The 72,089-nt window shown below is 36.3% G+C and overlaps 2 protein-coding genes across 3 annotated transcripts; both read right to left on the reverse strand.

Moving 5' to 3' along the window:
- Positions 1 to 34,979: 34,979 nt before the first annotated feature.
- Positions 34,980 to 52,755, reverse strand: LOC145634791 (uncharacterized). Of its 2 annotated transcripts, none has more exons than XM_081686172.1 (4): positions 52,132 to 52,755; positions 50,335 to 50,556; positions 47,133 to 47,507; positions 34,980 to 35,760 (listed from the first exon to the last, which is right to left on the reverse strand). In XM_081686172.1, exons 1-4 carry the CDS (start codon positions 52,657 to 52,659, stop codon positions 35,287 to 35,289), a joined length of 1,599 nt encoding a protein of 532 aa, XP_081542298.1. In that variant the 5' UTR covers positions 52,660 to 52,755; the 3' UTR covers positions 34,980 to 35,286. The 2 variants fall into 2 exon arrangements, with proteins under 2 accessions (XP_081542298.1, XP_081542299.1); XM_081686173.1 differs by lacking the exon at positions 52,132 to 52,755 and adding an exon at positions 51,490 to 51,788.
- Positions 52,756 to 64,179: 11,424 nt separating this feature from the next.
- Positions 64,180 to 65,640, reverse strand: LOC145636847 (uncharacterized). Its single transcript, XM_081688388.1, has 3 exons — positions 65,566 to 65,640; positions 64,939 to 65,461; positions 64,180 to 64,802 (listed from the first exon to the last, which is right to left on the reverse strand). The coding sequence occupies exons 1-3, from the start codon at positions 65,638 to 65,640 to the stop codon at positions 64,180 to 64,182; spliced, it is 1,221 nt and encodes a 406-aa protein (XP_081544514.1).
- Between the last annotated feature and the right edge of the window lie 6,449 nt (positions 65,641 to 72,089).

The following is a 72,089-nucleotide window of genomic DNA, read 5'->3' on the forward strand; positions in this document are numbered from 1 at the left end:
TCGACGCCAATACAAGACAATGAATTTCCAGATAAAGATTTAAAGGTCACTGAAGATGATACTTGGACCTTATACTTCGACGGAGCCTCAAACCAAAAAGGATGTGGCGTTGAAGTATTATTAGTATCACCTAAAGAAGAGCATGTTCCAATCTCCATAAAGCTTGATTTTGACGTTACCAACAATGCTGCTGAATATGAAGCATGCGTGGTAGGCCTTGAAATAGCTTTGGAATTGGGAGTAAAAAAGTTAAGGATATTCGGAGACTCTTCTTTAATTATCAATCAGATATCTAAAAGGTGGAAAGTAAGGGGCGAAAGTCTAGCCCCTTACCAAACCTATCTGGAAACTCTTACCGATCAGTTAGAGAAGGTAGAATACACATATCTACCTAGGGAAGAAAATCAATTTGCTGATGCCTTGGCAAGATTAGCCTCAATGGTTAGGATTCCCACGGAAATCGAGCAAATGCCTCTAACTATAGAAAAAAGGCACAAACCAGCATACATCCAGGCTATAGAAGACGACGAAGTAGTCCAAGACGAAAAAGAAGAAGAAGAAGAACCGTGGTACACGGATATACTCAATTATGTCACCAAAGGAGAATACCCTCCCCATGCTGACAAAAGAGCAAAACGAGCATTAAGGCTTTTGGCTTCCCAATATGTACTCATACACAACGAGCTACATAAAAGGGTACCTAAGGGTCGAGCTCTCTTATGTGTAGGAAAAAAGGATGCACAAAGAGCAATGAGAATAGTCCACGAAGGAATCTGTGGCACTCATATAAATGGCAAAATGTTAGTCCAAAAGATAATGCGAGAAGGATATTATTGGACCACAATGAATAGGGATTGCCATCAATATGTAAAAAGGTACCCTAAGTGCCAAATTTATGCCAATTTACAACATGTCCCTCCATCCTTGCTCTACACCTACACATCGCCATGGCCATTCTCTACATGGGGAGTCGACATCATCAGCAAAATCACTCCCCCAGGAATAGGAGGCCACGAATATATCTTAGTAGCGATTGATTACTTCACAAAGTGGGTCAAAGCGCAATCATACGCTAAACTCACTTCAAAACATGTAGCACTCTTTATCGAAAGAAATATTATTTGTCGATACGGAGTCCCACATGAAATGATAAGTGACAATGGAACTCACTTTCAAGCCGAATGTGAAGAATTGCTACAAAAATACGGCATTCAACATCATCATTCTTCCCCTTATAGGCCTCAAGCAAATGGAGCAGTCGAGGCAGCTAATAAAAACCTAAAGACTATCATCGAGAAAAGACGAAAAATTATAAGGATTGTCCTGACAAATTTCACTTTGCATTGTGGGGTTACCGCACGTCAATTCGCACATCAACAGGAAATACACCATTTTCCTTGGTATATGGAATGGATGTCGTACAACCTGTCGAACTAGAAATACCATCTCTATGCATTGCGTTAGAGAGTAAACTCGATGAAGTTGAATGGACTAGGGCAAGATATGAAGAATTAATTCTACTCGATGAGAAACAACTAGAAGCTCTACATCACACTCAGTGTTATCAAACTCGCATGGCTAGGCATTTTAATAAGAAGGTCAAGACAAGAAACATCAAAGTAGGAGACTTGGTGTTAAAAGCACTAAGGAAAAATGTTTTAGATCCAAGGGGAAAATTTAGACCTAATTGGTCTGGACCCTACATTGTCAAAACAATCCTGTCAGGAGGTGCTGCAAAACTAACTGATATGGATGGCAATGAGTTCTCGAATATGACAAATCTTGACCAACTTAAAAATATACTACCCATAATTACTTGAGTAGGATACTCAAGAGAGCTACGTTTGGCCTGATTCCTTAAGAAAGGATACGTAGGCAACCCTGTACGGGTGCGGCCACTTTATTTTTCGAAAATCTTCATCCTAGAATTAATTAAAAATTCGACAGAAAATCGGCGAAATATCGGCGTCACAGAGAAGAATCTGGCGCCATCCAACGACCATTAGCGCTAGCCGACGGCATTGGCGCCTTGCGCCAGACTTCCCTTGCAGGCGCCAATCGTAAATAAACGGCGCCAATTCACAGACAAATTCTGGGCAAATTTCGGTGTTTTTCGGAAAATTTTCGATTTCCGTACTCGAGGAATTTCTGGAAAATTAATTTTTTTTTTGGTTTTCATTGCTTTAATAAAATAAGTTTAAAGTAAATAATTTAATTAAAAGCTTAAATTTCATTAATAAAATAAAGTTACATTATTGATGGAATTTAAATAAGCTGAAATAAATTAACTTTGAAAAATATAAACTAAGTCTAATAATTTGAAATTAAGCAATGCTCCTAATCTTTCTTTTCTTTCCTAGCCCTTTTCCAATTTTTGTTTGCTTCCTCCTCCTAATCCATAACCTTAGCTAGTAGGAATCCTTTAGAGGACCTACATTCAATCTTAGAGTAGATGGTCTCCCCTTCAGCTAGGACTCCATGCTTCTTTTCTACCCAAGCTTTTTTCTCTGTGGTGTCAGCTTTCCTTTTTCCTTTATCTTTGGTAGTACTTTTCTTCCTAGGCATTGCAGGTGTTTTGAATTCAACTCTTTCACCTAAGCGTTCCTTGGCGGGAATCACCCTGTCACCTAGACGACTCTTCACGTCAGTTCTACCCTGATTTTTCTTCGAATCCTTCGAAGGTTTCTTCAGCAAACACTTCTTCACATCATTGGGCAAGGAAGGAGGAACCTGTTGGGTAATTACTTCCCATAGAGGTCTGGCACTCCAATAAGCATCAAATCTGTCTACTTCTTGGGAAACAGGGTACTCATAGGGAGGACGAAGATCCCCGGAAGGAATATTCTGAAGCAAGCCGTATTGTCTTTTTACCCTGTAGGGATAGTAATAAGTCATACGGGACAAACTTGGAAGACGGAAGAAAGGTTGCTTGTTGACACCAACCATCCTTTCTATTTTCCACCATGGGACGACCCACTTGATAGCAAAATTGTGAGATTCAAAGACTCTTCTCCACTCATTGCGCCCAATTTTAGGGAAGCGCTTCTTCCTCCTCACGAAGCAATTTGGGGTGTTGTAGACACCCATTTGTGTCTCCCCAAAACCAAACCCAGTGATGAGTACCTTTCACGTCGAATCATAATCGAATGAAGCGAAAGTATGGAAAGTTTAGTGTTGCGGAAAGTTTTAATTTCTTTTCTCTTCTCTCTGTTTTTGAAAACTTATTTTAAGAAAACAGTCAATCCATTTTGTTTGTTCCATGATATGGGTCCAATAGTAGTGTAGTTGGATGGGGCTTGACAAGAGCTTTCCAACGATATATTATAAGCCCAATTCCGATGAATATTGAGGAAGTTACGGCCAATTTACTAAACTGGGCCCGTTTTGAGCCTTATATGCGGCCCAATGATCTAGGAGAGGGCCTAATATGATTTATATTTCCTAATTCAATTAGGAATGGTTTTAGTCTTCTAGTTTCTTCTAGAAGGTTCTTTTCATTCCTAATTCAATTAGCATTGATAAATTGACTTTTGTTGACTTTTTAGAGTTTTAATTAAAATCAAAGAGCATTTTTTTGGAAAAGATACGATTTTATCCTCCTGTACGGCAAAATTTATCTGATTTTAGAAAACGTGTCAATAACAGGTTTAGCGCCTAACACCAGGCATTGGCGCCTGGCGCTAAGCCTGGCGCCTGGCGCCAGCTTTGGCGCCTGGCGCCAATAAGTCAGCGTTGGCGCCAGCTCTATTTTAGGTGCGCCAATGCTCTGTTTTTATATTTTATCTTTTTGGCTGATTTTCTCTATAAATAACGTCGTAAAACTCCGTTTTCATTCACCTACAACCAGTTTTCATTCGCAATCATTAATTCTCGCATTCTAATCCCTCTCTCTCTCTCTCTCTCTTTTTCTAAACTTGCTTTTTACATACAAAATTCCACATTCATTAGATTTAGAAACACCTAGCCATATTCGAAGTTGCCTTCGCCCTAGACGTGAAAGGTTTAATTTCTGAGGGTTTGGTCCTAAATCTCTCTTTCAATTATTTAATTTAATTGTTTGTTTATTATTTTCCTCGAAGTTACTAACGTGTGTATTTTGTTATTAGAAAGAGGTACGAGGCATCAAAGTAAGTACTTTAATGGTTTTTATTGATGTTATGATGTAGAAATCATGTTTGAATTATTATGATATTCCTAGTGTCATGTCTAGGGTAATTTTAATATTAAGAGTGATTGTTGCGATGCTTCCTATGTTCTTCCTAATATTTATGATTGTTTGTATCATGTTAGGGCTAAAGATTTGATTTTTATTGCTTAGTGACATGCTAGGGTTTGTTATTAATCTTGTTAGTATCATGCCTAGGGTCTTGCTATTTTTATTATGCTTTAATATGAATATGTTTATTTCTATGATTATAATTAATTATTATAATTTTATGATTGTTATAATTATTTTTATGATATTAATTTTAATTATGGTTGTTATGATCATCATTATTTTAATTATTATTATTATGATGTTGCTTGATATATATTTATTGCTATTGCTTGATCACGCCTTTTATGCATGTTTAAAGGGAATTAGTACTTGTAATCACGCTTAATAAGATATTTAATAATCTTGTTAGGGTTAATGTGATTATAATTTCAAGTGATCGCCAATAATAGATTTATTTGTGCATTCATATTTAACCAACATAGATAAACAGGTTTAGGGTTAATCCTATTGTTGCATGTTAGTCAAAAAGCGCACATGAATACAATCTGAATAAAGTAGAGGCCTATTATTAGGGCAGGTTCAATCTCTTTTAGGTTGGATTTGTACCTTTATCCCCGAACCCTTATTTGGTTCTAGACCTTATGGAGTTGACTATATCTTGGATCGTTAAGGGGTGTAACCTTCACCTCGTGAACGGTTTACTAGTTCCTAAAACTTGTTGGCGACTCTTTTGTTCTATCTTCTTTACCTTTGGACGCCACCGTACTTTAGTGTATGATCACAGTAGGGTTAAAGCTAGGGGTTAACGCTTGAAATATATTCCCTACAGTTTTTGGCGACTTCACTGGGGAGGATTTCTATTTTAATTCCTGAATTTGTTTCGGCAATGATTTAGAATGAGTGGATGAGACTCGAAACGTTCTAAGTATTTCATGTGCGTAATTTTGATTAACATTATTGTCATATGCATAAAAAAAATCTCATTAGAAAGACCATCCGTAATGAGTTAAAAACATAGGATTTTACACGTAGGAAATTTGAGAAATATCTTTCACAACTAGGACCGAAATAACACCGCGCGAAACTGGAAAATTTTATCGAGCACCGAAAGCTGCTGAGGCATGTGGGAAGTAGCACCAGGGGCCAGAGCATTGGCGCCAGTATTTTAACCATAGTGTCAAACGCCAGCATTGGCGCCAGGCGCTACGGCTAAAAGCTGGCGCCAGTCTCTGTTTGCTGGCGCCAATTTCCCCCCAACACCGAGCCAGAAATATGCGTTCTAATTTCGACCGGTTTTTCGTATTGTTTGCTCGATCCTACTTCCTGATTGAATTTTTTCTCACTTTTCTGAAACCCATGTGTGTTCTACATATGGATATAACCCTCTGGGAATTCATGCTCCATCTACCTGATTGAACGCTCTGTGCAACAAAGGGTACATCCGAGAATGTTGAATTCACCAAACCATGGAAGCGAGTTTTTTCTAAAACTCGCGGTGTCCCATCCACTCGCGCCAACCCTTCACGGTTAGGCTTGCGCGCAGTGCATCCGGACAATTAACCATGTACCCTCTATTGACTAAACCATATCCCAAACTTTAGAGAACTAGATCCATGGTTAGGTTGCGAACTCATTGCATCATATTGTGCCTACTTGACTAATTGTGCATTATTTGTTGTGCATATATTCTATGTTTCTCTTAACTGTTTGTTTGACTTGTGTTGAGATTAAATAAATTAATGACTTAAAGAAATTTGCCTAATTAATTAATTAATTAATTTGAGTCAATAAAATCTAATATTTTAATCAGAATTGACCAAGTACGACTTTAGGCATACCCCAGTTGATTAATAACACCGAAAATAGTCTCAGATTGAAGCTCCACCATTGGCGCCAAAATCTGAGCTGTAGCGCCACCCTGTGGAGTGTGGCGCCTGGCGACAACTCTGTTGTCTGGCGCCAAGCTACACAGTGCGGCGCCAGTTCTGTCGTTTGGCCGACAGTTCGGATTATTGGTCGAGTCATCACCTAGGGTCTAATTAACCAGTTTTCTAATTAATTCGGTTAATTTTCGCTGTCAATAGTACCTTGTCAGGTCGTTAATTGAGTCTAGTCACATAGTCTAGCCACATGGTCATAACACGAGTCTTAACATATCACCTACACTCACTAGTCTCAACACACACTTTGAGTGCCCATGTCACCATGGCCATGTCTTAGGTTCATGCATAAGTCGGTGTTTCCGTCATTTAAGATGGGGGGTACATGCTATTCCTAATTCTTCATAGCCCTCCACCTCCATCATCTTTTTCTTTTTTCACTTTCTATTCCAATCTTTCTTCACTTCTTCCTCCATTGCACGTTGAATAAAGTTTGAGCCAAATAATTAACTTTGAATATCCCCAAATTCCTTTTCCACAGTACTTGGTCGAGGAGAGAAGGGCGATTAATCAAGGACAACCTCTTTATTCAGGTCTCCCTTTTTGATAAACCGATTCGTCAAAAGAGGAAGGCTCAAAAGATAATGGCAAGTCAAGAAGAAGTCAATGAGCTTAGGAACCAATTGGTCACCGTGACCGAGACACTGAAGCTACTCACAATTAAGATTGATGACCCTGTGTAACAACAACAGATAGACCTCATGCAAGAGAGTCTAAGCAAGTTATCTAGTGACTATAAATTTCAGGGCATGAGTTCACAAGGGGTCTCGCTGGACAAGGAACTTCTTCCGCATAAGTTCAACACCACTGACATCCCTAAATTCAAGGCAACAGATAACCCTTAATTCCATCTAAGAGCTTTCAAAACTATAATGAGCATTAAGGGTATCGATAAGAAGGTTTTCCCCTCTCTGTTCCCACTATCTCTAGAAACCGTTTGTCAACAATGGTTCTTTTCCCTCGAGAAAGAGAAAACCTCTTCTTGGGAGTCAATAACGAACGCTTTCATAGATAGATATAAGTGCAACATCCAAGACGAAACAGACCACAGACAACTTGAGATGTTAAAACAAAAAGAAAACGAAGGGTTCACGTCTTTCTTCAATAAATGGAGGGAAACTTCCTCTAATATGGTCAAGGCTCCTACAGAAAAAGAATCTGTGAGGATGTTTATCAAGAATCTCCAAGGGAAGTATTCAAAGCACTTAAAGTACCAACACAACTTGAATACTTTCAAGGCTGTCTATAATATAGGCATTGACATTGAAGATGACCTTATGAAAGATAATAGTGCGAGAGGAAAGAAGAGTGACCATCCTTCTTCTTTCTCTCCCATTAATGAGGTACATGCCACGAACGCCTCTAAACCACGAATCCAAAGATCAAAAAGGGTGTTCACCCCACTTGGCATGAGTTATGAAACAGCTTTCGAGAAGCTACATCACAAAGGACTAGTCATGCCCATAGGGCCCATCAAAGATCCAGTTCCAGAAGCCAGGCCACCTAAGTGGGACCCTAATAAGCAATGCAAATATCACCAAGGAAAGGGTCACGACACTGAGGAGTGTTGGAAACTCAAAGAATCTATTCAAGATCTGATCGATAACAATGAAACTTCCGAGATTCTAGCCATCGAAGATGACCAAGCATCCGTCGATCCATCACTTCTCATCACACATGTAGGAGAGCCCATGATCGAGACAGCTTATATGACCTCTCTCGATGAAGTGGCCATGATTGGGGAGGATGAAAGTCTTTTCTTAGACAATACCAAGGAAGACTCGTCAAGTCTAAAAGAGGATGTTCGAAAACTGCAAGATGTCATTGCCATGATTTTGAATGTGGTAGAAGGACTAGCAAATCGGGTAATGGTCATCGAACAAAATTCTCGCCAAGGGTTTAATGAAGAACTCAATGCTCCTAAGCCACAGGCAAAACGGACCATTGAAGAATACACACCAATAGGAATGACTTACAATGAAGATTTTGACTGTCTTCACGATCAAGGTCAAGATCCTCCATCTGAAAAACGTTTTCCCAATGGGGATCCAAATTCCTATTGTCGATACCATAGAGGTCGCGGTCACACTACTGAAAAGTGTCTCGCCCTCAAGGATCGTGTTCAAGACTTCATTAATTCAAATCTCCTTCATGTTCCTCCGCGCGACAAGAAGGCCAAGATTAGTAACAATGGTAACAGTGGCTGTAAAGGGAAGAAGAACGACTATCCTTCTTCTTCCGAAAACACCTACTCTAGTAATAGTGTTGGTACTTTCGACCTTAGTGAGATCCTAGCAATGGGTAATCGAAAGCAACCGAAAAGGGAATTTACCCCTATTGGAATTAGCTACGATGATGCTTTCGATCGACTCCATGTCAAGGGAATCATAACTCCCATTGGACCTATTCAAGATCCCCCACTTAAGAAAAGATTGCCTAGTTGGAATCCAAACGAACACTGCAAGTACCACCAAGGTAGGGGTCATGCTACTGAGAGCTTTTGGAAGCTAAAGGAGGATATACGACATTTGATTGATAACAACAAGCTTCCCATACCTCCAGTTTACAAGAAAAGCGAGTGATGATAAAGCAGCAAACAACACAAGACAAGAGGCGAGCTTCAACGACAGGATTTCGTGACCTCTTTTTTTTCTATTTCTTTTTTATTTACCCTTTCCCCAATAAGTCTAGCATAGACACCTTTTTATTCTCCTTAGATTTATTTTGTAGGATCATTATATTTTTTTCTTGCGATTGATGCTTCAATTTTGAGTGCGGAGAATTCCTTGGAAGATCTTTTTCTTGCCGATTTTTTCCGTTTTTGTGCCCGAGGGGGTTTTGGGGGGAAACGTTCCTTTCCTGCCTCCTTCGCCCTGGCGATTCCACAGCCTAGCCTGTCCTCCACCAACCCGAGGAGGATCTTTCGTGTATAATCCTGCATAATCTCGAATGCTCAAAAAGTGGATCCCGCTCTAATCGCTCCGAATCTTTTTCCAATTTCGGTCTCGATTAGTTCACAAGATTGAATGGCGTCTTCAGCTGCAGTTCAGTGTTAGATCGGAATTCAAGGAATTCAAAGAAACTGTTTAACAAAACCTTTTAATAAAATGAGCATTTATTTCCTTACATATGATCATTTCATTGCATTGCATTAAAAAAAAATCCATGTCGAATTAAGCACAAGGTATACCAATGATTTAAGGCAACCCTCGTAGCCACATTATATTACCTTTCACCTTTCTAATATACAATCCTTTCTTCATAAACCACTTTGAGCCTCGTCTAACGGTAGACCTTTCTTTTTTCAACCTACATTTACCTAACCTTGGGATGGGATGGTGTGTAACTTATGCAATTTACAAAAAAAAGAGAGCTTGAGTAATTCAAAAGATTAAAATAGCAAAAAATAAATAAAAGTGTACAAAAGGGCAAGTGTTCCAATGTCTTTGATATGAAAATATCTTCGATAAGAACACGTCTCAGATTGCGTCTCTTATCGAGTGCTCGGTACCGTGCCTGAGAAACATGAATGCCAAGTGAGTGATAGACCGCATGATCGGGATTGCCCACACTTTCAAAAATAAAATAAATGCTAAAGAAAAAGATAAAAGAGAGCTAAAAAGAGTAGAAACTCAAGCATAAAAATATAAAGATTCAAAAGCGAGGTTGCACACCTTAGGGGCTTATCTAGGGTCTTGAGCCTTTATCCCCTTCTTCTTCAAGCCTTTAGCCTAACCACGTTACAATCCTTAAAAAAGACCTTTTTGAGGTATACACACTTGTGCGAGGTTCGGCTAGAGCTACGTTCGGCCTGATTCCTAACGAATACGTAGGCAACCTCACATCTAGGTGCGGCCGTAATAAAAATGCATTCATATTCACATTCACACACTTACACCGTGATCATATCAAGAGATTCCATGTGTTCATCCCTATTCATTTAGTACTAGAATTGGGGGCTTGATCCCTACATCATTAGCTTACCTAACCTAAGAGTCACCATCATTTGACTCTTCTTGAAATAATATCTTATTCCACAATCTTAGCCCTTGCGGCCTAAATTTAGTGTCACTATCACACACATCACACATACATGACCAAATATACTTCCCTTAGGAACCCTTTGTCATGGAATCTTAACACAACTCTGAAGCATGCCTTGTCATATCAAAATCGCTCATCAATCATAAATTGTCATTGCATCACGAAGTATGAAGTGCTTAGCCTCCGTGCCTAAGTTACCGAAATACTTTCATCATTAAGTCAACCATTGAGATAGCCTAGGATGGATTAATCCTTACACATTGAGAGATAGTATCAAACAACATTTGATTAAGCTCATTCAACATGCATTCGAACACTTCGATTCTTTTTTCGCGTCTTTCTTTTTTGGGAGAAAGTCGGTACCCTCCACAAAAATGACGGAAAATTTTTTCCTTTCACTTCGAGTCGAGTCAACCTCGAGTCAATCACAGCGAGTCAAGTTTATACCTTGAGTCGTGTCAAGTCAATGAGTCAAGCGACATTAAACCTTAGGTCAACCCTAAAATAATTAAAGAAATTGGCAAATTCCTATAGTCAAAGATAAATATAGGTGCATCCCAGCGGCAGCAGAATAGGGAAGACCCGACTCCAGCACCAGACGACAAGGTTGTCATCTGGAAACAACATCTGGCGTCTGGCAACAGAGTTCAGCGCCTGACTCTAGATCCCAGCGTCTGGCGATAGAGCCCATTCTTGACGCAAGAGATATTTCAGCAGCGACAGAGCTCGAAGCCTCTCAGAAAGGAGATTTCGACCTCATACAGCAATTTCGGGTTCCTTGGTATGCCAGTTAACCCATATAAGAAATTTGGCATGATTAAGTAGTCGGCTTGATTACAATCGCAATAAGTGATCGACCTGACGAAAGATCGTCTCACTTAGCTTAAAGCGCCTAAATATTGGCTCATCGCAGAGACACCAACATACTGGTTCATAAACAGCAGAGGCACTGACATAATGGTTTACAAGCATCAAAAGCGCCGACGTACTGGCATAGCGGAAGCAAAGTTCAAGCGAGCTTTAAAGATCGACAAGCGTTGGTCTTCAGAAGTTTTCTTCAGAATGTTATCGTAACAAACAATCAAGTATCAAAGCTCTTTTGTTCAGAGACGCATGGACATATCATCAAGCTCTTTTGTTCAGAGACGCGTGGGCATTTCTTTCAAGCTCTTTTGTTCAGAGACGCGTGGGCATTTCTTTCAAGCTCTTTTGTTCAGAGACGCGTGGACATTTCTTTCAAGCTCTTTTGTTCAGAGACGCGTGGGCATTTCTTTCAAGCTCTTTTGTTCAGAGACGCGTGGACATTTCTTTCAAGCTCTTTTGTTCAGAGACGCGTGGGCATTTCTTTCAAGCTCTTTTGTTCAGAGACGCGTGGACATTTCTTTCAAGCTCTTTTGTTCAGAGACGCGTGGGCATTTCTTTCAAGCTCTTTTGTTCAGAGACGCGTGGACATTTCTTTCAAGCTCTTTTGTTCAGAGACGCGTGGACATTTCTTTCAAGCTCTTCTGTTCAGAGACGCGTGGACATTTCTTTCAAGCTCTTTTGCTCAGAGACACGTGAGCATCCTATTATCAAGCTCTTTTGCTCAGAGACGCGTGGGCATCCTATTATCAAGCTCTTTTGCACAAAGACGCGTGGGCATCCTATTATCATGCTCTTTGTTCAGAGACGCGTGGACACATCATTCATAAGTTCATATTAAAAAGAAGCTCTTTGTTCAGAGACGCGTGAACATATCCAAATAAGCTCTATTGTTTAGAGACAAGTGAACATCAAAACAACAAGATGGCGTTCCATAGATTGTGGAAGGTTGTCACAACAGCAAAATGCAACAATCAGTTAATTTCAGAGACGTGTGCTCGACGGTGCAAGATACGCGTTTCTTAACTCTTTTATCTGTTTAACTAATGCTAGTTTTGCAGGTATCGGCGTTACAAGAGTGATTTAGGATCGCCAAACGTTCTGAATCATTCTCCGTCCCTATCGATACTTTGACTTTTGTTTTCGAAACTTGCGTTTCTCCAAACTCAGACAAAGTGGGGGCTTCTGTAGACACCCATTTGTGTCTCCCCAAAAACAAACCCATTGATGAGTACCTTTCACTTCGAATCATAATCAAATGAAACAAAAGTGTGGAAAGTTTAGTGTTGCGGAAAGTTTAAATTTCTTTTCTCTTCTCTCTGTTTTTAAAAAATTATTTTAAGAAAACAGCCAATCCAGTTTGGTTGGTCCATGATATGGGTCCAATAGTAGTGTAGTTGGATGGGGCTTGACAAGAGCTTTCAAACAATATATTATAAGCCCAATTCCGATGAATATTGAGGAAGTTATGGCCAATTTACTAAACTGGACCCGTTTTGAGCCTTATATGCGGCCCAATTATCTAGGGGAGGGCCTAATATGATTTTTCATTCCTAATGCATTTAGGAATGGTTTTAGTCTTCTAAATTCTTCTAAAAGGTTCTTTTCATTCCCAATTCAATTAGCATTGATAAATTGACTTTTATTGACTTTTTAGAATTTTAATTAAAATCAAAGACCATTTTTGAGGAAAAGATACGATTTTATCCTCCTGTACGGCAAAATTTATCTGATTTTAGAAAACGCATCAAAAACAGGTTTAGCTCCTAATGCCAGGCATTGGCACCTGGCGCTAAGCCTGGCGCCTGGCGCCAGTAAGCCAGCATTGGCGCCAGCTCTGTTTTAGGTGCGCCAATGCTCTGTTTTGATATTTTATCTTCTTGGTTGATTTTCTATATAAATAAAGTCGTAAAAACTCCGTTTTCATTCACCTACAACCAGTTTTCATTCGCAATCATTAATTCTCGCATTCTAATCCCTCTCTCTCTCTCTTTTTCTAAACTTGCTTTTTACATATAAAATTCCGCATTCATTAGATTTAGAAACACCTAGCCATATTCGAAGTTGTCTTCGCCCTAGACGTGAAAGGTTTAATTTCTGAGGGTTTGGTCCCAAATCTCTCTTTCAATTATTTAATTTAATTGTTTGTTTATTATTTTCCTCGAAGTTACTAACGTGTGTATTTTGTTATTAGAAAGAGGTACGAGGCATCAAAGTAAGTACTTTAATGGTTTTTATTGATGTTATGATGTAGAAATCATGTTTGAATTATTATGATATTCCTAGTGTCATGTCTAGGGTAATTTTAATATTAAGAGTGATTGTTGCGATGCTTCCTATGTTCTTCCTAATATTTATGATTGTTAGTATCATGTTAGGGCTAAAGATTTGATTTTTATTGCTTAGTGACATGCTAGGGTTTGTTATTAATCTTGTTAGTATCATGCCTAGGCTCTTGCTATTTTTATTATGCTTTAACATGAACATGTTTATTTCTATGATTATAATTAATTATTATAATTTTATGATTGTTATAATTATTATTATGATATTAATTTTAATTATGGTTGTTATGATCATCATTATTTTAATTATTATTATTATGATGTTGCTTGATATATATTTATTGCTATTGCTTGATCACGCCTTTTATGCATGTTTAAAGGGAATTAGTACTTGTAATCACGCTTAATAAGATATTTAATAATCTTGTTAGGGTTAATGTGATTATAATTTCAAGTGAGTGCCAATGATAGATTTATTCGTGCATTAATATTCAACCAACATAGATAAACAGGTTTAGGGTTAATCCTATTGATTGCATGTTAGTTAAAAATCGCACATGAATACGATCTGAATAAAGTAGAGGCCTATTATTAGGGCAGGTTCAATCTCTTTTAGGTTTTATTTGTACCTTCATCCCCGAACCCTTATTTGGTTCTAGACCTTATGGAGTTGACGATCTCTTGGATCGTTAAGGGGTGTAACCTTCACCTCGTGAACGGTTTACAAGTTCCTAAAACTTGTTGGCGACTCTTTTGCTCTATCTTCTTTCCCTTTGGACGCCACCGTACTTTAGTGTATGATCACAGTGAGGTTCAAGCTAGGGGTTAACACTTGAAATATATTCCCTACAGGTGTACTTCTCAATGTTGTCCGGAGGGCTAATTAATCCTAGTCTTTCCATTAGCCACATCTGTAAAAAAATTGCAATGCAAATAAATTATTATTACAATACAAAAATATATTTTTTGATTTCTGCAATTAAAAATATTATTTTTCTACCTATAATAAAATTGGAGAGCCGCGAAAAGGTGCTTTTGGGTTCCTTTTCAATTCATCAAGACTAATCATGGTCTCTCCAACTATCAATGGCATTGGATTTCTCCCTGATTCAATTTGTTCTAGTACGGTGATTATAATTGATTGACCTTCATTATTTTTACCAATACTAAGAAAAAATTGATTAAGCATGCAAAATAAGAAAGCCCTTCTTCTATAAATATGAAAAGATTCAGAAAGAGGTTTATCAAAATAATGGCGTGCAAATTCTTTCAAATTAACTATGTTGCCATCTACTATTTTTGATAGATCCCTTTCTTTTAAATTGAAGAAGCGCTCAAAATCCTTATAATACTATGCATCTACTCTAGGGATTGCTATGAGGTCTATTGCAGGGAAACCTAAAATAGCACCAAATTCTTCCGCCAAAGGGCTAATCTCATCATACCCTATTCTAAAGCAATGAGTATCAACATTCCAATATTCTAGAGCGGTATGAATGAAATCTAGGTCAAGATCTACCCCTTTGATGCCATAAATTCCCCCCAAGTGAAACAAATCTAATTATTTTCTGTCTCTAGCATTAAGAGATCGATACCATTCATGGGTATATTGAGTGAAAGTTTTGGTGACTAGAGACATGGTATTATTTTCCTAAGGCCAAGAATTATTTTATTTGCTGCAATCATGAAAAGAATCGACTGGACAGGGGGCTATTTATACACAAATTACGAGCAGTTTTAATCAGGATGAAATACGGAGACAGCGTCAATTGGCGTCAGACTCCGCAATTGGCGCCACACGCCAAGTGTAGCGCCTGGTGCTACACCCAATTGCATGGCGCCAGCTGGCGCCAATTTGCCACGTCAGACACGCTTTCTTAAATCGAGTTTTTACCTTAAGTTCGAGTCGACTAATGACTTTCAGCTCCGATTATCTTTTCTAAAAATCGTTTTATTCTTCTTTTAATTAATATAGCTATTATATTATTATATTATTCTTTTTGGATTTTATTTAGATTAATTTCCAAAGTTTGTTATAAACACAAGCTTTTATTTGACTTTTCCTTTTTTCATTTTTCTTTTTGGGGGAGAGAGTCGGATACCCTCCATCAATAATAAAAATGACGGAATTTTTGCGCAAAATTGTTTTTCACACTTTTCTTGCACACACAAACATACACATAATAATAATAATAATAATAATAATAATAATAATAATAATAATAATAATAATAATAATAATAATAATAATAATAATAATAATAATAATAATAATAATAGCAAACATGATAAACTCGTAATAGTACGTATATACAAAATATGTTTAATTAAAAGGCAAAGTTCTATACAAAGTCAAATAAATAAATAATAAGCACAGGTACAAATCACCTCACGCGAGAACTGTCAAAGAAATAAGTCAGTAAACATGCATAATATATGTGGACAAAATTTGCAAATAAATAAGCTTACTCGAGTCTGGTGGCGAGGAATCGACTGCTCTACGAAGCGCTCGCCCTCGGGAGCCGGAGGAATCATCTCCTCAATCGGCCCATATGTCCCCTAGTAATGGGTAGACATACGGGGTGGCACGAACTCAGTAGCATCATCCGGACAAAGCAAAACCAAGTCAGTGGAGCATTACTTGGGGGCTACTTAACGAAAGATAAAAGCTAAAAATTGTACGACCACATCCTCAACCGGTACAGGAACTGGAGCTAACAACGGCAGTAGCTCCTCTGCATAGCATCGCCCAGGGATCATGCAAGATCGCCAAAGGGGGACCAGCTCCCTCTAACATACTCAACAATTTCGCGACGCCATGACACCCAGCCACTCAGTGAGGCTGTTCTATCTTTTTTGCAATATATTTTGGGTTCCTTGGTACGCCAGTTAGCCCCTCTAAGCAATTTGACATTATTTTAGTAATCGGCTTGATTGCATAAAGTAATGAACCTGATGAAAGATCGTCTCACTTAGCTTAAAGCGCCTAAGCCTTGGCTCATTGACAAAAGGTACCGACATACTAGTTCATTCGCAAAAGGTACCGACATACTGGTTCATTCGCAAAAGGCACCGGCATAATGGTTCATTCAGCAAAAGGCACCGACGTACAGGTTCAAAGCAACGGAAGCGCCGACGTATAGGCATAGCGGAAGCAAAATTCAAGCAGGCTTTTAAAGATTGATAAGTGGAGGTCTTTGATAATTCTCTTTGGAAAATTATCGCAACGAATGAGGATTGTTTCGAGAGAAATAATCTTCAATAGTATTCCCTTGGACGTTGAATATTATCAATGCGGATGAGGATTGTTTCGAGAGAAATAATCTTCGATAGTATTCCCTTGGACGTGGAATATTGTCAATGCGGATGAGGATTGTTTCGAGAGAAATAATCTTCGATAGCATTCCCTTGGACGTGGAATATTATCAATGCGGATGAGGATTGTTTCGAGAGAAATAATCTTCGATAGTATTCCCTTGGACGTGGAATATTGTCAATGCGGATGAAGATTGTTTCAAGAGAGATAATCTTCGATAGTATTCCCTTGGACGTGGAATATTATCAAAGCGGAGGAGGATCGTTTCAGGCAAAGCAATCTTCTAATTTGGAAGCAGTTACGGGCGTAGCGGTTTTCAAGAGGGATGGCATTCTCTAGCTTGCAGGAGGTCATCAAAACAACAGTAAAGCGGCAACAATCGGTTACTTTCAGGGAGTGCAAGGTATCGGCGTTGCAAGAATGATTTAGGATCGTAGAACGTTCTGAATCATTCTCCGTCCCTATCGATACTTTGACTTTCGTTTTCGAAACTTGTGTTTCTCCAAACTCAGTCAAAGTGGGAGCTTCTGTAGACACCCATTTGTTTCTCCCCAAAACCAAACCCAGTGATGAGTACCTTTCGCGTCAAATCATAATCGAATGAAGTGAAAGTGTGGAAATTCTAGTGTTGCGGATAGTTTTAATTTCTTTTCTCTTCTCTCTGTTTTTGAAAACTTATTTTAAGAAAACAGTCAATCCAATTTGGTTGGTCCATGTTATGGGTCCAATAGTAGTGTAGTTGGATGAGTCTTGACAAGAGCTTTCCAACGATATATTATAAGCCCAATTCCGGTGAATATTGAGGAAGTTTTGGCCAATTTACTAAACTGGGCCCGGTTTGAGCCTTATATGCGGCCCAATGATCTAGAGGAGGGCCTAATATGATTTATCATTCCTAATGAAATTATGAATGTTTTTAGTCTTCTATATTCTTCTAGAAGGTTCTTTTCATTCCTAATTCAATTAGCATTGATAAATTGACTTTTGTTGACTTTTCAGAGTTTTAATTAAAATCAAAGAGCATTTTTGAGGAAAAGATACGATTTTATCCTCCTGTACGGCAAAATTTATCTTATTTGAGAAAACACGTCAAAAACAGGGTTAGCGCCAAACGCCAGGCATTGGCGCCTAGCGCTAAGCCTGGTGCCTGGCGCTTGGCGCCAATAGCTGGCGTTGGCGCCAGCTCTGTTTTTCGTGCGCCAATGCTCTGTTTTGTTAATTTTATCTTTTTGGCTGATTTTCTCTATAAATAACGTATTTAAAACTCCGTTTTCATTCACCTACAACCGGTTTTCATTCTCATTCATCAATTCTCTCATTCTCTTTCTCTCTTTCTCTTTTCTAAACTCGCTATTTACATACAAAATCCCATTCATTAAATCTAGAAACACCTAGCCATATTCGAAGTTGCCTTCGCCCTAGACGTGAAAGGTTTAATTTCTGAGGGTTTGGTCCCAAATCTCTCTTTCAATTATTTAATTTAGTTGTTTTGTTTATTATTTTCCTTGAAGTTACTAACGTGTGTATTTTGTTATTAGAAAGAGGTACGAGGCATCAAAGTAAGTGCTTTAATGGTTTTAATTGATATTATGATGTAGAAATCATGTTTAAATTGTATTATGATATTCCTAGTATCATGTTTAGGGAAAAGGTTATAATATCAAATACGCTTATTATGATTCCTGTGATGCTTCCTATGTTCTTCCTAATATTTATAATTCCTAGTATCATGTTTAGGTTAAAGATTTGATTTTTATTGCTTAGTGACATGCTAGGGTTTGTTATTAATCTTGTTAGTATCATACCTAGGATCTTGCTATTTTTATTATGCTTTAACATGATTTATGATTATTTTTATAATTGTTTTGATTATGATTATAATTTTATGATGATGATTATTACAATTATGATTATTATAATTATTATTATTATGAACATGATTATTTTTATGATTAATATAATTATTATTTTTATTATTTATCATGTTGCTTGATTATTTATTTATTTATTTATTGCTTGATCACACCTTTTTTTATGCATGTTTAAAAGGGAATTAGTACTTGTAATCACGCTTAATAAGATAATTAATAATCTTGTTTAGGGTTAATATGATTATAATTTCAAGTGATCGCCAATAATAGATTTATTTGTGCATTAATATTCAACCAACATAGATAAACAGGTTTAGGGTTAATCCTATTGATTGCATGTTAATCGAAAAGCGCACATGAATACGATCTGAATAAAGTAGAGGCCTATTATTAGGGCAGGTTCAATCTCTTTTAGGTTGGATTTGTACCTTCATCCCCGAACCCTTATTTGGTTATAGACCTTATGGAGTTGACGATCTCTTGGATCGTTAAGGGTTGTAACCTTCACCCTGTGAACGATTTACAAGTTCCTAAAACTTGTTGGCGAATCTTTTGCTCTATCTTCTTCCCTTTTGGACGTCACCGTAGTTTAATATATGATCACAGTGGGGTTCTAGCCAGGGATTTAACGCTTGAAAATATTCCCCACAATGGATCTTATTTATAGATCTCATATCTAAATATGAGCCCATGTCAAAAGCCCAAAACCTAATTCTAATCTAACTCTGCTAGCCCAATCCATTTCATGATTAGTTAATTGCTCAAGAGGCCCATAATGGGCCTCTAAGTTGCTTAACCCAATACCCTTGTGTGTGACCTCATAGGATCCATTCTAGCGGGCTTTGGACTATTTGACTAGTCCAAAGATCATCGCTCGTAGTCTAGCAACAGCTGATGACGACCCAAAAGAATGAACTTAATATCTCCATAATAGTGATCCTTGATATATCTAGTAATTGCAATTATCGAAGACAGAACTCCTTCATAATGGGCCGCCCTCTGACTATAGCGGGTACTTGTTAAATACCCGATTTTTTTTTCTTGGCTGCACTTTATATTACTCTCTTCCCTTTACTCCTTTAGGGTTACTTAACTCACTTATGGGCTTAGTCAGTAGCCGTACCTCACCTCTCTCCTCTTCTCTCTCCTCTCTCCTCTCAAATACTCATTTGATTTTTAATTAAATCCCATTTCTTCTCAATTCATTCCTCCAATTCATTATTCTACTAATTTAATTTTGTCGATTTTTATAAGAATGATGGATTAATATTGTGTTACAAGACGAGGTAGATTCGACGTTAGAGGCGGTATTTTCGGCGGACGAGCCGATGGCGGCGATAGGTGAGGACTGGGTGCGTGTGGTGGATTAATGAAGCCGAGAGGAGGTGGTCATGGAAGATGCGGTCGTGGAAGAAGGGGAGGTGGTTGTGGAAGAGGCAGAGGTGGCCTGGAGACATTGTTGAACTTTGTAAACTTTTGCAAGCTTAAATGTCTTCCTAATGCTTCTTGAGTTTTGTCCTCTTAATGTTTCAAATCTCCACCATTAGAAAATTTTTAATCTTCCTAATTTGGGGTTGTGGACTTGTGGCTCCCAAATTTGAAGCCAAGGTTGAGTTTGATGATGCCCAACTGATGCAATACAAGTGTTTGTACTACCCAATTTAATCCCAAATTTCTAGCTTGCTTTTTTTATTTTATATTTTTGTAGAAATTACGTGATTTTGATTTATAAACAATATTATTGATATTTTGTGAGATAATTAATTGAATAGTTGAACTGTAAGTTTCAAATGTTATAATTAGTGTTCAAATACTCATTTTCATTGTGAATTTGATTATAATTTGAATTAAGGTTTTATTTAATTAAATTGAATAGCTATATATTCAGATACTCGTGACCCGACCCGGGATAAACGGGTACTCGCTAACCGAGTACCTGGCTTTTGTGGGTCGGGTCATGGGCCTCCGTTTCAACTACCCGCAAAGCCGGGTACCCGCATCTTCGGGTGCCCAGTTATGAACAGCCCTCGGATTCAGTGGTACTATGTATACATTCACTAATACTAAGTACATATATAGTATTACTAAATAACTAATGGTATTATATAAACTTTTAGTGGTATATTTAAAAGTGGTCTGACATATCTATCTCTCTCCTCCTTTTTTTCTCTTCCATGTACTTTTTAATATTTTTGTCATGCATTTGCAAATGCATAACAACACTGCATTAATACTTCCTCGACTTGTGTTTGATTCTTGGTCTGGGGAGAGCGCGGAGCCGTGTTGGCTTATTTGTGTTGGATTTTTTTTTGTACTTATGCGTCAAATTTATCATCGAGCACAACTTTGGGTTTTTTTTTAATGATGATTGTTCTTTCTCCGTTTTTTTTAGTTACTACACTTTCGTATTTTGAAAATTGTTAATTAGCTGCTACACTTTCTATTTTTGGCATTTCTTTCTCTTTATCTCTTTCCTATCTACATGGGTCGCTCTCATTTTCTCTCTATCTCTCTCCTCTAGAAAAAAAATTGTCTTAGAGACCATGAAATTAAAAGTGTAGCAACTAAAAAAACGGAGGAAGTATTTGTATTGTGATATAGATTACGTGAATGAGTGAACAAGTGGTAGAGAAAGAGGTATGGTATAAAGTTTTATACAATGACTTCCATGAGTGTTGATTAGTGCTGGCAGTCCCTGATATGACACGACAACACGACCGAAACCGGCATGACACCAACACAAAGTTACTAAGAGAAAACATGAAGTTGATATGACACGACACGAAATCAACCTGAACACGACCTATTAAGATAAAGTAGTCAAAATATGCAATTATCTTACATTTTGTTATGAAATTAAAGAGAAAAAGGGAAAAAGGGAAAAATAGAGGAGAGAATAGAATTATTTTCATCTTACTGAATGATGTGGGACTACATATATATACATGTGATACTATTAGGGTTTCATTGTAGAATGATAATAAACCTAGTAAATCTAGAATATCCTAGAATTATCATAAGGGTAAAATGGGCATCCACTTAAATACATATATTATATAACACTCCCCCTTGGATGACCATTATCGAATAGTGTGCCTCGTTAAAACCTTACTAGGAAAAACCCGATGGGATAAAAACCTATTGAAGGAAAAAGAGTACAACACTTTCGTAATACGCTTTGACACTGCCTCGTTAAAAACCTTACTAGGAAAACCCAATGTGGGACAAACCATGGTTAAGGGAAAAAGAGTGCAGCGCGTATTTTCTCCCCTTGATGAATGCATAATTTGATATCTTCCAATGTAATGATCTGATCCAATGCCTTAGTAACTTCACACTTGTAGCTGAATAACATTCCTTGAACGTTGATCCTCCCTAATCAAACTTGAATCTTCAGTTCTTCAGTGGGAGGCATCTTCAATCTTCATACTTGTAAGAACAATATCTATGTTGCGTTTACCACTACCTTATATGACATTTTTGTTTCAAGTTGCCTTACCATCAAAATTATGCCTGCTTCTGGAGGTCGTAAAAGTAGCTATTGATAATCAAATATTGATAATAATTTATGACAACTCGTAATATCTTGATATCATTATCAAAGCTTTTATGAATCAGTAATAATATAACATAAGTAATTACTATATACTTTTACTCATGGTTCTTCTGGACCATAAAGATATTATTCTTACAATAATATATCTCATTACTATTCTTCTTTAGGCAATTTGAATTTTATACGAGAGTCCCCAATGAATACAAAATCAATTAATTCTCACATGGTTGAACTTCAGGCTGATACCTCAATAACTTAGTCACCAATACTCAACATGAGTTTAATATAAACTTCTAAATATAGAATTTGAAGGGCTAGATATTTGAATACATTGTATGTAGTTCTTCAGAAACTTTTCATGCATGATACATAACATGTTATTGGACAGTCAACATATAAACTTTCATCACAATTATAAGCCCAACTATAAGTTTCTTCTTGTAAGTCTTCATCATAATTATAAACTCGTCATACCACAAACATTCACATATAACATAATTGTTGATGTATAGAACTAGTACTAATGCATGCAATATGAGATGTAGAATTCATGATAACATATTAAACAAAAATATACAATGGATAGTGCATCTAACAACTTCTAACATATGCAATGAATAATCATCAACCTATGACTCACACATGCATATGAACATACATATGACTCAAAATAATATAAGACACTATACAGTGTGAATTTAAAAATTCATATTTCTTTGGACTTCTGGTCCATGATAAACTTTTAATTTTTAGCATTTATATTTCGTTGGACATCTTGTCCATGATAAGCTTTTGATTCATTATCTTAGTTTCATGTCGACATCAAAATGGACATATATTTCTGATCCCTTATTCACAAGGCCATTCCTTCTGCATATGCATATTATATATCGGTTCCATAATCATATACCGGTATCATATAATTCCTCAAGATACAATTTTAATTTGCATGCTAGTTTGACAATGATATCTGAATACATTTATCATTGGTACCATCATAATTTTTCTTACATAATAGGTCATCTATTTTAATAATTCAAATATCTATCCCACTGATCAAGGGTATTTCTCACACTATGGTATAATATACTATTATTATACTTTAAAAGTATCAACTGCACTATCTTTCCATACATCACATATTTATATTGGAATCGATTATACAATCTACAGTTCAAGTGTAGTGATTAGAAGAAAATTGGCAAGATCTATCTTAATCTTTAGACATAATATCATTATCATTATGACCAAAATGTATCTCTATATGCCTCTTGATGGGGCATAACGATATACAAATCAAATCATAAATGTGCAATATAACTTGATACAAAAGTTGACATTACTTTATTTCTTCTCCCCCTAAGTTGGTAAAGTATCTCATATATTGGGGCAATTCTTCACCAACTTAGAATATAATTTCATGTGTAACAAATTTCATCTCATAGGATAATTATATATATTCAACAAATTTATATCTCTTCCGGAGAATAATGAAATTTTGTTCTCTTCTAGATATCAATATTAATAGGGGGGTTATGAATTGTGCAGTTATCTATTTTTGTTAATACTATTTCTTACATTATGTGCTGACATACAATAGCCCCAATCAAGAAAATTGTTATACAAACATAAACTTTCCTGTAATTCCATTAGGTGGTGATTTTCGGGATCACTAGAAACATTGATAGTAAGATACTAGTTACTTAATTTTTTTTTTCACTTATAACTTTTACGTGATGACCTTCTGGTCACCTACTATTCGTCATCATATAAATTATTCAAGTGAACTACTAGTCACCAATTTTTCAGAAAAACCAATACATTATCTCTTGAACTTTTATTTTAACACAAAATATTAAAAATCACAATCCAAATATAGCTCAATCTCAATGTTATGTCTTGCCATTTAATTTATTTCATATATTTAACATGAGAGAGCGTCAACACATTATTTCTTTCATTATCACATGAAATTTCAAGTTTTCATAACAGGATTTATATATTAAACCCCGGATGGCCTAATTTTTTTTAATTATCATATCAAATCACTTTTCCTTTAATATTTAAATTATGGTCAGTTTTATAATACTGGTGATCACCTTATTAAAGATACTTTATGCATGGCCATGAGTATGATGTGATATAAGTAAACAATTGTGTTTCTTTCTACAACTGGCAAGACAATTAACTAATACTCATACTTCGCTGGTGCATTGATTGTAATATTGATACATGCTAATCTTGTTGGACAACATTTTATACTCTTTTGGAGTACTTTATATAATCATAACACATTTCAATGTACTAGAAATGATCTCTTAAGGAGATCCATCAAAATGTGTCACTTTCTCAAATTTGTCATTGTTAATTTTTGCTCTTTTCCTCTTCCAAGGATTCTTATCATTGTACCCTTTGGATTACCACACTTTAGGTGTGCTAGATTCAATAGCAACTGATCATGTCCTTCTAGGACATCAACTTATATGTACATTTATAACAAGTATATAGGTAATGACATTTATTCATTACCATCTTCAGGATGGTATTATTCTAAATATTTGATTATCATGTGGCCACCTCTATTAAGAAATAAATCATTGATATTTAGTCTAGTGTATGTACCAAACTGACTATCACCATATTCAATTATTCATGATTACATAAAAACAATGGAATAAACACTATCTCCCCCTAATCCTTGCATATGGGGGTATAAAAATAGTCCAACAATCTTTAAATCCCTTGCTTTTTTAAGCCATAAATTCTTTTAGCAATGCATGTATCAAACAAAGGAAAGTTATTCATTTCCTCTTGCCCAATTATATAAATCTTTATATTGAAAATTTTCAAAAGTATGGGTATTATGGATACAGTGTTCAACTAATTAATTAATCTTTTCACAATGTCATGCTTAGACTTCAAATGTATATTATGTAATCATGTTTGTGATTATTATGAACTTTACATGAATGATAATCACCATGCAAACATATACCTTTTAATCATAAGAATTCTCAGGAATGAGTAAATTCAATTATTTATCAATATATATATATATATATATATATATATATATATATATATATATATATATATATATATATATATATATATATATATATATATATATATATATATATATATATATATATTAGACCTAATCAAAATATGTTGTATACTTTTCTCTTAACATGGTGTTTATAAAATCACTTTAGTCTTATGACTGGTGGACATATTTAGGTCACATGTACGGTATATATGACCCTTCAATTCATTAATTTAAGGAACTTTTAGTCATTACGCATGAATACTTCACGTTCAATTTATTCATCATTCGTATAATTCAACTTCATGTATATAGGTATATAATCAAATTCAATCACACATCAAACAATACTTATACCATCGTGTTAGTATGTTTCACAATATAGTACCCACTAATAAGGTTACTAAGTTAATGTCAATTTAATGCATGTACATGAGATATTTTTAAGTATAGATTAAAAGAACAAAATTTGGAACTTCAAGTCCAAAATTGAAAAAGGAGTATGCAGTTATAAAGTCACCATCTGACTTAGGGGTGCTAAACCTTCGAGCCGAGCCCGAATAGTGGTAGGCTCGGCTCGAGCTCGTTTGTCTCACAGCAGGCTCGGCTCGAGCTCGAAGCTCGACGAGCTTTAGAAATCTAAGCTCGGTTCGAGCTCGTGACTCCATACGCAGGTTCGAAGCTCGGCTCGAGTTCGTGACTCCATACAGCCCGGCTAAAGCCTGATTTTTTTTTTCTAAACCATTTAATCAAATAAAAATGTTGTAGACTCCAATGTTATTAATTTCTACTCATAAATTCAATTTATCAAACCATATTACATACACACAAAATCCGATTAATTGATTACAATTTACTTTTACATACAAGCTAAGGAGATTGATATAGGAGACGATGACGAGGTGTAATGATTGAGCGTCTTGGCTAGTGGTGACGATGGGGATGTCGGTGGAGCGGTGTTGGATTGGTATTGAGATGGAGATGTAATGTTTTTTCTGATGGAAGTAGATTAATAGAGGATTAGAGGAGAGAGTAAAAAGCTTCTCATGTTAGAAGCAAGCTGGGGACTTGGGGAGGCAGGGAGTGCAGGAGAGGTTTTTTTTTTAGTTTATATATGAAAGGCCTAAAGGTATGTGACGCTGGGCTTTTATTTTTGGGCTGAAATAAACAAATGCATGTTATTAGATTTGGTTTATAGTTTGATTTTTAGATCTTAATCAGATTTTTAAATATTCATAATTAAATTTTTAACTAAAATAAAAAAAGTTTATATTTTTCTAAAAATACACTATATGTTTATATTTAATCGAGCCTGTTCACGAGCTTTCGAGCCGAGCTTTAACTTGCTCGGCTCAGTTTGTTAAGGTTTTGAGCCGAACTCGAACTCGAGTCGAGCCTCGTCGAACCGAGCTTTGAGCGAACCGAGCTCGAACAGTTCACGAATAGCTCAGTCTCATTATCACCCCTAATCTGACTAGTCATTGATTTTATAGAGTAGTATAAGGAGCTTGCAACTAATCATTGATTTTATAGTTTAAAATACAATTGTCCAGACATGTATCTGACTAGTATCAAATCATCAAGTATCAAGCGATTCCCCGACAAAACACATAAAGATAAATTAAAATTATAGATGAACACATAATAAATATAGACATTTGGTTAATATTAAGGGTGCAAAATAGACTTGATATACGAATAAAATTGGTCTCTTGGTTAATAGAGCTACGAATTGATAAAGTCAGTCTTATATTTAATTAGTTTGTTAGAACTTGTAACATATTAATCAAAAGAAAATCTCCATATACTTAGATTTCTTGATAAATAAAATATCTTAGAATATAATTAAGATTAAATAAAATATGAGGCAATGACCAAATATAAATACTCCATATGCAATCAAAAGAATATAATCAAACATCACACAGTAATTCTTATACCATGGTTTATTATAATAAGGTAGCAATAATAATCATAATTCATTCCTTAAATAAACAAGATCAAAAAGCATAAATTTAAATCATTCGTAATATTTAGTGTTTGTGTCACAGTGCAATATAGTACCATTACTTATTCATATAAGGCAATCATGAAAACATATAACCAAAGTAATCATTTACTATATGTCTATATAGTATATATGTATCAATGGCACTCCATGCAAATGGAATTTTTCGCACAAGTTAAATAGAAATTATAAGTGATTACAGCACATATATAATACTTGTAAATAGATGTAACATACTACATTAAATAATTAATGCCTTTTGCTATCCTTTAGGTGGGAGCAATTTAAGGTACACTTAGTGTACAAAAGGAATTTTGTACACAAGTTTTCTATTGGTTGATTGGGAATATTCCTTTTTTGTGGGCCACCTTCATTTTCATTTGAATTTCAAACTTGTTTTTTAAATTTCAACTTTTGAATTTCAAATTTATCTATCCTTTCACCTAACCAAATTAATGTAGTATATAATCCCAAAAAAAAAAAATCAGATTTTTTGACCTCATTTTTTTTCTCTCTCCTAATTTTTTTTTCTCTCTCCTAATGTTTACCCTCTAATGTTGAAAAAAAAAGACATAATATAATACTAATTTGAGTAATTTAATTATAATTTAAGCATAATTAGCCACATGCATGCATAACTGGATTCACCACTATATCTAATATCTTCCATGCAGATGGTGTTGCAATGGAATTAATGGAGAAAGCCTATTTCAGCAGGCTCCTTATGCAGCTCAGCAAACATCCGTGTCCATGATGTCTTGGCCTCATAAAATGCATACAGCAGAACAATATACAAATCTGATTTTCTGAAATTCAGCGTAAATCAGATTGATGGCGGTGCGATAAGGTGTTGGTTAAAATGCGAACGCCGTGGGTGAATGTGTTGCTGGTGAACAACCTATCGGCGTTGGTGAATTTTTTGTAATGTTCATGTAGATTCCGGCCCGTCGCGGTGTGGCTTACATTTATTAAAATGAATTGTAGTGATTATATATTTGAAGAATAAAGTAATTTGAATGAAAGTTTGGTGAAGGTGTGAAAAACAAAAACAGATTTAGGGCTGCAAAATTGGTTAAAGATTATGTTTTACAATTCACCCAAAATAAACGATCCAGAATTTTAATCGACCCCAAGAAAACGATTTATTGGGACGCTCATACAAACATTGTAATATATAGTTTTTTTCCCACATAATGAACGTGCTGATACCCCTTAGTCCAATGGTTAACTTTGAAAGCTACATGTGCATACATCAAACCACTGTTCGAACACTGTGACGGCATAAATTGTATTTTTTTTCCTGGTTTTAATTATTTTTAACTTTACATAATCATATCTAATTTTAAAATATCAGAATAACATAAAAGTTAGTGAATGAAACAATGTTATACGTATATCTTTTATTTAGTTTTTAATTATTTTATGTTAGTTAAGGAAACAAGGTTATACGTTTAGATATAAATTATTTATATTTAATAACTATTTTATTAGTATTTAAAAAAAACAATTTTATTTAAAACAAAAAGTATGTTAATAAGTTAAAATTTTCACTACTTTAATAAACATAAAAAGAGAACCTATTCAACTAATAATACATATTAATATGTAATCCAGTGAATGTGCTGATACCCCCCTAGTCCTATGGTGTTGATATTATCAAAATGTTGTATTATTCAAATGCATTCAGTGTTCGAACCTTGCGACCATGATAAAATCATCTTTTTTTTTGTCCCCTAAAAACATTTTTTATTTTAATGAATCATTCTTATTTTAATAAAATCTTGTTTGATAAACGTGTCACTATTAGATCTCTATACAACATGTTTAAAATGCTTGTACACATTATAGTATATGCATACCATTAGTTTTATTAATTGACAAGTGTTGTATGACCTTAAGTAGTTAAATTTGTTGTTTCTATTATGAATATGTTCTGGATATTACAAACAAGAAATTGATCCTGCAATATATGACCCGATACTATAAATAGGTATATGGTATTACAAGTAATTTATACTTCACTAATGGTAACTATTTTGAAATACGCACTCAACGCTTACTAACGGTTACCGTATTTAATGCACTAATTAATATTATATCAACTGGTGTGCCAAGGACCTTATACTATTATTTTTCAGACTCTAACAAAACAATTTTGAGCCTGTAAAAACTAATATGATCCTGTTAGCTACATTATGTTACATGATATATTTGTAGTTTGTAAAAGTGATAATTTCAAGATATACCCAACGGTAACTTTATTCATTGCCTTCATTTCAAAATCCAAAAAGTCGTAGTTTCCAACCTATAAATTAGTAGGGAGCAAATGCCAATAGTTTCGTATTGTGAGTGAAGATGACAGTCGTAGAGGGAAATAATAAAAAAAAATGAATCAAGTTCATCCTCTTCTTGGAACATGAACGTTGGTGAAAATAATGTTGTTGTATGCAATCATAGTCTACCAGCCAAAGTACAAGTTTGCAAAAAAACTGGAAATGCAGGGCGCAAGTTTTATTCATGTCCGAATTGGAAGGTAATATCCTGTGTGCCCTTAATATACCCTTAATTTCGGTTTTAGGAATGCTTTGGAGTATGATATTCCCCATTATTTTAAATTATTTGATAGGATGATAACTGTGGATTCTTTTGCTGGGAAAAAGAAGCAAACCAACATGAAACCCAAATCCTGAGGGATCTAGTCGGACAATTGAAGGAGCAGTGCATGGCGATGAACTGCGAGGCGATTAATCAAAAAGTTGAAAATAACCTTCTCCGGGACAAAATATCGGAAATGAAGGTTGACAATGAATTACTACGACTAAAGTTGTACAAGTGCGAAGAGACCAACATGAAACTATCTAGGATGGGGTTGACAACATATATTGTTTTAAGTATTTTGGTGATTATATTTACGTTATTGAGGATGTAAGTTATTTTCAATTTAAGTTGTAACATTTATAAATAAAATTATTTTATCAATGTCATTAGGATGCTATATTATAACTCTATTACTACTAATTTGATTCCAGAATTGTCATAATGATTACAAAAATAAGTAAACTACATCAGATGTTTTCTGGCGCCATACTTGAACTCCTTAACATTAATATGATTCCATAAATGTCATAATGATTACATAAATACGGATACTTGTTGATATGTTCTAAACGCACTTAAGATAAACAACTAAAGTAACACAAATAGATAGTTTGACACAATTGGTGCATCACACACCCAATTTCGAATTAATATCCTTCTTCTCTTGATTGCTTTTTGACGTCAGTAACTTCCACACCACGTACTTCCTGAAAAGAAGGTCATTCGTTCTCTTCCCATACAGCTGCAAATGGACAATCTTTTTAGCAATAGGCACAACATAATACCAACTTTTCGCGAAATGATCAAAGGTTATGTATTAATAATCACCTTCAGGCTCGACATGGCTGCCTCCAAAATATTTATCAGGAACAAAATGCATAGCATTCCAGTGTCCCCTATTGCTTTTGACTTTGGGATGTCAGAACATTTACAAATCTCATAACTTTGAACATCTGGATGTTGGATGGGTTCTTCTGTCGTACGTAGAATCTGTGCAGTGTACTTCATCTGAGACATAGAATAAAAAGATTTTAGGACATTTTTCTGTTTAAAAAACATTCAGTATGGGGTGTCTACACTATGTGCAGATACGGGTTACATACCAAAATCTTAACCCTTTTCAAATGCCTTTCAGTTTCCTCCTCCTCATCACCTTCTTTAATATTCTCATCGAAATCCACTATGAACACTTTCTTATGTGTAATATGGTAGACATAGATGAACCACCCATGATCAACGTAGACAGGCATGTACAGCTAGATGTCATCATGATCAACACATATGCAGTGTTAGTGGCCATTATCAGCAATCTTATACTTAATGTAAAATTCATACCCACAGCTGGAGTACGACTTTGTTGTTCTTCACCGTTTGAACCATTTTGAAAATCATGTCCATTTCTAATGTTGTTAACCACATCAGCAACCTCTTCATTGTCAATAATATTAAACTCATCATCTTCATTCTCAGAATCATGTCCATTTCTATGGTCATTAACCTCCACATCAGCCTCTTCATTGCCAGTGTTATTAATCTCAACATCATCATTCTGAGAATCATGTCCATTAATATTACTATTAGCCTCCACATCTACCTCTTCAGTACCAATGCTATTAATCTCAACATCTTCATTAAGATCGAATGGCAGTTCCCCAATATTATCAGTCACATCGTTTGATTCTACATCTCCGATAGAACTAACCACGTCGTTTATCACTACATTCAGATCAATGTTCAAACGAGAGGCCCCATTTTCACTTTCCATTACACTGCCACACTGTTAAACACACAACAGTATTATTTTATATGCTACAAAATATAAAAAGATACTGCAAAATAATATTTTGTTTTTATATTGACTATATGACCCAATGTATAACAAAAAGATCCTATAAATAAATAAATTATTATTAACAGCATACACACCTCGATTTTATTTAAAAATTGATTCCATTACAATTATACCCAGCAACACTCCTTCAATTATATTCAACCCTCACAAGCAACAATTATAAATACAAACAAAACCAAACACAACATAGATATCAATGTATTACTCGAAACGACTTACCCTTTCAATTAAATCTTTACATAAAACTAATTTTTACCCAAAAATCATTTACTCCGAAATCATACAATATAAACCCTAATTTATCATAAAAACCAAATTAGGAATTTTAAGCGAATTAATCCAACAACTAACAAGATTACCTGCAAATACTTGTAATTGATTGACGAAATTGATACGAAAACTTGAGTAATTTCTTCACAATTCGTTCCCTTAATCAAATTGGTTGTGTTCTTCGCCAACGAATTTTGGGGGAAAAGATGAATTGATGGGGCAACAGAAGGGAAATTTCTTTGCTTAATTGGGAAATTAATGGTGTATTACCCATTAATCGAGACATTATTTGTTGCCGCCCACACAAAAGTTTGCCGCCCACCTTCATCAGTTTGGCGCCCAGCATGAAATCTGTACCGCCCAACTTTCCCTCTTTTTTTTTCCCTTTCCCTCTTCTTTTTTTTGTTTCCATAAATACATTGCTGAGTTGGCGTTTTTTGATTGGTGGTGTACAAAAAGAATCTTGTACACTTAGTGTACCCCTAGCCTTTTACATCCTTTAGCCCATTAAAAAACTTCTTAATTTTAGCAAAACCAAAACTTTGCTAAGGAACGCACGGAACTTGATTATTATTATTGCTCACATAATATAATTATACAAACAATGTCAGAGTTCAAATAAAATTACAAGGCTATCCTAAAATAAGATCCAATAATGAAATACAGAGTACATTTTTTGCCTAATTATTTCATAATATATCAGATCTGATCCTAACAACTTTCAAATTAAAAGTTTATTGTTTTGCAAAGAAATTAATAATGGAAGTTCAATGTCATGTTATTAAAGAATCAAAATTAAATTGCAAATCAACGTAAAGAAGAAAACTTTTGGTGACTAACAAACAATTTATCAACTTATATTAGCGTACCTTAGTGCAAACCAAAAGATCAATATTTAAAAGTACCTTTTTTTTTTATTGACCTTTTTGAATCGGCAAGTCTTGATTTTAATGAGTTGGGTAGAGCTTTGGTGCTGATAACGTGTTATGAAATTAAAGAGAAAAAGGGAAAAATAGAGGAGAAAATAGATCTATATTCATCTTAGTGAATGATGTGGGAGTAGATATATATACATGTGATACAATTAGGGTTTCATTGTAGAATGATAATAAACCTAGTAAATCTAGAATATCCTAGAATTATCATAAGGGTAAAATGGGCATCAACTTAAATACATACTTGTATATTATATAACACATTTTACATAATTATATATTGATTTTATGAACAACACGAAATTGACAAGAGACCGTACACGAACACGACACGACTTTTTGTCAGCTCTAGTAGTGTTTATAGTCTGATACAAACATTAGGAATATGTTACGAGCATTATGATCTAGAGGTAGTATATCCTTGACTTCATACAACATAGAAATAACTTAGAACTAGTTTTTAGCCTAGACGATGCCTTGGATAATAATTTTAGATTGAAACAAAATTTTAATAATAAAATTAGGTGACATATAATCATAAATTAGTTAATTTTGTAAAAAAAGATTACTGTTTTTTTAGAAGTACATGTACTATTTATTTATTATTATTTTTTTTTTTCAAAAATTATTGAACATCAAAATTTACTACTATATCTAATACTACGTATTAAGTATCCTAAGTTGTTCAATTATTTTGATTTCTAAGCCTTTCCCTAAAATTGACATATTTTTTTGGGAAAAAAAATATTAACATAAAAAGTACAATACATATTTACATTACATATTTTAAATAGTTGTAGACTTGTAGCCTGTAGGGTTGTATGTCTGAGCATATGTAAAAGATGAGATTAGTTTTGACAAGATTCTCTTTAAAAATTTAGGACTCCAACTTTAATTCAAAATGAAAAAAAATAAAAAAATAAAAAAATAATGACTTGTTTGACATCATTTTGGTTTTTAGTTTCCTGTTTTTTTTTTTTTTTAACTAAAAACCAAAAACTGGAAACAAGAAAAAGGTGTTTCCACTTTTTTGTTGTCAGTTTTCAAAATTATTATGATTTTAATCATTTTAAATAATTTTTTATTCATTATGTGACATATATCATATATTTTTATACAATAAAAAACCAAAAAACTGAAAAACACAGCAATGCCAAACGAATCCTAAATTAGTGTGGGTAAAGGCTCAAACCTAGGACCAGTTGTTTCATTCAAAAACTTTTTACCACCAGATCAAAGGGAAAGGCAATTCCCTCATTGAATTAATTTACATAATTCGTATATACGAAGTATATACATTGTAAAAGTTTGAAAGTTATGAACATGATTAACTATTGGACTGGTGGCAAAAGTTGAATCATAATGAAGTAATGAATATGATTCATGGGTTCAAAAGGACATGTGAGTGACGTGACAGAATTACATGAATTCCAATTAGTGGGTAAACACTTGAGGAAAAAAGACAAATCATATAACTAATATATAAAGCTAAACTTTTAGCCAGGTTACGACGTTGCGACACTTGGCATTCTAACTTTTAGCCAAGTGTCGCTACACGTTGGATAGATTTAAACAAACTTATAATATAAAAAAAATAATAATAAAAAAAAGTTAATTTAGAACTCTATTTGGATAAAATTTTAAGTCTAGAATTTTTTTTTTTCGATAAAATACCAATATTTCAGAGATACAAATTGAATTATAATTTTATTCAAAAAAAATATTAGAGTATAATTCTAAAAAATTATCATATAAATTTATTTTTTACGTCATAATATTTTTTTGGAGTGAAATAATTAGTTTAAAGCGTAAGAAAATATTTATAATATATAATAATCTGTTAAAATAATATACTTAACAACCAATAGAATTTTATTACTACATAAACCTGTCAATTAGGGTCGGGTCATGAGTCATCTCGAATTGGGTCACTTTAAGTTACGAGTCAAGAATGTTCAACCCTTGTCCAAAGATTTGGGTTGGGGTCAACCTAGCGGGCTTTGAACATTTATCTTGTTTTAATTTATTATTTGCTTTATTTTAATGTATTAAATCGAACATTTCCACCAACATTATTATTAGTCATTACACGCCTTTGACATATAGATTAAAAACTTATCTTTAAATTCAATAAACAACTCGGGCATCGCACGGGCACAAAACTAGTAAAGTACAATATACTCCAACTCTTTCACCACAACAAAAGTATATGGAATACAAGTATAAGAGGGTGATTTTCAATGAAACAGGAATCTCAACAAACTCATTAAGCATCAAACACCCTACATGAACACATTTGTTTGATGTGATAATTTGTATCAAAACTTCTAAACCACCCATCTTCAAGGATTGACTACAGGCTTTCTCACCTTTGTTTGGTAACCGCCAATCTCATATTAAACAAGATTAGAACTTCTTGAATTAAATGTGGCAAGCTCCAATACCCTACAAATCAATATTTAAAATAGGGGGTGTAACATAACAACTAGCTAGCTTGAAAATTAAGAAAGAATTGCAGTTTTTGAACCAGAACTTCAGCAGATCCATAAATAGGCTTGCTATTGTTCAGCCAGTCTTTCTCTAAAACCCCCATTGTAGTACTGACGCGCATCTCTTCCAGGAATTCAGATACTATTGAATAAATAGAAATTTTTAACACATCTGCTAATGCATACGACTTTGAGTGTGAAGGGCTACCCCTTTTCTTGTTCATGGCAGTAGCAATTTCTCTTCTAGTAGTGCTGTTCGTAGCCCATTTAATGCCAGCAGGACCCAACATATGAGTTGGGGATTGCAAGTTAATTTTCTTTCCCATTGATGTTTCGACAGCAATCAGACAGGATAACAGCATTGATAACACCACTGCATGGCTCCCAGATAATTGAGCAACTCCAAACCTGTCTTCCTTGTGAGAGTGTACTTCTAAAGATGCAACAGTTTGGGCACACCAAGCATACATCTGTAGAAACAGGATCAGAGCCAAAGATTAGGATTATGAGGGTTTCCTTAAATATGCCACAAAAAGGAAGAAAAAGTAGATTCTGAAGAAATGCCGAAGACAAGAAGCCAACTCAGCCTGTTAACACAAGGAAACCACTCTAACCAAGAATACACCATATAAAATCTTACCAGCCTAAGGTTTCGAAACTAATTCTGCCAAAGATGTTACACCATATAATAGCTTCCTACAGTAGGAGATATAGCCACGAGGAGAAATAAAGCGATAAAATAGTGACCAAAAATAGAAGAAAAACAGAACATGAAAAACTTAAAAATTTCACCTTGCTAGGCCACTGAAAATTTAAACAGTAGCTTTTAAGGGCAACTGAAGTAATATCAGATACCTGACCAGACAAAATGAACTTGAAGCCATCCGAGTATCTAGCCCACAAAAAAGTGAATTAAATGAAAGTCAAGCTCATTGATCCCAAGTTGGAAGAATGTCACAAACTCCTTGACCTGCTTAGTTTTTAAAATCAATGATTCATCTGATCTTATTGATTAAGTTGACAAGAAAATCAATCCAAAATTTACCACAAATCATTAAGGCATTTTCCTATGTGTTTCAGTTCAAAAAATACTTTGTTTAACAGGTTACTCATTACAGAACAACTCTGATTTTTCATTGTTTTAGCTAACTGCCTAATTAATTTGATTAGCTTACACAGTGTTACCTGATTCACTAATTCACTCCTGCTAACTATGGCCCGAAACATATAAATTGATAACTTTTGGACTAACAAAATTAGATTTTGCACGTTGTTGAATGCATGTTTTGTATCCCAAAGCATATTGTAAATAAAAAACACTGAGCACATTGTGGCTAGAGTCGGTGGCAATCCTTCAGATCTTATATAATATTCCATATGATGATACATCCTTTTTTCCCCAATATACATTTAATTTCTGTTACCATTCCCATTTGCAACGAAGAAAATGTTCAGGGGCCATCAAAATGAAATTCTATGGGAAACCTTTGTCTTTTCACTTTGAATAAAAAGCCTAAATCAAAATACCAAATAGGCCTCTTTAACTTTGTTTCTCATTGCTCTTCTCTGATCCACATATAGAAAATTGATGAGCTCTGAAAATAATAATCCAGACAGATCTTTAGGATCTTCAGGTGAGAAGATTTTTGTTTCATAACTTACAGCAAGAGTGTGCTAGGAGCTGGAATCAAAACAGAGAAAATTCTAAGTGCAGTAGAGAGAAAATACATCATATCTTCAACTGATGATATGATGTATTGCTAATCAGTTTAATCAACAATACAACTCTCCTTCTTTCGAGAGGAAGGAATCTCTCCCAATACTTCTCACTACAATTTTCTGGATGATTCTCTCTTCCTACAAACTCTCCTCTATTTATAATCAGTTGCTAACAAACTCTTACAGCTAAGAAGGAATAACAAACTAATTCCAAAATAACTACATTACCACAAAACCCACTAACAACCTCATTACAGACTTCCACCTTATCACTCAAGTTGCTGGAAAATTCTTTTCGGCCTTCCTACGAGCATAAGTGATTATGGGCCGGGCTGATTCCTTGTAGAGTGATTACGATATTGTCCAATACTCACGTTCTACACCAAGTTATTTGAATTGGTTAAGAATGGACATCAATCTGCCTCTATATTCTTTAACACTTTTGGTTTTTTCATAGTCATACCCAAAATCACAAACTCCCTATTGACACAAAATGAGTTTCCCTCAACCTACTCCTTAATTTTCTCCCATGCTCCTCTATTGAGCGTGATCTTGACCCTACCCCTCTTCCATAAAATCCATCAGCAATCCAAATCGAAAAGCATAATGAGGAAATGTCAACAAAGCCCCGGAAACTCCCATGTCATCATTCGGTGAATGAGAAGAAAGCAACTGATTATAAAGGCTTGTAAAACACCCAACGAAGCATGGGAAAGCATTAGGAGGGACCTAGAACGAACCCTCAAATCAGATTGAATCTCATAAGGGAGTTTAAGACATTAGGTATGATGAAAACCAGAGTTGAAATATGGAGAATGATTATATCTATTGTCAATTAAATACATCAATTGCTAAGAGAATTTTCTAACCAAAAATTGGTGGATGACATAAAGTAACTATTATGAAAGCACAAGACACATACACTTCATCACTATATAGATACTATAAACCTATTAAATTAAAATTTTCACAATAAATAATTCTCTATGAATTACGGATCAAAGGAGAGTAATGAGGATGAATGATGGTGAAAATAAAGTTTGATTTGTAAGTAACTTTCCGGACATAATTTATAATTCAAAGCAGATAGTGTAGCATTTATAAGAAGATTAGTCATGAAGAGGAATGTTGCCACAAAGGAAAACCCTAATGCTTCAAATGTAAAAAATGGGGCATTTGGCGAATAATTGTAGATTAAAAAAATGATTACACAAACATGGTAAAAGTGACCATGAAAGAATATAAGTGTATAATTTGTGAGTGAGCAATAGGAGGAATGACAATCGGTCACACAGGAGCCACCAATACCTTTACATGCAAGCAACACGTTACAATGATATGGTGCCGGTAATTGCATGCATCAATAAGTATGAAATTCAAGAGATTTGCATCATGAGTGAAGAGTTCACATCTATTAACTTGAAAATGTTAGATAATGCTACCAAATTTGTGAGGTTATATATTATGCATAAAAAGTGAATAGTTTATTAGCAAAATAATAATATTAAAATTTAGTTCACATATGCAATCATGACTGTAGTAACGGTTGCATTGTCATGGAACAACTTGTAACGGAGAATCAAATGGATAGCATCTAACGTGGAGTAAGAATTTTTAAAAAAATCAAATTAATGGATTAAGCCTTATTTAAATTAATGTTCATGTTAGTTCCTTCAGCATAAAGAAATTAAATATATAATAATATGGGTGGATAACATATTTGGTGAACAAACAATTACTTAAGATGGTATGAAATGGATAAAAACTATTTTAACACCACAAGCCACCATAGCATAATGGACAATGTTAACCCTAATGTGTTTTGATTCTGACTAAGCAACCTTAAGGATTAAAGATCTTTACTATTGTTTAGGTATCACCGGGTTTTGGAAACGGAAGAAGCACTAGGTCTAGAATAGGAACAAACACAGAAGGAAGCAAGATAAATCAACAAGGACATATTCCTTTATAGGAGCTGCAAGCTAAAGATGCAAAAGAAAGGATGCTAAATAAGAATAACTTTCTAGGATAAATAGTAAAACACTTTATTGGTAGAGATTTGTGTCGAAAGATGAAATTTTTAAAAAACATGCCACAAAAAGATTTGCTTAAAAGTTGGATTTTAGTTATGTTTTTATTGAAAATGGATTTGGCGTTTATTTGGATAAATTAACAGCTAAAAAGTCTATTTAATTTATGATATTGAAAAATTAGTTTTGAAAATCCCACTCTTGTGACAAAGTGTTATTTATTGTGGAAGTTATAAATTACACATTTATCATTATTTAAGGTTTGATGAAAAAAAAAAAAAAAGAAAAAAAAATAAATAAAAAAATAATAATAATAATAATAATAATAATAATAATAATAAAAAATTAAAAAAAAAAAAAAAAAAAAAAGATGCTTGAGAAAATCCCCACTCTTGTGAGTTGTGACAAAGTGTTATTTATTGTGGAAGTTATAAATTACACATTTTCCATTATTTAAGGTTTGTTGAGAAAAATGAGGATGCTTGGGATCTTGAGAAGTCTACTGCCCGTCATGTGCTTGTTATGCTTGAGCCTAAAGATAAGAAACATAGGGGTTAGTGAGGAACATGGACTGTTAGTGGGTATCCTAAACTTCTACAAATAGGGTCAGGTTATTTCCAAACAAACCACCTGACAAAAGCATAAAAACAACCTTAGTGAATGATAGAAAGTGAATTCCACTTGAGTCTTAATAATTCTTGTGTTTTTCATACAACTATTCTTCTTGAGTTGTAATCATAGGGAAATGGAATGTATTGAGCTCAGCAATAGATTAAAAAGTTGTTGGGTACTCAAGTTCGTTCATTAAAAATTATAGATTTGGCTTATAATTGGTTGTTACACTATTATAGTGAAGAGTATTGATTTAAAATCCAGAGTGGGTTAGAGGATTTAATTCTTGGTCGGGACTTGAAAAGTTACCTCATAAAATCCCTATTGCACACTGAAGTTCCTTATAACTTTAAGTAAAGAAATCTATAAAGTTTAGTGTGATAGGAGCTTAGTTGGCTAATGCTGAACGAGCAAGTTAGGAAGTTGTTACAAGTTTGTTAGGTTGTTAGTGTGCAACGGACTAGCGTAATGTAACAATTATAAAGCTGAAAGGTTGATGTTTGATTACTAAGCTCAAAGCTTTCAAAAGATAAACATGGCTTTAGGCCATTACTCTCCAAGTGTTTGCATACAATTTTCTGAATGAATCCTTCTTACTAGGCTACTACTTCTTATACTACAATTACATTACTAGAATTGGCAACATAGCCTTAATTACTACAATTGCTACTCTTGTCCTCATACTATTTTAGTGCAATGCAAACAAAAACTAAAAGCTGCTTGTCTCCCCTGTTGCCCCCTCAACGGTCCTCTGTCTTTCTTTTGTGCTGTTGCTAAGGCTTGCTGTTGTTGAGGGAAGGTGGCTGTCTCTTCTGTCTCCTGCTGTACACCAAGTTCACGGGTGGAGGGTGTTGGTGTATTGCAATACCGCCCCCCAAAAGAGCCACCTTGTCCTCAAGGTGGAAGTCCGGAAATTGCTCTTTGATTGCCTCGGCCGCTTCCCAAGTAGCCTCGAACTCGGGCATTCCCATCCACTTGATGAGCACTTCGTTGCTGCCACTACGGTCTCCCTTGCATCTAACATCCAGAACTCGCTCTGGTTCAGCTACCATTTCTAGCTCCGGAGTTAATTGGAGCGGGATAGTGGGATGGTTAGGAACATCTCCTATGGCGCGTTTCAATTGAGAAATGTGGAAGACCGGGTGAATGCGACATTGCTCGGGTAGGAGTAGTTTGTACGCGACCTTACCCACACGCTGCACCACTTCATATGGGCCATAAAAACGCGCAGCTAGCTTCTCAAATTGTCTCTTTGCCAATGACTTTTGGCGGTAAGGCTGTATCTTGAGGTACACAAAATCCCCGACCTGAAATTCATCATCCCGACGCTTCCCATCCGCACTCTTCCTCATAATTTGCTGAGCACGCACTAAGTTCAATTTTAATTCATCCAACATCAAATCGCGCTCCTGCAGTAACTCGTCAACCGTTCCCACAGCGGACTGCCCTGTTCCCATACGAATTAGCTTGGGTGGTTCCCTCCCATACACGGCTAAGAAGGGGGTCACTTGAGTTGAGGCATGTGGTGTAGTATTATACGAGTACTCAGCCCACGGAAGCCATTTATCCCATGTTTTGGGCTGCCCACCTGCGAAACAACGGAGATACGTCTCCAACCTTTTGTTCACCACCTCCGACTGGCCATCGGTTTGGGGGTGGTATGAAGTGCTCCGCTTCAACTCCTTGCATTTGGAATAATTCCCTCCAAAATATACTCAGGAACACCCTATCCCTATCCGAAACGATGCTTGGTGGGACCCCATGAAGTCGGACTACCTCCTTAACAAACACCTCGGCTACGGTATAGGCTGTAAATGGATGTTTGAGCCCTATAAAATGTGCGTACTTCGACAACCTGTCTACCACCACAAATAGTGTCCACACCCTTCGAACGCGGCAATCCTTCGATGAAATCCATGCTTATGTCCTCCCATATCCTTTCCGGGATGGGTAACGGTTGCAATAACCCAGCCGGCGATTGTTGTGAGTGTTTGTTACGCTGACAAACCGAGCAGCCACGAATGTAATTTGCCAAGTCTTTTCTCATTCCGCTCCAAAACCAATCCGCGCCCATCTTTAAATAGGTTTTGGTTTCGCCGGTGTGGCCTCCCTCTGGAGAGTCGTGATAGACTCGAAGCAAGGCTGTCTTGTGCACCGAATCCCTCGGCAGCACAATCCTACCCTTATACACAGCTGGTGGTTCTCCACCGAATAACCTCGGGGACCCTGTCCTTGTTCCACCTCCGCCCTCAATCTCTGTAGCTCCGTACTCTTGGCAATCTCTTCCTTCAAGGATCCCCACTCCACCCCTTGCGTGGCTATTAGTGCGTTAAATTCCTCCCTTGCCTCGATTTCATCCTCACCCCGCCTTGAGAGGGCGTCAGCTACCCTATTAGCCACTCCGGGTTTGTATTGCAACTCGAATTCGAACCCTACCAACTTGCGCACCCATTTCTGAAATTCCATCCCAATTTCCCTTTGTTGAGTTATGTACTTGAGGCTCTATTGATCACTTCAGATCACGAATTTCCGACCCAAAAGGTAATGTTTCCACTTCTCCACCGCGAGACACACCGCCATAAGTTCTTTCTCATAAATTGACTTCCCTTGACCCCGTGGACCGAGCACCTTACTAAAGAAAGCCACCGGCTTCCCCTCTTGCATTAACACCGCACCAAGGCCGTACCCCGAGGCATCTGACTCTACTACGAATTCCTTTGAGAAATCGGGCATTATGAGCACTGGAGCAGAAATCATGGCTTGTTTTAATTTCTGAAAGGCCTCGTCGGCCGCCGGATTCCACTCAAAATTATCTTTTCTAAGTTGCTCTGTTAAAGGCCTCGCAATATGTGCATAGTGGTGAATAAACTTTCGGTAATACCCTGTTAGCCCTAAAAAACCTCTTAAATCCCTTAGAGATTTCGGATTGGGCCAATTCACCATGGAGCCCACTTTCTCATGATCTACAGCAACTCCCTCACTAGAGATGATGTAGCCCAAGTAGGCCACTTTGGGCTTACCAAATTCGCATTTCTTTAAGTTGGCAAACAAAGAGTGTTTCTTAAGAGTTGCTAACACCAATTTCACATGCATAACATGGTCCTCCTCACTAGCACTATATATGAGTATATCATCAAAGAAAACAAGTACAAACTTACGTAAATAGGGACGAAATACCTCGTTCATTAGGGATTGAAAAGTGGCCGGAGCATTTGTAAGACCGAAAGGCATGACGAGGAATTCATAGTGCCCTTCGTGAGTCCGGAATGCGGTCTTATGTGTGTCTTCGGCCCGAACAAGAATTTGATGGTAGCCGGCTTTGAGGTCCAATTTAGAGAAGAGTTGTGCCCCATGGAGTTCATCCAAAAGTTCATCAATCACGGGGATCGGATATTTATCCGGAACGGTCTCCTTATTCAAGGCCCGGTAGTCTACGTAAAACCTCCAAGATCCATCCTTCTTTTTAACGAGAAGTACCGGGCTTGAGAAAGGGCTAGTAGAGGGTCTTATGATGCCCGCTGGTAGCATTTCTTCGATGAGTTTTTCGATCTCATCTTTTTGGAATTGCGGGTGACGATAGGGTCTAACACTAATCGGGTTACTACCCTCCTTAAGAATTATGGAATGCTTGTGGCCCCTAGTCGGACGAAGCCCTTTTGGATTTTCAAAAACCGTGGCATACTCTTCGATCACCCCTCTCAAAAATTCTGAGGCCCAGTCTCTTTCGGCCCATCAACTATTGGGTTGCTCTGTTGCTTCTCAATTCGATTCAGCTCCACCAAAATACCACCTTCTTCCTTTCTCAAGGTCCTAATCATGGCCTTGAGTGTTACCCCGGCCTTTGTTAAGCTCGGATCCCCCCTAATCACCACCGTGCGCCCGTTCAAGGAGAAGCTCATCTCCTGTATCTTCCAGTTGGTGAGAATGGTCCCTAGTTTCTCGAGCCACTGTATGCCCATGATCACGTCCGAGTTGCCCAATTTAAGAGGCAAGAAATCCTCCTCTATTTCGATTCCATCACCCAACTCCAAGTGCACCCCTTTACATTGTCCTCTTCCCTTGATATTCTCTCCGTTCCCCAACAAAACCCCAAACGTTTGAGTTCCGACAATGGGTAGGCCGAGCTTCTCCACCGTCGGCGTGGAGATGAAGTTGTGGGTGGCTCCCGGGTCAATCATGACCACCACCGGTTGCTTCTTGATAAACACAGTTAATTTCATTGTTTTGGGATTGGAAAGCCCAACAATCGAATTCATCGAAGCGGTGGTCAGAATTTCCTCCTCTTCTTGCTCCTCGGGTTTTTCAAGGCTTGCAACTCTCCCTCCTCCTCGCAATCATCCTCATCCACAAGCAATACGCTCAACCCCTTCACCGCACTGATGAGTGTTGTGGTGAGTGGATTGGGTTGTGTGTTTGGTTGGACTGGTTACTTTGTGGGTTGGGTCGAACTGGGTTGTAAGAAGCTGTGTTTGTGGTTGTCTTTTAGGCCGGCCCAGTACACAAAAGAGTGGCTGCTGGGCTACAATTAAAGAAAGAATAGGGTCCGGGCTTAGAGAACGCCCCACCCATTTTCCTAAGACTGCTGACTCGATTCCTTTCCTCAACCCGGATCGCAAGATCCATTGCATCTTCTAGGGTCAATGGGTTCAACATTCGGATCTCGACTCGGATCTCCTCCTTTAAGTCGTTAATGAACTGGCCTTTCATTATACTTTCCGGCACATCCATCAACGGAGAGGCCTTTTCTATAAACAACCTCCTATACTCCACCACCGTAGTCAGGTGTTCGTGGAGAGACCCCGAATTTACTGGCCGGAACTGATTCAAGATGTGCCCTTTCAAATCTTCCCAACCGACCACGGGCCGCCGTCTGCTCTCCCATTGGTACCAAAGGAGCGCATCTCCATCCATAGCTACCACTGCGGCTTGTAGCTTCTCTGTTTCCGACAGCCGATAGAACTGAAAAAATTGTTCTCCCCGGAGAATCCAACCATCGGGGTCAGAGCCGTTGAATGTCGGCATTTCAAGCTTTCTAAAACGCCAATTCCCGTTCACTCCGCGACCGTCGTGGTTAATATTTCGAATTCCTCCGCCGTTTTCAAGCTCCCAGTTGCCGAACTTCAGGCCACCGTTGTCTAGTGGCGTTTCATTGAAGTTCCCCCCACCGAGCGACTGATTCCCGTCCTGGTTTTGCAACGTTGTCATCAAGGTTCGCATCTCCTCGAAGAATGTGTCCTGGTCCCTCTTCAGCGTTCTCTGTATCGAGTTTTCTCCATCTCCGACCTTCTCAAGGATTTCTTCCACGTGCTCTTCCAGCGCCGCCACCCTCTCCGATGTCACCGTCAGTGGTGTCGGAGGCATGCCTGCTCTGATACCAAATGCAACGGACTAGCGTAATGTAACAATTATAAAGCCGAAAGGTTGATGTTTGATTACTAAGCTCAAAGCTTTCAAAAGATAAACATGGCTTTAGGCCATTACTCTCCAAGTGTTTGCATACAATTTTCTGAATGAATCCTTCTTACTAGGCTACTACTTCTTATACTACAATTACATTACTAGAATTGGCAACATAGCCTTAATTACTACAATTGCTACTCTTGTCCTCATACTATTTTAGTGCAATGCAAACAAAAACTAAAAGCTGCTTGTCTCCCCTGTTGCCCCCTCAACGGTCCTCTGTCTTTCTTTTGTGCTGTTGCTAAGGCTTGCTGTTGTTGAGGGAAGGTGGCTGTCTCTTCTGTCTCCTGCTGTACACCAAGTTCACAGGTGGAGGGTGTTGGTGTATTGCATAGTGTAATTATAAATTATAAATAATCTGTTATCTTGTAAGAGAACTCATTCATTGATTTTCAGCAATAAAAATCATCTTTCTCTCTCTTTCTTTTATCTTTTTTCCTCTCATCTGTTAAGCCAGGTATTGTTCTTCACTGATCAATAGATTTCTGCCATTGAATTGCTGGGTTTCTTAGCAAATTGCAGTAAGAATCCAGTATACTCCTTGTATACTGTTACATTTAGCTACAGTGCCAACCTTAAAATTGACCACTGTCTTTTGGTATTCATATTTTATCACACTCTGACAAGGCATTATGTAACCGGGTTTTTTGAAACACCAAATCAATAATACAGTAGAAAAATGGAGTGTGACAGCCAAGTTTTCATTCCAATGTTATTAGTGTTGTTTCTAAACTAGATTATATAGAAATAAAAACTGCTTAATTTTGAAATGCAGTACACAACAACAAATCAACTACTTGAGTCAAATAACAAATAAAGCTAAAACTCGAGGAAGCATAACCTGATAACATAGTTGACTCACTAACTATAACACAAAAATCGATGGGATCTTAAGAACCACTAATTCCAAACAATCTTTGCCACTTTCATTGCTTTTTGAATAACTAACTAAAAAACATATGCTCCTAAGTCCTAAATACAAGGAACTGTTTTGAATTAATTGTCCAACATATTCCTTATGTTTTAAGAGTATATGTGTATCAAACATACGAAAGTGGTAGAGAATTATTAGTTGAAGTTAGTAGGCTTTAGGAACCTTTTGTTTGTTATGTCATAGTAAGAGGAAAGTATATGCTATTTACTGATTCAGTTCATAGGATTAATGCTTCCCTAATCTTTAGCTTTATTTGTTTTCTGACTTAACATTAATTGTTTGTTGATGTGTATTTTTATCGGGAATAACTCAATTGCTTTTTTTCATTCAATTTTCTTTGTCAAATTTGAGTGTGAAAGTGTCTTAGAGGAGAAAAATAAATGAAACAAGAACATATTTTGTCTTCCCCTTGGTTTTCTTTTTGCCAAACAGGACACTCTATTGCTATCCATACCCTCTTCTTAATTGGGTAATCAGACTTTATCAAGTGGATAAAAATGCCGACAAAAAAAAGAAAAAAGGATAGGCAAGGGATAATCATATAGGAAAAGCTGATTAAGAAGCATCTCCATTGCATTATGTCCTTTTCTAAAACTATGACTTGCATATCCTTTGGGGTAGCTCTTCTAGAATTTAGAGCCAAGTAACAACCTCCTCTTACAAAAAAAAAAAATACACTATTTGGGGAGAGTTATAGAGATCACAGATTAATTTTGAAAGAAAGGAAAATATTTATGTTACAAAAGACCTCCAAGGCCTTACATCAAAACATTCTACAATAGAGAGGTGATCAAAGGAATGTAAGTTCATATAATAACAAGTCTAACAACCTTGCCTCATGTGGAGTTCAACTTTGGAGAACATAACACTTTAAACTTCATATATTTCACATCCATTTGCAACCATAGGTTTTAGTTTCAAAAAGCAGTATGGAATTCGAAAAATTAATTCAAAGAACCATCACAAAGTCCAAGTTATCTAGGACAAATACAAATATTAAGGTTCACTAAATTAATAAGGCATATAAAAGTTTGATATAAAACAAAATATAGATATAAAATAAAATAAAAGGAATAAAACTGATTACCTGGAAATCACTAAATGATTCGAGAATTTCAGAGCTACGAAAATTTTCATTCGGTGAGCTTAGTTGATGAGAGAGCTTGTTTATTTTAGAGCTTGTTAAGCCTTCAGCTAAGTTGGAAGTAAACTGCTCTAAAGGCCTTAAGCACGCTGCAACCACTCTCTTGTATGTCTCACCAGTTTCCTCAAAGAAGGCAGCTCGACGCCAGGGTTCAATATTACTTCCACACACCATGTATAAATCAAGGTATGCAAGATACTGCAGCAGAGATCTAGGTTGACTGTCCTCCAAAGCAGCAAGAAGAGATTCACTGGGATTTGTTTCCACTGCAGCAGATCCTTTTGATGGAGCAAACACAAATCTCTTGGTATGCAGAACCTATGTAAAAATAAGATTAAACAATGGTGAGAATTTGGAGTCTAGCCTTCTAGAACATACAATTTTCACAGTCAACCTAAAAGGAACATAAAAGTCACAAAATTCAACCTACATACATAAGGATATGCAAGTATAACTCAAATACATTATAAGTATCAGCTCTAAGCTACATGGATTGTAAAGGGTTGTTTATCAGCTCTATGAAAATCCATGGACATCAAATTCATATTTATGCCTGAATTAGATGCAAGCTACAACGGAACAGTAGTAAGATTCTTACAATCTTGTAACATTCACCATGTAGATTACATCCTACTAAAACAAACAGGTCCCTCAACCACATTGACATTCCCAGCAAGAAAAGAAGCCCTTAATACATATCTCCCCACTACCCCATTCCAGAAGAATTTAAAAAATAGGGGGGGGGGGGGGGGGGGGGGAGGGGGGAATATATGAGGGAAAACAGATGAGACAAGGTTGTTAGGATCATGACTCCCTAATAGAAATCTCCAAGATTTCCTTGCTACCCACTTATCACACATTTGCTAATATATTACTTCTTGCCTCATGGGCTCAATTCCACGCAACTTGCTATATCCCAACAAAAGCAAATAACTCACGCTACGAAGACTAAACACTTTACTTCCAAGTGTTAAGCATGCTAAGCAATCCACGGGATCAGCCATTACACATTCATGGGCCCTGAAACCAAAATCTAGGATTGTGACTCCCTAATTATGTTAATAGCAAGCAATAAAAATGAAGAAATAATCGCAAGAAACAACAATATAGTCACACACAAAGATTGTACGTGGAAAACCAAGAACCAGAAGAAAAACCACAAAATTGCTACCCATGAATCACACATTACCTATAATATTGTGATTTGTGTCATGGGCTCAATTCAATGCCACTTGTCAAATCCCAAAGAAAGCAAATAACTCCATGCAAATTGAATATAGCACACACAACCTCACGCCATAGGCCCAACCTTGTAGCTCATCCAAGATTCACACAATAGGTTCCACAGACTCCCTAATTGTGTTAATAGCAAGCAATAAAAATGAAGAAATAATCGCAAGAAACAACAATATAGTCACACACAAAGATTGTACGTGGAAAACCAAGAACCAGAAGAAAAACCACAAAATTGCTACCCATGAATCACACATTACCTATAATATTGTGATTTGTGTCATGGGCTCAATTCAATGCCACTTGTCAAATCCCAAAGAAAGCAAATAACTCCATGCAAATTGAATATAGCACACACAACCTCACGCCATAGGCCCAACCTTGTAGCTCATCCAAGATTCACACAATAGGTTCCACAATCCTAACACTTAGATATAAGACTACCAAGTCTTGCCACTCGGACACTTGAGATGACGAACAATTCAATGATTAGTACCTCTATTTATTTAGTACACAAGTCAAATAAGTAAATGCTGTGAACTTATGACTTCTTATAGAGAGCTATCAATTTACTAAACCCTCCCCCCCCCCCCCCCCCCAACACACACACACACACACACACACACACATCACTGAGACACTTCTATCTTTTACTTGTTTCATAATAATTTCACACTTCATTATGATATAGTAATTTGGATATCCCCACCATTAGTAAAAAGTTTTTAACTCACCAACCCACCTACTTTTCCACCATCACATGTTTACTTTTCTCACATTATAAAGTGCACCCATTAACTTCAATATACATTAAACAACTAATTTAATGGTTCATACTCAATATTTTCTTAAACTATACCAATTGGTTGTTAGTAGTGATTGGGACTACACTTGGTAGAGAGGACACGTGTTCGATTCCCCGCAATAACAATTGTGAGGGGACTGGAACCTAACCACCCAGAACTGATCCCGAATTCGGATTTAGCCCAATGGGTGAATTGGGTGGAACACCCAAAAAAAAAAAAATAACTGTGTGCCCAAACACATAGGTCAATTTTACCAAAACACAGAGGAAGTAGGATAAAACACTCTAGAACTTCACATGGTATGTGAAAGAATGTAAAATAACACACACAAAAACAAAACAAAAACAAACAAACAAAAAAAAAAAAAAAAAAAAAAAGGGAGGGCATGGGATGAAACCAAGACCATCCTCACCACTTATTGACATGTTTAATCTGAGATGATGTTGGATACATGCTTTAAACTAAGAAAGACAAAGTTAGGCATAAGATGCATATTAACAAAAGCAACTACCAAACCACATTAGGGAAAATGTTGCAATTATTGCAAATGTCTTTTAGCCTGATTTTTCCATTATTTTTTGGCTTTCTTTTCAACAAATATATTTGGCAGACAATTTTTCCATTGACTAAAAATGAAACTGATTGAATTTATGTGTTGCCTTTTTGGCCATTGACCTATTCAGATTAAATTGCCGCTTTGCCAAGAGCTAACCATATATTGTATTAATGTCTTAGAGCTAATCACCACACAACTTTTAAACAACTAATGCTACAAGTTGTCTAGAACAGTCAACAAAATAACAAACATTACTGGTAGATCAACTGGTTGACCAACTGAGTAACAAGGTCTTAATATTAGTGATGAGATCACAAACAAGTCAAATTTAAGCAGAAAATTTCATATTTTATTAAATGAGTCAAGAAAAGTCAAATAGATTCTAAGATGTTTCCATGGTTGTATGAAGATAAACACACAGGGAAAAAATGGAACACAGCAGAACAGTATGTCAGATTAAATCATTAAGTATATTCAATAGTTAAGTTAACACATTCATCATATACATAGCAATAATATTGAATAAACATGATTCAAATCGCAAACAAACCTTATGCAAATAAAGTATCAGTTCCCAGGAGAGAAAAACTGCAAAGTTTCCTACGTAAAAGATAAATTGCTCTGAGAAATATTGTCCTGCAACCGAACTTCTGTGCTGATCAGGCAAGAGGAGAACAAACAATGCTGAAAACATGTAGGCTGCAACTGAAAGCTTCAGAGCTTGTCTAACAGCTGAAAGAAGCCCCATCTTATAGCTAAAGAAAGGTGAGCGCTGTCAAAAAAAAAAAAACAAAATTAAGATTACTTCAAATAAACCATAAATTTGATAGTAACTTCTGAAAACACATTCTTATAATTAAAATGACACTGTCACAAAATAAGAGTTTAATTCATAATATACAGTATAGAATTAAGGCCTTGTTTAGTTCTCCTTATTTTTACTTATTTTAGAAAAATTAAGTTCAGATCAGAAAAAAAATAAGTTCAGATGAGATTAGAAAAAAATAAGTTGAGATGAGATCATCGTTTTATGTGCAATTTTTTATCGCTAAATATCTTTAATTTCGTGATTTTAAAAATTATGAAAATTACATATTATTAATAAAATACATATTATTACGAATCTAACAAGATACCACTTGATATAGTTTTACATTACAGATTATCATACACTTAAGGTCAAAGATTATTTAAATCAGACAATACGATCATATCAGACCAGATAATCACGTGAACTAAACAGCGCCTAAGTCCTTGGAAACCCATTCAGTTAATGACACTGACATAAATTAGCCGTAAAGAGGTCTCACTAGATAATGCTTAGCAAACTCTATATCCATATTGATTGATTTACACTCCATAACAGCTCTTCCAATAGGTTCTCTACCCAACCAAATTTCATACAAATCAGCTGTACAGTGGTTGCTCACATTTAACATCCACAATTACTTAGAAATACATGCGAAGTGAAATTTTTTTTATCAAATGTTTAAATCAAGCTAAACCCCCCTTCCCCTTGATTTCATAAAACCAGATAATGGTTAAGTACTTCGACTTCCGGCTCTCTCGCTCACCCTCTACTCTACTCATGCCGGAAAAAGATAGCCGCAGACAGATAAATGAGTAAATTCAACGAATACTAACTCGTCATTATTTCCTATTCAACTCCATGTCTATATCAAGCTCTAAGAGTGCCAAAACTTACCATATAACTCGACAACCTCATCCAAGTTCTTCTTGGGCATACCTCTTCTTCCCTAATAGTACAAAGATTTTCTTACCCAAAACCAGAATCCCATATAACATCTAAAAACCTCCTCAATTCCTCATTATGCAGTCAAACCATCTAAGTCCTGCTTAAGCTGGAAAACAATTCTTAGGCAGATTATCTCATCCAATTCTTCTTGGAGATACATCTTCTTCTCACATATCAAGTATCCCATATGACATTTAATGCCACGACATTGTGTTCGATCCCCCGCAACAACAATTGGGAGGGAACTGGAACCTAACCACCCAGAATTGATCCCCGAATCCGGATTAGCCCGAAAGGTGAACCGGGTAAAACACAAAAAAAAAAAAAAAAAAAAAAAAAAAAAAAAAAAAAAAAAAAAAAAATTACATGATCAATCCATCAAAATTTCAGCTTCTCAAATTTTAACATCAATACGAACCTACGAGTCATTCTCCCACTATTAACTCTTTCTAAGATCACCCCTCAATCCATCCCATCTAAGTATAATTACACATCTAACTAAATATCTTGATCTCATCAGAAACTACTAGCATAAAAAATAGATAAATAAACAAATAATTAATAAAAAATTCAAAGCGAAACATAAGTCACCTGAACAATAGGGAAATCCAACACCCAACGCTGACAAAATACACAATAAAACCCATAAAATAAACCAACACAAAGACTCCGAAGCCCCAAAGTACTAATCAACCCACCAAATGAACAAGAAAAGCTACTCCCAACAATCGAAACCACCGCGCAAAAACCAGAAAGGGCCGAAACGCAGACAAGAACAACAGCAGTCAGTGAAGCCCGAGCTCGTCGGACAAAATCCTTGTTTAAGGAAGACAAACCACCGAAAACAAATCGGACAACACCAAGAGCAAGCTCTGGAAGAGAAGCATGGAGGCGGAACTGCGGGGAAGAGTTAAGTTGGACGGAAATGGAGAAGAGTAGCATTGAAAGGAGGAAGCAGAGAAGAGAGAGACAACCGAAGAAGGAGGGGAAGAAGGGTTTTGGGGTGAAAGGAGAGAGAAGAAAAGCTTTGGTGAGTATGAAAATGGCGGATGATTGAATGGACTGCCATATTAAGAATGAAAGGAAGCGATTTTTTTCGATGTCTGATGGTGGCGCCATGGTCAGTGGTGGTGGTGGTGGTGGTGTTAGTTGTTGTTTTTGAATTCTGTTTTAAAGACTAAAGTTCACCTTGATAGGGTTTTACACGCAGAGGGTTTTACACGCTTATAGAAGAATTTTGCCAAGACTAAGGCGTCGTTTCTCCAATTAGTATTAGGTACTACTGGAGTACTATTCTTCTCCAACATATTAAATAAAATAACACTCCCTCATAATTGCCCCTTTTGTAATTCACATGCTGAAACACAGGATCATCTGTTTCTAAATTGTCCATTTATTAGACAGTATTGGGATGCAGATATCGTTAGTCATTGGATGGAAACTCAAGTTAATACCCCGAATCTCCTTACTCTTTTTCGGGACATTCGTCATAATATTAACCTTCCTGTAAAAAAGATTATTGTTTCTTTATGGAGTATATGGAAAGGTCGTAATGCTCTTATTTTTAGTCATATCCCCTCTACTATTTTGAGTATTTATTCTAGAGCTTTCAAAATATTTACAGAATGGAATATTCGTTCTCATCTTGATTCTTTTAATGACATTGTTCCCAAGACCCATTCTCCTCTTTACCATAAAACCATCCAAGTAGCTTGGTCCCCTCCTGCCCCTGGTGTTTTCAAAATTAATTTTGATGGTTCTGTTTGTAATAAATCAATATAAACCTAAAATAAGCAAAAATTTCAATTTCATTTCTCTCTCCACTTTCTCTCTCCCCACCTTTTCTCTCTCTAATTTCCCACCCACCATTTTAGCATCATCAAATCTTTCATTCTTCTCAACAAAAACCAAAAAATTTCTTTTGATTATTATTTTAACCACTCAAACAAGCACAAAATTGCTCGATCAAAGCTGAAAATCAATTTCACTACATAAAAAATGGTTTATAGTCATGAAAAATATAAAGAACGACAATTATGAACAAGAATGAGCAAAACAAAGTAAGTATATTTAATTTGTTTTGTTTTTAGTTTAATTAATTGAAAATGATACTGCTAATTTGAACTAAATATGTTAATTTGATTTGATTCAATCGAATCGTTATTTTTGAATTTGCCAAAATGTTGTGTTATTTTAAAAAAACTTTATGTTATTTTACTAATTAAATACTATGTAGTTCTACTAAAACATTATGTTATTTTACGCAGATCGTGTGTTGTTGTTTGCTAAAATAACCTTATGTTACTTTGCTAAAACATTGTGTTACTTTACGTAAACCATGTGTTATTTTGATAAATTCTAGTGTTATTTTGTGGAAACCTCAGCCCGTGTTATTTTACTATAAACTTATGTTATTTCACACGAACCTTGTATTATTTCAATGAAATCATTTATTATTTTGCTAACAGATTATTGTGTTATCTTACTTGAACTTTTTGTTATTTTGCTTCAACTTTTTGTTATTTTCAAATGTATGTTATTTTTACAGAACAATACGTTAATATCCCTCTCCGAAAAAATTCGCTCACTTTATTTTTTTTACGTAAAATTTCTTCTGAAAATTCTCATAAATTTGTTCGATTCTTTTTCTCTTCTTTACATAAAATCATCTTCATTCAAATTGCTTTTCAAATTTTATCAGATTCTCACAAATATAAAACACTTAATTGATTTTAGGGTTTTAATTTTTCTATTTTTTGAAACAAAGGGTTTTAATTTTTCTGATTTTGGTAATTTGAGCAATTAGCTCTTCAATTCAACAAAATTTCTTAATAATAGAAAGATTATTTGAAAATTTTTGAAAAATAAAGTAAGACAAAGGGAAGAGCAGAAGAACAAAAATAGAAGAAGGATTTTTTTTTTAATCCAAAAGCTAGTATTTGACCCCCTGGAGTACCATGCTCACGGTACTCCAGGAATACTATAGAAATTGTGTCGTTTCTCTACTCTGCTCAAATCTAATCTAATCTGCTCTGCTTTATTTTCAAATAATAATTAATAATAACAATAATAATAATAAATACTGTATTTTTGAAAAACAATAATTAATATTGTATTGATGATGATAATTTATTATTTTGAATAATTATAATTATTAATATTAAAAATAATTATAATAATTATTAATATTATAATAATTAATATTTATTAATCATATAATAATTATCAATAATAATATTTAATAATTCAAACTATTAAGAATTAATATTTAATAAAATTATTAATTAATAATTTCTAATAATTATAACAATTTTTTCAAAAGAATAAATAATATTTTTTTGAAAGACAATAAAATAAATAATATTAATAACAATTTCTTTTATAAACATTTGATATTAGAATCACAATGTGTAGAAATATTTTATGTGGGTATTGATTGTTAGTTCATTGAGTTGAATTATTTTTTAAATCTTTCCATACAATTTAAGAATTAAAAAAAGAGGTTGTTTTCAAGTAGTACTTTGTTTATCATTATTAGTTTGAGGGGTTAAAAATATATGATTAAGAAAAGATTATAAGTAAAATCATTATTACTCATTAAATCATTTTATTTTAAAATTTTTGTGAAATAAATATAAGTAACTTGTTCTCTTCAATTTTTTTCAGATACTTATTATTTATTCCTTAATAAATTCATATCAGATCAGAAAGATTCAGGTCGACCAAATCAGAACTTTTGATTATCAATTACTTATTGCTAAATATCGTTAATTTCGTATTAATTTTTTTTATACAAATTACATATTTAAAAAGTTCATAATAAGACGAATCTAACAAGTTCCATTTTGATGATATTTTTCTTTATAGATTAGTATTAAAATGCGGTCAAAGTTTAGTCAAATTGTTAAATCAGATCAGACCAGACCAGATCTAAAACATTCAGACCAAACCTTAAAAAATTCAGACTATATCTACTTGTTTCAGGTGAAGAGAACAATTCCTAAACCGTTGTCTATAATAATAATAATAATAATAATAATAATAATAATAATAATAATAATAATAATAATAATAATAATAATAATAATAATAATAATAATAACAATAATAATAATAATAATAATAATAATAATAATAATAATAATAATAATAATATACCTGTTGATCAATTTCATCTTATTGATACTTCTGCTGTTGTTTTGGATCGGATTAAGAGTTTTCCGCGTGGTACTTCATGTGGTAGGGACGGTTTACATGCTCTACACCTTATGGATTGCTTGAGTGGTGTGATGTGGCTGTCTCAGATGAGTTGGTTGCCTCTATTTCCGGGGTGGTTAATCTCTTTTTTGCTGGCAAATGTCCTTTGGAACTAGGAGAGTATATTGCTAGTGCTCCTATCACACCACTTATTAAGCCCGGTGGTGGTATACGTCCTATAGCTGTGGCAACTGTTTGGCGTCGTTTAGTTTCGAAGATCGGTGTTGTTATGGTTGGCCAGTCTTTGGGCAGATACTTTGATGGTCTTCAATTTGGTGTTGGGGTTTCTTCAGGGGGTGAGGCTATTCTTCATGCTCTGAATCGGTTGATTGAGGATCGTGGTTATGACGTTGGTCTTTATACGTTGTTGGTGGATTTTCGAAATGCCTTTGATCTAGTTGATCGTGCGATCATGTTACGTGAAGTCCGTCGTCGTTGTCCAGGTGTTTCACGGTGGGTTGAATTCTGCTACTCTAATCCAGCCAGATTGTATTATGGGGACCATACCTTATGGTTGTCTCAGGGGGTGCAGTAGGGTGATCCCCTTGGTCCTCTTCTTTTTTTCTTTGATTTTACAACCTCTTGTGTGTAAAATTAAAAATGCTTTTGAGGTATGTCTTCAGGTATGGTATTTGGATGACGGCACTATTATTAGAGACACTTTGGTGGTAGGGAAGGTTCTACAGTTGATTATGGAGGAAGGACCTCGTTTTGGGTTGCATCTCAATGTGGAAAAAACTGAAGTTTTCTGGCCTACAGAAGACCCTCGAAGCAGGCTTGTGGGTGTTTTTCCCCCTTCTATTGATCGACCATTGCATGGTGTTAAGCTGCTTGGTGGTCCCGTTAGTTCTGATTCCAGGTTTAGTGGCGAGCTTGTGATGCAGAGGGTGACCAAGACCATTGCGCTTATGGATAAGGTTGCTACGCTGGATGATCCTCAGTGTGAGCTGTTGTTACTTAGGGCATGTACTGGAGTTTCTAAACTCTACTTTGCCTTGCGTACTTGTCCTCCAGGTGCTTTCGAGGCGGCTTAGCGCATTTTTTACGAGGCTCTTTAATCTTCCTTGGAGCGTATTGTTACTGCATCGGGGCTCGGGTTTGGTGATTGGCAGTGGCGACTTGCCACCTTACCATTTGCGTTTGGAGGGCTTGGTGTTTATTCCGCAGGTGATATTCTTCATTATGCTTTTCTTGCTTCTCGGTTGCAGTCTGCTGAGTTGCAGACGCAACTTCTGCGTCGTACTAGTATTGTTGCTCTTGGTCAGGCTTTTGAGGATGCGTTGAGTCTGTTTTCTACAACGGTTGAGTCTGACATTTTAGGTAATCCTTGTGAGGTCGCTGCCCCGAAACTCGTGAAGAAATTGGCAGATATATATTTCACAAAGGTTACCACTTTTGCAGAATCCATCTTTTCTTTGTCTCCTCGACAGTCGGCATTGTGGAAGCCTCATCAGGGTGATCACACCTCTACTTGGCTTCGGGCAGTCCCTATTTATGGATTGGGTTAGACGATGAACGCTAAGACATACCGATGTGTGTTGTGTTATCAGAGGGGTGTTCCATTATTCTATGTCTCGACACCATGCTCTGCTTGCTCTCGGGTTTTTACGGGGGATGTATTCGGCGACCATGCGGTGTCATGTGTTGGTATTGTAGGTATTAAACATTGGCATAATGTTGTTCGGGATACTTTTGTTGATATTTGCTACAGATCTGGGATTTCAACAAGAAAAGGAGGTTGACATAGGATTGTCTGGAGGGAATGATGGGGCCCTTAGACCTGCCGATGTGTTACTTTATTCATGGGATCGTGGTCGTGATGTATGTGTCGACTTCACAGAGTCTTCTCCTTTGACACAAACAGGGCTATCTGATTTTGTTCCGGGACGGGTTATGGCTGATGCGGCTCATCGGAAGCGGGTTAAGTATGAAGCTTGTTGTCTGGCGATTGGATATGGTTTCATTCCCTTCCTATTTTCTTCGCTTGGGGAATTAGAGAAGGAGGCTATTGCGTTGCTGAAGCGGAGTCAGAGGTTCTCGACAACGCAAGACATTGGTGCTCGTGCTGCAGCTCATATATTCACTAGGGTAGGCTTTGCTATAGCTAGAGGAGTGGGGGCCCAGATTGTATCCCGGCTTCCCACTAATTTATTGTAGGTTGTATGACTTTTTTTTAGATATAATAATAATTAATAATTAATAATTTATTGTGTGGTGAGCTTGTGATGCAGAGGGTGACCAAGACCATTGCCCTTATGGATAAGGTCTCTATGCTCGATGATCCTCAGTGTGAGCTGTTGTTACTTAGGGCATGTACTGGAGTTTCAAAACTCTACTTTGCATTGCGTACTTGTCCTCCTAGTACTTTTGAGGTGGCTCAGCGCACTTTTGATGCAGCTCTTCGATCTTCCATGGAGCGTATTGTTACTGCTTCGGGGCCTGGGTTTGGTGATTGGCAGTGGCGACTTGCCACCTTACCATTTGCGTTTGGAGGGCTTGGTGTTTATTCTGCAGGTGATGTTCGTCACTATGCTTTTCTTGCTTCTCGGTTACAGTCTACTGGATTGCAGACACAACTTCTTCGGCATGCTGGCATTGTTGGTCTTGGACGAGCCTTTGAGGATGCGTTAAGTCTGTTTAATGGAACAGTGGAGTCTGACATTTTGAGTAATCCTAGTGAGGTCGCTGCCCCTAAACTCATGAAGAAATTGGCAGATATATATTTCACAAAGGTTACCGCTTCTGCAGAATCTTCTTATTCTTTAACTCCTCGACAATCAGCATTATGGAAATCACAGCAGGGTGATCACACCTCTGCTTGGCTTCGGGCGGTTCCTATTTCAGGGTTGGGTCAGACAATGAACGCCAAGACTTATCGCTGTGTGTTGTCCTATCGGTTGGGTGTTCCATTGTTCTCTATCTTGACGTTGTGCTATGCTTGTTCGAGGGTTTTTGCTGGAGATATTTTCGGTGATCACGCGGTGTCTTGTACTGGTATTGTGGGTATTAAATATCAGCATAATGTTGTTTGGGATACCCTTGTTGATGTTTGCTATCGTTCTGGGATTTCAGCGAGAAAAGAGGTTGACATTGGGTTAGCCGGAGGGAACGACGAGGCCCTCAGACCCGCGGATGTGTTACTTTATTCATGGGATCGTGGTCGCGATGTCTGTGTTGATTTGACAGGGTCTTCTCCTTTGACACAGTCAGGGCTATCTGACTTCATTCCTGGCGGGTTGTGGCTGATGCAGCTCATCGAAAGCGGGTTAAGTATGAAGATCGATGTCAGGCGATTGGATATGGTTTCATTCCCTTCTCCTTTTCTTCGCTTGGGGAATTAGAGAAAGAGGTTGTTGCGTTACTGAAGCGGATTCAAAGGTTCTCGACGACGCAAGACATTGGGACTCGTGTTGCAGCTCATATCTTCACTAGGGTAGGATTTGCAATAGCTAGAGGAGTAGGGGCCCAGATTGTATCTCGGCTTCCCACTAATTTATTGTAGGTTGTATGACTTTTGTTTTTGAGATAATAATAATAATAATAATAATAATAATAATAATAATAATAATAATAATAATAATAATAATAATAAATATTTAATAATAATAATAATAATAATAATAATAATAATAACAACAACAAAAACAACAACAACAACAACAACAACAACATTAATAATAATAACATTAATAATAGTATTAATAATAATGTTGAAATCTGCTCGGCTCGATTCGGCTCGGCTCGGCTCTGCTCTGCTATCCTGAAATCTGCTCTGCTGAAATTTAATCTACTCTGCTAACCCCTACTCTGCTTTGCTTTTCTCTGCCCAGAAGCTCAAAAGTACAAGGCCTAAAGCGGGATTATTTCTTTTATGGTTTTTTTCGATTTATTGAAAACAAGTAAACTGAACAAACCTGATGTGGTGTTCTCAGCATCTAGCAACTAGAGACAAAAATGGCTCTAGCAGGGGGTGTCATTGTAATTACGCCACAGCGAGGCCACTGGAGGAGGAGATTGGAGGAGTTAAGTAGCTTCTAGCCTTCCACAAAGGAATCTGGTTGGAGTTCGTCGGCAATGGAGGAGGAAAATGTTTGTGTCAAGCCTCGACTAGATCTTGTAATTCGTTGTGTTTCCTTAAATTAGAATTTATATTTTGGAATTTGTAGTTGATTTAGATTTGCAAAATTGTAAGTGAATGTGAATGTGCCTCGATTAGCTATGAGTACTAGGTAATATGAGTGCTGGGTAATTGTTAAGTGCTATTTGTGTTGAGTGAATTTGTGTTGCATTGTTTTGTTTGTGGTAAATCTTTGGTAGTAAATCTATTGCAATGATTGTGCTGATATTTGTGTTGAGAATCGACTGAAGATTGTTAAGATCCATATAATTGCTTCATTTGATAAATACTGGTTGAAAGTCTAGATTATCTCCGTTGGAGATGGGAAATTGATAATAGTATGTATTTGTTATTGGTAAACTTTTGTAGTTTGTTGGTAATTTCGTTCTTTTAAAAATGATATAGTATATTAATATGTTATGATGGTATTTTTTTAACAAGTTAATTGTTTGTTGGGAAAGGATTGAATTAGTTACTAATAAATGTACTGTCTACAGAACATTAAGTTGGTTGAAAATTTACATTCGGAAAATGATGTTGATTGTTGTTTTGATGATGATGAGTTGGGTGACAATTATGTTGAGGTTGACGAGGTGTTGGATGGTGATGAGGATGAAAGACCAAAGGTGATAATTATATTCAAGGTGGTGAAGAGGATGACTGTATGATTACTGGTGGTACTCGTGTAGGAGAAAATGCTATGGATGAGGATGATAGTGGTTGTCCTGCTATGAAAGTGGATGCACCTGTAGTTGGAATGGTGTATCCACTTAGGATGAACTGTATAGTTACTATAGGGAGTACGGGAAACAAGAAGGATTTGTTGTGGTGTGTGTTGGTGGCAAGATGCCTAAAAAGTATATGTCATCACTTAAAAATGCCTGCAATTATGTGTTTAAGTGTGAGGCCTATGGCACAACAAAGTATAAGAGTGTAGTAAATGGCAAGAGGGTAGTTGTGACTCACGACCCTTTGGTCAAAAGAAAGTCTAAGATGTGTGAGTGTCCTATTGTTTTGTATGCATCAATGAATGAGTTTGGTGAATGGAAGGTGGTTAATGTAAATGATAGTCATAACCACAGAGTGGAATCCCATGACTCAAATCACATTGCAATGTACAGAATTGACAAAATAAACAAGGCAGTGGAGAAGAGAATTGAAAATAATTATGGGGTTGGATCCTCTATTCCTCATATTTTCAATAATCTAGCCCACCAGAGGAATGGAGCTGAAAATGTGGGGTTTTCAAAAAAAGACATGTATAATATTGTGAATAGGAAGACACGGCTGAAGTTAAAAGACGGAGATGCAATGGCTATGCTTGATTATTTCCATAAAATGACTGAAGATAACCAGAATTTTGGCATATTGTAGACACCCATTTGTGTCTCCCCAAAACTTAACCTAGTGATGAATACCTTTCACGCCAAATCATAATCGAATGAAGCGAAAGTGTGGGAAAGTCTAGTGTTGCGGTTAGTTTTTTCTCTTCTTTCTGTTTTCGAAAACTTGCTCTATTTTTATGAAAATAGCCTATCCAGTTTAGTTTGGTCCATAACAAGGGTCCAATAAAAGTGTAGTTGGATTGGGCTCGAAAAGAGCTTTCCAACGATATATTATAAGCTCAATTCCGATGAATGATGAGGAAGTTATGGCCAAATTACTAAAATGGGCCCGGTTTGATCTTTATATGCGGCCCAATGATCTAGAGGAGGGCCTATTATGAATTATCATTCCTAATGCAATTAGGATTGATTATAATTTTCTAGAATCTTTTAGAAGGTTCTTTTGAATCCTAATGTGATTAGGATTGATAATTAAGTTTTATGAGTTTTATTTTGAATAAAAGAAGTGTTTTAAATGAAATTATGATTTTACCCCTCGTAAGGACTTTTACGACTTAATTTTATCAAAAAATAGAAAACGTGTGGAAAAATCGCCTGCAGCGCCGAACGTTAGGTTGTCGCTTCGCGACAGGGGCTGTTGCGGCGACAGCGACGTGTTTTATTCCTTTGCAAACTCAGATTCTTTATTTATCATATCCGGACTATTTTCATTATAAATAGCGTCCTTAGACCTCCGTTTTTAATTACCAACTCTCATCGAGAAATTCTTGATACTCTCTCTCTCTTTCTAAACCAACTTTTTACAAACAAAATTCCGCATTCACAAGATCTAGACACACCTAGCCAAATTCAAAGTTGCCTTCGCCCTAGACGTGAAAGGTTTGGTATTTCTGAGGGTTTGGTCCCAAATCTCTAATTCAATTATTTAATTCTTTAATTTTATTATTTTCCTTGAAGTTACTAACGTGTGTATTTTGTTATTAGAAAGAGATACGAGGCATCCATGTAAGTACTTTAATTGTTTTATTGATCTTTTGATATTGAAATCATGCTTAGATTGTTATTTTGATTCCTAGTATCATGTTAGGATGCTTTATTGCTTCCTAGTATCATGTTTAGGGTAATAACTAAAAATTCCTAATATCAAGTATGATTGTTGTGATGCTTCTTATTTTCTTTTTTAATATATCATGTTAGTATCATGTTAGGGCTAAAGCTTTGATCTTTGATGTTTAGTGACATGCTAGGGTTTGTTATTAATCTTGTTAGTATCATGCCTAGGATCTTAATATTATTATTATGCTTTGACATGATTATTTTAATTATGATTATTATTTTGATTATTATTATGTTTCTTGATATTATATTATTTATTGTTATTGCTTGATCACACCTTTTATGCATGTTTAAAAGGAATTTGTACTTGTAATCACGCTTAATGAGATAATTAATAATCTTATTTAGGGTTTATTTGATTATAATTCAAGTGATCGCCAATAATAGATTTGTTTGTGCATTAATATTCAACCAACATAGATAAACAGGTTTAGGGTTAACCTAAATATGGATTTATCGTTGGCCGGTGAGAAGAGATTGCTTAAGCTCAATGAACTTGAAGAGGAGAAATGGGATCCCCCTGCCTAAGCTCTTTCCATTGAACTTGGTGGGCCATCTTGACAAATATTCCATTCCAAGAGCAAATAGAAAAGGAGAAATGGGATCCCCCTGCCTAAGCTCTTTCGTTGTAGGAAAAGGAGGAGCAGGCACTCCATTGATAAGAATAGAGAATAAGACTGTAGAAAGACAACTCATAATCCAAGAAACAAAGATACCAGGGAAACCTAACTCTTCCATGACAGTTTTCAAGAAATTCCATTCAATAGAGTCATAAGCCTTTTTCAGGTCCACTTTGAGCATACACCTTGGGGTTATGAACTTGTTTGTATACCCTTTGATGAGCTCAGTTGCCAGCAAGATATTATCACCAATGTGCTTTCCAAGAATAAAGCCAGTCTGAGCGTCATCTACAACCTCTCCAATTACCATAGCTAATCTTGTTATCATGATTTTAGATACAATCTTGTACAGAACAGAACAACAAGCAATCGGTCTAAAATCTTTGGCATAAGAGGGATTATGAACCTTAGGAACAAGAGTAACAGTTGTGCAATTCCACTCTTTCTACATTACACCAGTTTCAAAAAATTCCAGAATAGCAATATAAATATCATGCATAACAATATCCCAAGCTTTCTGAAAAAAGAAAGAATTAAACCCATCAATCTTTGGTGCTTTTGAGGTATCAATATCTTTAAGATCCATATCAATCTCATCTAAAGAAATAGGGGCAATGAGCATTTGCTGGGCCTCTCTAGAAAGTTGTCTCTCTTTTCTCAGAGTAATCAAATAAACAGCTGGTAAGGAAACAACTCTTGCTTCCATTAAATTCTTATAGAACCCTGTAATCTCATGCTCAATCTCTTCAGGTTTCTTTAAAAGAACATGATTTCCATCAATGATTGAATCAATCCTGTTCCTATTATTCCTGGTTTTCATAACATCAAAGAAGTAAAGACTGTTAGAATCACCAATTTCACCCAATAACTCTAGATTTTTTTTTTTTGCAAATGCTTTCTTGAATATGCCCCCAATATTTGATCTTCTGAATACAATCAGCTTCCTTAACAACCAAGTCATGATCATAGCCATTAGCAAGCAAGCTTTGAATTTCAAGGAGAGAATTGTGAGCTGCATCAATTCTAATCTCAATGTTGCTAAAATGCTTAGCATTCAGCTTCTTCATCTAATCTTTAACAAGTTTCAACTTTGACCAAACACATTTCATGGCATTACCAGATATAGATTCTTGCTAAGCAGTCTTCACAAAATCTAAGAAAAGATCATGAGAAGCAAGACAATTCAAGAATCTGAAAGGTCTTGCTTTACCAAGAGAGGAAGAGAAGATCTCAAAGAGAAGAGGAGTGTGATCAGAAAGAGAAGGAGGAAGATAGCTTCAACATGCCCAAATTGATCAATCCAAGCATGATTAACTAGACCTCTATCAATCCTTGTACAAGTTCTAGGTCCATCATGAGCTTTATTAAACCAAGAGAAAGGCAATCCTTTACTCCTAATCTCAACCAATTCCATTTCATCAATGAATTGCTGGAAATCCCTAGTTTCATAATCAGTAACAACATTCCCAAAAATCTTGTCTTCATAATGCAGCACAAAATTGAAATCACCAACATATAACCAGGAAATCCTAGGAGTAGACAAACTCCTAATTCCATCCCATAGATATTTCCTATCATGAATAGAATGAAGCCCATAAACAAAGGTACAACTTATTTGGATAGCCAAATCCTTAGTACTGAGTAAACAATGAATAAATTGCTCATGAATAGAAAGTACATCCAAAGTAACCCTATAATCTTTCCAGCCAACCCAGATTCTACCTTTGGTATAGTGAGAGAGGTTGGTGATCCAAGACCATCCAATACCAATCTTCCTCTGCACATTAACAACATTCTTCAACTTAACTTTATTCTCAAAAAGACAAATTACATCACAATTATTCTAAGAAAGTAGCTTTTTGACAGCAGCTACTTTATTAAGGTCATTAAGACCCCCAATATTCCATGTGATGATAATCATGACACAATAGAGGGGGATTACCATCATCTCTGATAGGATTAATAGTGAACCCTCCAGTCCCTTCAACCTCATCTGTCATTAGAGCAACATAGGCATTAGAAGTAACTGCAGCTGTACCCTGAATTCTGGTGCCCTGATTTTTAGTTATCCTACCCACAATTCTCCACCCATCATCTGAATTATGATGAGAATGAGTAGCAGCAGGTGTAACAACAGCTCCATGAACAGTTTTGTCAACAACAAAATCAGCAGCAGCAGTTTGTATAGACTTAAGAACCCAAACCTGTTTAGTAACTGGTGCTGTAGGTTTAGGAGCAGTTGGCTTTGTAGCCTGGTTCTGTTTTGCAGGAACAGGTTTAGCAGTGCAATCATGCCCCACCTTGTTGCAAGTAGAACAAAAAGGAGGGGTCCATTCATATACCACTTTCGATTCCAGCAGCTCACTTGAAGGGCTTTTAACAATAATAGTCTTAGGTAGAACCTTTGTCACATCTATCTCAATAAGCACCCTAGCAAACGATACCCTAAGCTGCCTAGTTGTACACTAATTAGCACAAATTGGAACTCCAAAAGACTACCAATCCTGCTAAGAGTTTCTGCCCCCCAACTGTTCAATGGCAAATTAGGGAATTTGAGCCAAAGAGAGACAGTCCTTAAAATCTCAGCATTAAAGTCAAATTTAGCACTCCAAGGTTTAATAATTGCAGGTTTGCCATAAAACATGTGAGGTCCAGCACCGAGAACATGATGGGTGTCATAAATGGGCCCCATTTGATGAGCATTTAGGTTGTTTTCTTCTTCTTTTCATGGCTTTCATGCTTCATAAATGGTTAGGAAAAACACATAGAGTATGCACAACAAATAATGCACAATTAGTCAAGTAGGCACAATATGATGCAATGAGTTTGCAACCTAACCATGGCTCTAGTTCTCTAAAGTTCGGGATATGGGTTAGTCAAAGAGGGTCCATGGTTAATTGTCCGGATGCACCGCGAGGAAGCCTTACCTTTTGAAGGGTTGGCGCGAGTGGATGGGACACCGCGAGTTAAAAACTCGCTTCCATGGTTTGGTTTATTCAACATCCTCGGATGTACCCTTTGTTGCACAGAGCGTTCAATCAGGTAGATGGAGCATGAATTCTCAGAGGGTTATGTCCATATGTAGAACACATATGGGTTTCAGAAAAGTGAGAAAAACTCAATCAGGAAGTAGGATCGAGCAAACAGTGCTAAAAACTGGTCAAAATTAGAACACATATTTCTGGCTCGGTATTGGAAGAACTTGGCAACAGCAAACAGAGGTTGGCGCCGGATTTTGGCTTTAGTGCCTGGCGCTAAAGTCAATGTATCGGTGCTAATTTCTGTTCGCTGACGCTGATTCCTACATGCCTCAGCAGCTTTCTATGCTCGATAAAATTTTCCAGTTTCGCGCAGTGTTATTTCGATCCTAGTTGTGAAAGATATTTCTCAAATTTCCTACGTGTAAAAATCCTATGTTTTAACTCATTACGGATGGTCTTTCCAATGAGATCTTTTTTATGCATATGACAATAATGTTAATCAAAATTACGCACATGAAATACTTAGAACTTTTCGAGTCTTATCCACTCATTCTAAATCATTGCCAAAATAAATTTTAGGAATTAAAATACAAATCCTCCCCAGCGGAGTCGCTTAGAACTTTAGGGAATATTTCAAGCATTACCCCAAACTTGAACCCTACTGTGATCATACACTAAAGTACGGTGGCGTCCAAAGGGAAGGATGCTAGAGCAAAAGAGTCGCCAACAAGTTTTAGGAACTTGTAAACCGTTCACGAGGTGAAGGTTAAACCCCTTAACGATCCATGAGATTGTCAACTCCAATAGGTCTGGAACCATGAAAGGAAGTTCGGGGATGAAGGTACAAATCCAATCTAAAAGAAATTGAACCTGCCCTAATAATAGGCCTCTACTTTATTCTGATCGTATTCATGTGCGCTTTACCCTAAACCTGTATAATATATGTTGGTTGAATATTAATGCACAAATAAATCTATTATTGGCGATCACTTGAATTATAATCATATTAACCCTAAACAAGATTATTAATTATCTTACTAAGCGTGATTACAAGTACCAATTCACTTTAAACATGCATAAAAGGTGTGATCAAGCAATAACAATATATATAATCAAGCAACATGACAATAATAATGATCATAACCATTATAAAAATAATCATAAAACATAATCATGATAATCATATTCAAGCATAATAATAGCAAGATCATAGGCATGATACTAACAAGATTAATAACAAACCCTAGCATGTCACTAAGGAATAAAAATCAAAGCTTTAACCCTAACATGATACTAACATGAATATTAGGAAGAGAGTAGGAAGCATCGCAAAAATCACAATTGTCATATTTGATATTAGAAATTACCCTAAACATGATACTAGGAATATCAAAACACCCTAGTGTAGGCGTCGTTTGAAGTGCGCCTACGTAAAAGCATGTGTGAATGTGCCTGGCACTCATAGGAAGTGGGAATTGACATATACGATTAAGGACAAGGAAAGTAGGGAGCCGCCAACAAGTTTTTAAGGAACTTGTAAACCGTTCACGGATCATAAAAAAGGCAACCACGAATAAGGGACAACGATAGGCAACAACGATTGACCCGTGAAGGTTACACCCCATTCATAATCCATGAGATTACTAACTCCATATGGTTCGGAACCACGAAAGGAGGATCGGGGATGATGGTACGAAGTGAGTCATGGAGTCATATTCGCCCGTATTGGCCTCTACTTGATTCTTATTGTGAAAAATGATTTCTGCGATCTCAAACGCATACAAACAGAAATTCAATTTGCTCCAAACTATTATTAAGCTAAGTTGGTTTAATATTAATGCAACACATAATTCTAAAATATCGTGATCACTTGATTTAATAACAAGATTAAAAAGGAACCTAAACCGGTTGTCTAAATTATCTTATTAGTCGTGATTTTCAATTACATATTCCCTTTAACATGCAATATGGTGATAAAAAAAATAATAGAATTGAAATTAATATTGGAAGCAATTTAACAATAATTCCAACAATATAAATCGTTAGAAAAATAATAGAAATAAAAGGAACATAATTCTTACTTTGATTATGTTTGCTTGCAACTATAAAATAATAAACGAGTTAGTAACTTCAAGGAAATAATAATAAAACAATAATTAAATTAAATTAAATAAAGTAGAGTCAATTTGGGGCCAAACCCTCAAACAGTTCTACCTTTCACGCCTTGGCTTAAAGATAGAACCTCGAGTAAAGTACGAACTCCTTGGAGTGCTTGAAGAAGGAATTTTGAAAGAAGGAGGGTAGGCTAGTGTTTAGGCTAGAGCATAGAAGAGAGAAAAAATAGAAAATTAATTGATGCCCCATACATAAGAAATGAGGGGGTATTTATAGAAAAAATGTGCTGAGGGAACACACGGAACCCTAAAAAGATAAAAACCCTAAAAAGTATACCGCGACACGGCAAATTGTACCGTGACACGGGAATCCCAACCGTCAGACGGAAAACATTCTCGTGACACGGTGTACAGATGTGTGACGCGGGAAATATTTAGTGAACGGGGGAGAAAACGTGTTAAGGGTTTACGCGGAAAGGACACAGAAACCCCCGTGTCACAGCAGGTGCCCCGTGTCACGGGGAATCCCACCGTAAGACGGGACAGTTTCTCGTGACACGGTGGACATATGACGTGACGCGGGAGTCCTGGTCCGTTTTTCCGTCTAAATTCATTTTTTAACCCTAATTTCGCTCAACATTTTAAGTGCCGATTGATAATTTCGGGCCATTTCTGATTTATTATTATTATTTGGGCTAAAATAAGAAAATAAGTAAATATAAAATAGAAGGTTTGGGCCAAAATAAATATTAAAACAATAAAATAGAAAAAAGCTTTGGGCTGAAATTAAAAAACTATACTTTGACTAAATACCAAGACTGATCCATGGATTATTCAAAAATTGAATTTAATTAAATACTATTTTTTTAAGCACTCTCGGGATTAAATACTGAACCCGACCTATAGTGACGGTGAAAGGTTGTTCATCATCGGGTTTGGTTTTGGGGAGACATTTTTACATGTCTACAGAAGCCTCCACTTTGACTGAGTTTGTAGAAACGTCAGTTTCGAAAACGATAGTCAAAGTAGCCGATAGGGACAGAGAATGATTTAAGACGTTCTGCGATCCTAAATCACTCTGTATACGCCGATACCTGCAGAAAAATGTTAGTTCCACAGATAAAAGAGTAAAGGATAGAATACGTACCTGACACCAGTGTATCGGTGACAAATGATTTTGGCAGCTTCCTATGCTTGGAGGAATCCACCGGATGACCATCGTTGAAACGCTTTCCATGCATGAGGAAAGTCGACTGATGAATTTGGTAACTTTCTAAGCTTGAAGAAACCTACCGGATGATACTTTCCATGATTGAGGAAAGTCGACTGATGAATTTGGTGTCATTCTATGCTTGAAGAATTCCACCGATAATGCTTTCCATGCTTGAGGAAAGCCGATTTGGCGGTTTTCTATACTTGAAGAAAAATCCACCAATAACGCTTTCCATGCTTGAGGAAAGCCGACTTGGTGGTTTTCTATACTTGAAGAAAAATCCACCAATAACGTTTTCCATGCTTGAGGAAAACCGACGACTGATGTAATCGTTGAAATTTGCAAGTGTATGATGGTTCGATTATCCCCGAATGTGGGCCGCAGATGATTCATACCTTCAAGTCGACTATTCGACCATATTAGGTGTTTAAAATATCGACAAAATTGACTTTGACGCTCACTAGGGGTAAAATAGTAATTTTGATACCCTTTAAATGTCAGTTAGAATTTTCCGCGTAATTTTACTGAAAAACTAACTGTCCAATTTGTGCGAAAAATCGTGCAATTTTGGTCAAAGTGCCAGGAATATTCGCCGACAGCTTCAAGGAGTGTGTAGGACACGCGCAAGACCACCGTGTCACGAAGCGAAATTCCCGTGACACGGTAGGTAGTCCTGTCATGCGGAATAATATCCCGTGACGCGGGATTTTTGTGGCTGCAGAAATGGTCAAATGCTCGATTTTAGCGTTTTTGACCAGCTAAAATAAAGTGTGCCACGTCAGAATTTTACCGTTACACGGTAACGGACTCCAAGGCACGGGAAACGGGGAGTATAACGGGATCCTCTTTTCTTTAAATTCGAACTTCCATTTGCCATTTCATGCTACACTTTCACCATTTTCATTTCCATATTCTTCCTTTCTCCTTAAAATTTTTTATTTTTAATCTCAAAAACTACCGCGCCACGTCAGTTCGGAACCGTCGCACGACCGACTTCACCGTGTCACGTTTTCAGCCACCGTGACACGACGGTTCTGCTGCTGTGTCCCCCCCTTTTTTTATTTTTCTTCGTTACTGTTCGCCGCTGCTGCTGTCCCGGTGCTCGTCGCTGCTGGCCGGAGCTCCGCCGCTTCCCAGATTCACCGTGACACGGGACCTGAACACCGTCACGACTTTTGCTGACTGTGTCGCGGCGGCTATTACTGCTGTCTTCACCGTTTTTCGAGCTTTGGAGCTCAAATCCTCATCAATTTTGCTCTAATTTTTTGCTATTTTCTTCATTTTCGATTCTCCACAAGGATCCATGTAAGTTTCCTTTGATTTTTGTCTCGAATTTTGCTTCAAGTGAGTAATTTCATGTAAAAAAACCTTGAAAAATCAATTTGGGGATTTTTGATTTTGAGGTTTTATGTTGAAATTTTTAGCATGAATTAGCTTGTATATGTATGTATGTGTGTGTGTTTGTGAGCGATTTGAGACAAAAATTGCGTGATTTGGTGAAGAATTGAGTAAATCACCATTTTTTTGGTACAACTTTTGTGAAATGGTGTTCTTGTTGTTCATGTTGTTCTTTTGCACTTGAAATGATGATATATTGGTTGTAGATCTTGTAAAATATGCCATGATGTGTCGATCTATTGTTTTCGTGCAATTTTGAAACATGTTTTGTTTTGTGTATGTACTACATTGTCAGGGAGAACATAGTATCATGCGATTAGGAGAACATAGTATTAGTTCGTCATGGAGAAACTAAATACTAGAAATAATTCAATTATTTTGCTAATTTTTAGCCTGGAGGTAAAAATTTAGCGTATAATAGAAAATGCAACTTGAAATAACCGTTAAGCTGTTTGGAATAAATAACTAAATAACTTAGAAAATGATGCTAAGCATTTAGATTTTTATTTTTGTAATAGCATGCCTAGACGACGAGATCGCGATCTTTCCACTCATGACCGACGTCAGGCTTTTCGGGAGGACACTCCCACAGTTCCTGAGGGCATGGACGACGATGCCCTAGAGACGGAGCCTCGTCCTTCTTCGAGTAGGGGCAGGTGAGTTCCACCTCCGTGGTTGTCGGATGAGTTGGTTTTCTGCCGTGAGAACCACGTTTCTCACCGTCCACTTGCCGGCATAGTCGATGGCACGCTTCGCCATCACGGTTCTGGAGCCGGAGATCTGATTCCTCGACTTCATGGGATTATCACGAGGGATCCTATTACGAAAGCCTTGTGGGAATCTGCTGGTTTAGTAGATTTCTATTCGGCGATTGTAGGGTTTCGCAGCCCCCGGGGTTGTGGCGCGACGGTCGTTCGCGCGTTATTGGAGTATTTTTGGGATACTATTGTAGACACCTAAAAATGTCTCTCCAAAACCAAACTCGATGATGAACAACCTTTCATCGCCATTATTGGTCGGGTTTAGTATTTAATCTTTGGAGTGCTTAAATCCATATTCAAATCCATATTTTCATTTCATAAACCAACCCAATTACTAGCCCATTTCCCCAAACCATAACTTATTTTCCTCTTTTCGTGCCTTTAAACCCAAAATAATTCATTTCGTATCCTTTAAAATCATTCATTTCGTGTCCTTTATATAAAAACGTTTTTTCCAGTTTATTTTGGTCCATAATATTGGTCCATTGAATGAATAGTTGGATGGGGTTTGAAAAGAGCTTTCCAACGATATATTATAAGCCCAAATCCGAGCTATAACGAATAAGTTGTGACCAAAATATTAAACTGAGCCTAAACCGAACCTAAGCCCACCTTACCTACGACCC

Source organism: Chenopodium album, chromosome 6 (genome assembly GCF_948465745.1).
Source record: "Chenopodium album chromosome 6, dcCheAlbu1.1, whole genome shotgun sequence".
Lineage (NCBI taxonomy): Eukaryota > Viridiplantae > Streptophyta > Magnoliopsida > Caryophyllales > Amaranthaceae > Chenopodium > Chenopodium album.

Excerpts from the sequence above, each read along its gene's own strand:
- LOC145634791 (XM_081686172.1), bottom strand. The coding sequence starts at position 52,659 with ATGGCGCCACCATCAGACATCGAAAAAAATCGCTTCCTTTCATTCTTA. Across the intron at positions 50,557-52,131 it reads TGGATTTCCCTATTGTTCAG|CGCTCACCTTTCTTTAGCTA; the intron begins GTGACTTATGTT and ends TTTTTTTGACAG. Across the intron at positions 35,761-47,132 it reads AATCATTTAGTGATTTCCAG|ATGTATGCTTGGTGTGCCCA; the intron begins GTAATCAGTTTT and ends CTGTTTCTACAG.
- LOC145636847 (XM_081688388.1), bottom strand. The coding sequence starts at position 65,640 with ATGTTTTATGGCAAACCTGCAATTATTAAACCTTGGAGTGCTAAATTT. Across the intron at positions 65,462-65,565 it reads ATGCTGAGATTTTAAGGACT|TGTACAACTAGGCAGCTTAG; the intron begins GTCTCTCTTTGG and ends TGTGCTAATTAG. Across the intron at positions 64,803-64,938 it reads TAATCCTATCAGAGATGATG|TTAAGTTGAAGAATGTTGTT; the intron begins GTAATCCCCCTC and ends TTGAGAATAAAG.